The sequence below is a fragment of the Lactuca serriola genome, chromosome 5, assembly GCF_051521515.1.
Source record: "Lactuca serriola cultivar US96UC23 chromosome 5, Lser_US96UC23_V15, whole genome shotgun sequence".
NCBI classification, from domain to species: domain Eukaryota; kingdom Viridiplantae; phylum Streptophyta; class Magnoliopsida; order Asterales; family Asteraceae; genus Lactuca; species Lactuca serriola.
In genome coordinates, this window is record NC_136412.1 from 153797765 (window position 1) to 153869853 (window position 72089).

The 72089-nt window shown below is 38.5% G+C and overlaps 2 protein-coding genes and 1 pseudogene across 2 annotated transcripts; 1 reads left to right on the top strand and 2 right to left on the bottom strand.

Annotated features, from left to right (window-relative positions):
* Positions 1 to 2979: 2979 nt before the first annotated feature.
* On the top strand, positions 2980 to 28253 carry LOC145049897 (G-type lectin S-receptor-like serine/threonine-protein kinase CES101; annotated as a pseudogene).
* An 865-nt stretch (positions 28254 to 29118) lies between these two features.
* Positions 29119 to 33386, bottom strand: LOC145053143 (G-type lectin S-receptor-like serine/threonine-protein kinase At1g67520). The gene is made up of 8 exons (XM_079001155.1): positions 33051 to 33386; positions 31177 to 32976; positions 30985 to 31104; positions 30699 to 30898; positions 30387 to 30597; positions 30066 to 30303; positions 29706 to 29856; positions 29119 to 29508 (listed from the first exon to the last, which is right to left on the bottom strand). Exons 1-8 carry the CDS (start codon positions 33145 to 33147, stop codon positions 29200 to 29202), a joined length of 3126 nt encoding a protein of 1041 aa, XP_078857281.1. The 5' UTR covers positions 33148 to 33386; the 3' UTR covers positions 29119 to 29199.
* A 30380-nt stretch (positions 33387 to 63766) lies between these two features.
* On the bottom strand, positions 63767 to 68237 carry LOC145053144 (G-type lectin S-receptor-like serine/threonine-protein kinase At1g67520). The gene is made up of 8 exons (XM_079001156.1): positions 67871 to 68237; positions 65986 to 67782; positions 65794 to 65913; positions 65508 to 65707; positions 65195 to 65405; positions 64876 to 65113; positions 64515 to 64665; positions 63767 to 64243 (listed from the first exon to the last, which is right to left on the bottom strand). The coding sequence occupies exons 1-8, from the start codon at positions 67962 to 67964 to the stop codon at positions 63935 to 63937; spliced, it is 3120 nt and encodes a 1039-aa protein (XP_078857282.1). The 5' UTR covers positions 67965 to 68237; the 3' UTR covers positions 63767 to 63934.
* Between the last annotated feature and the right edge of the window lie 3852 nt (positions 68238 to 72089).

Below are 72089 nucleotides of genomic sequence, written 5' to 3' on the forward strand. Positions count from 1 at the left end.
TTTGGTGCACCGCCTCCTGTTGATGATGAGGCTGGACTAGTGGACCCTACTGAGCTTGTTGGTGTTGTCAGGATGGGTGTTTGTTGATGATCACTTGACTGGGTATCTTGTTCTAATGGGGATTCGTGAACCACTTCTTCACTTACGTAGTCATCACCTGGTGCATGGTTTAAAGGAGTGAGTGGGTCAACACCTTGTACCTCATGTTCTTGATCTTGTACCATGGTTCCAAATGTGAGAATTACTCCAGGAGTTGCTCGAATTTTCTTAGCTGATTCCCATGGCCAAACCTTGTTTTCTTCGAAATACACATCTCTACTCACTCGTATCCTTCCCATGTTTGGGTCCAACAACCTGTAGGCTTTACTTCCTGCTTCCATTCCCAAGTGTACCAATACCTCACTACGATTATCAAGCGTTTGCAAGTTCCCTCGCATCAGCTTTGCATGAGCTAAACACCCAAACACTCTAACATGCTCTAGATTTGGTTTCCGCCCGGACCACACCTCATAAGGTGTTTTGTCTCCCAATGCTTTCGTTGTCACACGGTTAAGGATATAAGTTGCATGTCGTGCTGCTTCTCCCCACAAAACCTTTGGAATCTCCATGCTACTTAACATGCTTCGTATCATCTCCACAACCGTGCGGTTACGCCTTTCGACAATGCCGTTTTGCTGCGGCAAATATGGTGCTGTAAAATGGTGTCTTAAGCCTGATTCGTCACAATACGCTTCAAATTGTTTTGAGAAAAACTCGCCTCCTCGGTCTGTTCGTAACACTTTCATCTTTTCACCCGTTTCATTCTCAACAAGCAAACGGAATTTTCGAAATACCCCTAATGCTTCATCCTTATCTTTTAACAAATATAACCACATCACACGACTGAAATCATCTACAAGTAATAGGAAATACCTGTTTCCAGATGGTGTAGAAGGCGTGATCGGACCACAAAGATCTGCATGTATCAGTTCTAATCTAGCCTTGGATCTGTAAAATGTGTGTGTAGGAAATGGATTTCGAGAGTGTTTACCATCTATACAACCTTTACACAGCTGTACAGGCTGCTCCACGTTGGGCAATCCCAATACAATCTTTTTCTCTGCCATCCTTTTAAGTGATTGAAAATTCACGTGCCCTAAGCGGGCATGCCACAACCATGATGTTTCTTCACTACTCCCTAGCAAACACTTTGGTTTTGCCTCATTTAGAATGATCTTGTAGAGACGGTTAGGGGATCTTTTTACTTTCATTAAGAGTCTTCCAGTTTTGTCACGAACCCATAAAAACGAACCTTTCATGAGAATCTCATCACCAGTCTCCGCTAATTGCCCCAAGCTTATTATATTGCTACATAGACTTGGGATAAAATACACCTCCTGTAGCACTCGTCTTTCATCTGTCTTACATTGAAAGACAATGGATCCTTTGCCTTCTATCCGCACCTTAGACCCATCTCCAAACCTTACGTAACCCCGAATACCTTCATCAAGTTCCTGAAACTTATCTTTGTCGCCTGTCATGTGGTTCGATGCCCCGTTATCCAGGTACCATACTTTTGTCCGGTTCTCTATATCTTTTGAACTCTTTAACTTTGGTACTACATGTTTTTCGTTCAGATACACTTCCTCTTGGGCTTCAACTGGTTGAAACTTAGCTAACAAAAGTGCTAGTTCATCTTCATCTTGGCCTTGGGTCAGATGCACCTCCTGATTCCTTTCCTTCTGTGGGTTCTTGCACTCTGAGGCGTAATGGCCAAAATCTTGGCAGTTGTAACATTGTACCCTGGTTTTGTCTCTGCTACTCCCCGTATCATGTCTATTATCGCGGTGCTGATGAGGGCCGCCACCCCTCCATCCGCCACCGTTGTTCCAGCCGCCTCTTCCACGGCCACGACCCCGACCACGTGTGTTTGAGTATCCTCCCCTACCATTCTTTTGTGACATCCGTTGAGCATCATCATTTTTCTTTTTACTCTTCTCAAGCCACTCTTGTTGGGTCAACAACACTTTTCCTTCACTGTTATCCCCTCGACCACGTACCCTCTCTTCATGGGCTTTTAACCGTCCCACCACTTCTTCAACAGACATAGTCTCGAGATCAGCAAACTGCTCTATTGTAGAGGCAATATGCAGGAATTTTTCTGGAACGGCTCTAAGCAATTTCTTCACAACATACGACTCTTCTAGTTTATCTCCCAATGCCATAATATTACTCACGATGTTGTTTACTTTCCCAGCAAACTCATCAATGGTGTCCGCTTCTTTCATGCTTAAGACTTCGAACTCGGCCTTAAGAGTTTGAACTCTTGCTGTCTTTACTCTGTCCGCTCCAAGGAACATAGTCTTCAGCGCTTCCCACGCCTCCTTAGCTGTTTGTTTCTCAGCCAATGACAATAATAAGTCTTCCGGTATCCCTTGGTAGATGGCCGCCATCGCCATTTTATCCTTCTTTTGTTCGACTACTGTGTTCGTGGTTCTGGGCTCAACTGCATCCCACACGCCTTGGGCTTGCATGAAGACTTTCATCTTTATCGCCCAAGCAGCATAATTGTTTCTGGACAACATCGGGTAATGAAGCATAACCTGGCTTTCCTTTTCGTTTCTATCTCCCATAGTTGCTGGTCTTGGTTGGTAGTTAGGCATATACCGTGAGCTCTGATACCAAATTGTGGGGTATACAGATAACCCCAGTACTAAAATAACAGAGAAAGAGAGAGATAGTTTTGGGGCAAACTTTTCTGAGTTTTATTTATGCTTATCAAAAACGGGAAAACAACCTGCTACTTATCTAAACTTCATGCTAGAAATAAGGAAACAACTACCCACGTGACTACTAAGCTACAAAGAGGGAAAATGGCCTACATGGCCTTTGATTACTTCAACCTGACTTACGTAAAAGTAAATAAAAATAATAGATACTCAAAATTACTTAATTGCCCCCCATGTCTTCTGGATTAACCCAACATAAAATACTAAAAAAATGAATATTCTAACCATTTTCACAATTTTATGTACCATCCTAATCATAAACTTTTTCCCGGCCACCAGTGTTTCAACTATCAAAGCTGGTGACCAACTCAACCTCACTACATCTCAGCTTGTTTCCCCGGGTGGCAACTTCACCTTAGGGTTCTTTAACACCACAAAATACAGATATGTAGGAATTTGGTATACCAATGATGAAACATTCAAAATATGGGTAGCCAACCCATCTGCACCGATCATATCCAGCTCTGGTGTCTTCATGATCGATCCAGACACTGGAAAATTGATCATCGCCACTGGAGGAACAAAACTTGTAAACATATCCGACAATCAATCCAGTCCTGATTCTAATATTGCAGCAACTCTCGAAGACACGGGTAATTTATGGCTGAAAAACAAAACTGGCAACCGGACTCTATGGTAGAGTTTTGATTATCCAACCAATGTTTGCTTACCAGGTATGAAACTTGGGTCGGACCTTAGAACGGGAATGAACTGGAACTTAACTTCTTGGTTGAGCAATGATATTGCTGATTTCAATGTTTTTACTTTGAGCTGGGAACCAACTGATGAAGCATCTCAGAGATTAATGATTCGAAGACGAGGTCAACCCTACTCGACTAGTGGGAATCTAAATAATTAAACATTTCCATACATGCCAGCGTGGAATAGTCCATTTAGAAAATACCTGTACAATCTCAATTACGTATACAATGATGAAGACAGGTGCAGCGACCTGTTATTTCAAATCAATGTAATAGTTTAGATTAACTTGTAACTAGTTTTTAAAGGAATAAAGAGAAATTATTTGAATATTATGTGCATTTACTTATTTGATCCTCAAAAATAAAATGTTAAATAAACATGATATCTATGAGGAAAGTAGTAGTGGTCATGACAACGATTCCAGAAATATAAGGAACGCTAAAATCCGAGTTGTATCGAAGAAGTTATGACTTATCGAAGTTTTGGGATAGAACCGACACAACGTTGTGTGACGTGAAAAGTGAATTTACGATAAAATACTTTTTAGCTTATATGATCCAAATGAAAGTCTTAGTATACGTAAAACCGAGAGTGTGCATAAAAAGAAGGTCCAAATCTGACTTCATGTGACGAAGTTATGAATTTTGTAAGAGTTGACATAGTAGTATGTAGCCCAAAACTCGAATTTTAGATCGAGCAACATTTAGTCAAAACAACCTAAATGAGAATCAGAGATCTTGTCAATAGAAATTCAAAGGTTAAAAGACAGACGAAAACGAACGTCGGATAAAGAAGTTATGAATTTTTAATGGAGTTTTTCTGTCCCGGCCTGTTAAAAATATAACTTTATAAATAAAGTGAAAATTAGCTAACGGAGACCAAATGAAAGTTGTAGAGCACAGTCTCACCTACGCGTTGATATAAAGAACCTCAAAAATGGAGCTCGTATGCGAAAGTTATGAATTTTTGAAGTTTGAAAAATTAATTCTCGAAGGAGTATGCCCCGCATACAAAAGAGTACGCCCAACGTACTCGGACTAGCTTCGATGCGTGTTAGTAGCCTTGACACATCCGAAGCTCGGAACCTGATCATAGGACACATATCTCGTACGCACAGCGTACGAAGATATGATGTGCATACCAAAGTATGCCCAACGTACGACGAGGCCTCAGTCTGCTACAAATAGTATGCGAGACCTCCGGGTTTTGGTTACAATTTTTCTCACACTTTCACCTCAAACACCCTTCTAAGCCCTGCTAAAACCCCCGAAGCCTACAGAAACCCCCCTAACACCCGAAGAAAGCGCGGAGCAATCAAAGTCCTTGAGAAAAAAAGTTTTTTCAGTGGAAACTCTGCTTACGCGGAACTCGATTTTCACTAGAAACTCGTAATTTCAAGTAGCGAAGCGCTGCTTAAATCACCACTTATCAAGTGAGTTCGTACCCCTACGTTTTCATGATTTTTCAGTATTTTAGGGGGGAATACAAGTAAAACACAAGAAATTCGTGTTAATATATATATATATATATATATATATATATATATATATATATATATATATATATATGTTTTCAATATTTATTAATTGTTGTCATGAATAAAATTATACATTTATGTATTTATAAATGATATAATTAGGATTCAATAGGCTTAGAATGGATGATTTGACTCCATTTCCTGTTCCTTGTTTGGTTATGGGCTTGAGGTACAATTATTTATTCGTTCCTTTTTTGGTTATGGGCTTGGGGTAGAATTATTTGTTTGACTATCTATTTAATCAAAATTCTATAAATATTATATTTATATAATTAAGTATAAATTCATTTATAAACTTAGAGGGAAATACTGGTAAAACACAAGGAAATCTTGTGATAATATCAATGTTATTCAAATAGTTTTCAGTTGACATTTTCATACAGAAACAAACATATAAACTATAATAAGTATAGTTTATGGAACAAACATACTATTTTACAAGTTCAAGTTACAGCACAGAAACAAACATATAAACTATGATAGGTATAGTTTATGAGACATACATACAATTTATTCAGTTCAATACAGGTTTTCATTTTTCTACACGTAACCGTCAATATAGCTTTGTGAGACATACTTCAATCCCGGTCCTGAAATTATAATCAGAGTCTCTTGGAGGGAGAGCATGACACTTGTGTATAGATCTATACAATACTGACAATCCCGCAGCAGAGCCGCTTGCAACAGCTAAGCCAATAGGCCTATGGTGACAAATGTTGTAGCAATTACAACGCCTGAAGAATGTCATGTTCATGCATTCCGATGTCATCAAGTATGGTTATGAGAACTCGCAATTTGGTATTGAACAATACTATTAGTGTATGAATAATTAAACAACTTCACATAGTTTTATTTGAAAATAAAACTATAATAGAATATTTTACCGTACAACGGGTGAATCAAGGCACTTACAGTTACAGAGTTTTTCATACAAATACAAATACATAATACTATACTAGTACAGAGAAAACATACATTTCATGGTTTTATGTGAGTTAAAATTACATTATACTAGAGTACAGTAACAACTACACATTTCGGTCTTAGGGTATTAAGACTAAAGAACATTTACAACAGAAAATATGAGATTTTCTGGGGAAAAACATACTTACATTTTCAAGGAACAAATGACAGATTTCCAATTACAAATATGCTTATGAACTCACAACTTAATTGTTGAAACACTTTTCGAAACCACTTGTATTCTCAGGCAAACAATAAGCAGGTATCCACAGGTTTTGAAGAAGATGGAGCTTCATAGACTAACGTCTTTTTAACTTTGGATAAGCATTATGTTATCATGTATATAATGGTTTTGAACACAAATGTAAAACTTATATTTTATCAATACATGGTTGTTGTACTTTCATTTCTATTATACAATTGTTGGGATACTGTACATGACGTCCTCCGCCCCCGAATGTTTCTGCCGTTCCAGTTTGGGGGTGTGACAGATTGGTATCAGAGCATTATTTATAATGAACTAAGTATATCAAACGATAAAAGATATACAACTATAAATACAATGGGGGCTAAAGCACTTTGACTAAGAGTTATACTTTTAAAATATAACAATATTTTTATAAAAGTATACATACATGTTTACATATCAAGATAAGTATCACAAGAAGAACAAAACATAAGTATTTAGATGTTGAATATTACAGTCAAACGTAGATAGTTATGTAATCATATATGGGATAGATATAGTCTGATCAACTATATTTAGTTAAGATATGAATAACATCTGTTTGGGAGTGATCGTGGTGTTGCAACAAGTCTAAAACTTACCAATAAACCATACAGAGAACCTTTATCATTTAAAATACTATAGGAGTATTTTGTAGTACTATAAAACAACATGTTTACATTCTTTCTTTGCTTCTTACCTCTATATTCTCGTATAGACATTATGGCAGGATATCCCCCGCACGAAGATCCCTACTTCCCTGGTCAAGGGAATAATGGTTGGGTTGAAGATGATCCTGAGGAGGATGAAGATGAAGAGGAGATTGATGAGGATTCCGATGAGGAGCTTGAGGTCTATAACCCACCTCCTGTCCCCGTTCCCAGACAACACTTTTGTGGCCGACGCCACAATGGGCCGAGCAATTGAGGTTATGGAGACGAGAATAGGGTCAACGCCCTCCTTTCGGTTTGAACAGGGATTTCTACAACCTCGAAGGAGTAAGTTCTGCCTCCAGGGCCCTCCCTGTCATAATACGCCACGTCTATCGCCAGACTGATCAATCACAAATATCGATCAACCGAATTCTGGAAGCTAACACTATTTCCCAAGTTATCGCCGTTAATCTTCTTTGTCTGGACGAAGATCATGATCAAACTAGAAACCACACTAAGAGGATTCAAGAAGAGATGGTTGTTGCTCAATCCGAAATTAGAGCACTTCGAGAGCATCAAACCACACTAGAGAGGCGTTTGATGGGAAAAGAGCACCAGGCTACAAAATCCATTGCCCAGAACCGTACTCGCCGTAAGTAGTGTTTACAGTACTTCTATTTTGATGTAAACTAGGATCTCGAATATGTATACTACTTTTATCTATATGTAAAACTCCACCCTACGATTAAGTGAATACACTACTCGTAGGTCGTAATGCTGTCAAATTTTCCCTTATGTAGATATAATATAGATTTATATCAAGGTTAAATATTTCCAACTGTATGTAAAAAATATGTATTAAATGACAAGCATTTTACTTCATTGGGAGTTACCACAATTTTCATAAATATTTTGTTTCATAGCATTTTGGTTGCAGACATAAGGCAGACCTATTATGTTCAAAAATCTATTCAATCTTAATTACATACAACATGTATACATCAAATTAATATAAAAGAACCTGATACTAAATACATTATACAAATTCATTACAAGTGTTGATATAAACAAAATTGGCGATTGTTTACTTATATTAGTAGACATTTATTGTAAATCGCTTAATAGAACACTATAACAAGTCAGGAAATAATGCAATTAGAATTAAGATATGTCTTTATTCAATATCACCTGAATCATGATCACTATAGAGTACTTATCACCATTTTTCTTAAATCATTATAGATAAATATGCCTCCAAGGAAGTCCAACAGAAAGAGCAACAATCCACCAAATCCACCACCATCGCCACCTCCTTAGTATGATACTGTTGTATTGCAAGCAGCAGTAACTGCCGCCGTGGCAACAACAATGACAGATTAATGCCAGTGGCATCAGTAGGGCAGGTAGTGGTGCCCATCCTTCTAATCATGGGGATAGTAATGGTCTCCCGAAGGAATGCTCATATAAAGACTTCACCAATGCTAAAACTCAATCCTTTGATGGCACAGGAGGTGTTAATACATTAAGTTGTTGGTTTGAGAAAATCGAATCAATATTCGAATCTGCACATGCCCCGAGTCTAGTAAAGTAAAATTTGCAGCCTACACCTTTACATATAGAGCTCTCACTTGGTGGAATAGCCAAGTCAAATCTCTAACTCTCCCGATAGCCAACGGTATGAGTTGGAACGATTTGAAAGAACTAATACTAGCTGAATACTGCCCAATGCTAAAACTCGATCCTTTGATGGCACGGGAGGACTTCACCAATGCTAAAAATCGATCCTTTGATGGCACGGGAGGTGTCATTACAATAAGTTGTTGGTTCAAGAAAATCGAATCAATATTCAAAATCTGCACATGCCCCGAGTCTAGCAAAGTAAAATTTGCAGTGTGCACCTTTTACAGATAGAGCTCTCACTTGGTGGAATAGCCAAGTCAAATCCTTGACTCTCTCGATAGCCAACGGTATGAGTTGGAATGATTTGACAGAACGAATGCTAGCTGAATACTGGCCGATGGGCAAAATGCAAAAACTAGAATAGGAACTCTGAAGTCTGAAGATGAAGGGCTCCGATATCATTGCTTACACTACTAGGTTCAGTGACCTGGTTCTACTATGTTCCGGGATGGTAACCCGAAAAAGTAAAAAGGTTAAGAGGTATATATGGGGATTAACTCCGTCGAATCAAGGAAACATTGTTTCCACCAATCCACTTACTTTTGATAGTGCCAAACGTCTGACACAAACATTTGTAGATCATGGAGTTATTCAAGTTTCCATACTAGCCGTTCCTGAAAAGCCCAAAAAAGGAGGCAACAAAAAGAAATTTTGGAATAAACGAAAGGGGCAATCATCACAAGAGCCTTATAAGAAACAACAAACTGTGGCGGTACACACTGCTATTGTTAATGTTGCTGTTCCAGCCCCTATTCCTACTACAACTTCTGCTACCTTAACAACCCCAAGTCGATATGCTGGAACTTTGCCATAGTGCAATAAATGCAACTTCCATCACACGGGAGTTTTTAGGGAAACTCACTGCAGAAACTGTAACAAGAAGGGGCATACTGCCCGTTTTTGCAAAGCGCCAGCACATGCCATCTCCCAAGTACCTGCCACAGGAGTAAGTCAAGCTTGTTATGAGTGTGGGTAAATTGGGAACTTCAAGAGAAACTGCCCAAAGACAAAGAATGATTGTCGTGTGGGGAGAATCTTGGCAATTGCCCATGAAGAAGCGATGATAGATCCTAACGTTGTTATCATTACGTTTCTTCTCAATAATTCTTACGCATGCATTCCTTTCGATAGTGGTGCGGAGAAAAGCTTCGTGAGCCATAAATTCAAACACCTACTAAGACAAAATCCTCAAACGTTAAAAGATACATTCACAGTAGAGATGGAAAACGGAAACACCGAAAGCACAAATGACATATACATAGGATGCACCCTTACCCTAAACAACCATTCATTCCAAATTGACCTTATGTCGGTCTCAATTAAAAGTTTTGACATTATATTCGACATAGATTGGTTAGGTTTTCATCGTGCTGATATCCTATGTTTTGAAAGAGGCATTCGTCTTAATCTGCCAAGTAACGAATCACTTGTTATCTATGGCGACAAATCCGATGCAAATTTTCCAATCATTTCTTGCGTCAAGGCCAAGAAGTATCTTTGCAAAGATTACTATGCCTTCTTAGCTCATGTGGTTGATAAAACACAATAAGTGAAAAACATTAAGGATATTCCTGAAGTCTGTAATTTCCCTGATGTATTCCCCGAAGATCTCTCAGGAGTTCCTCCTGAACGCCAAGTCGAGTTCCGAATCAACTTGATTCCTAGAGCTACGCCCGTAGCTAAATCTCCATACCGTTTAGCACCGTAAAAAATAGAGGAACTATCCAGCTAATTGAATGAGCTTCTAAGCAAAGGATTCATAAGACCAAGCTTCTCACCCTGGGGAGCACCGGTCTTGTTCGTGAAGAAGAAGGATGGATCGTTCTGAACGTGCATAGACTACCGCAAACTAAACAAGCTAACCATTAAGAATTGATACCCTCTACCACAAATATATGACCTCTTCGATCAACTTCAAGGGGAAAGCTTCTTCTCCAAGATTGACCTTAGATCAGGATACCATCGGTTACGAGTCCAGGAAGCTGACATTCCAAATACTGCTTTTAGAACTTGCTACGGTCACTATGAATTTGTAGTTATGCCCTTTGGTTTAACAAACCCTCCTGCAGTGTTCATGGACATGATGAACTTTGTGTGTCAACCTTACTTAGACAAGTTTGTTATTGTTTTCATTGACAATATACTACCCTATTTCCGAAGTAAGGAAGAACACAACCAACACTTACAACAAGTCTTGGAAACTTTAAGGGCAGAGAAATTGTACGCGAAGTTCTCAAAGTGTGAATTATGGATCCGGAAGGTAGAATTCTTTGTTCATGTAGTCAGAAAGGAAGGGATACATGTTGATCCCTCCAAGATCAAGGCTATCAAAAACTGGAGGACCCCACAAACCCCAAATGAGATTCGTCAGTTTCTAGGTCTCGCTGGACATTACAAAAGGTTCATCCAAAATTTCTCAAAGGCTGCAAAGCCACTCACCACTCTGACTCAAAAGGGTGTAACCTTCATTTAGGAGGAGAAACAAGAAAATGTTTTCCAGACACTAAAGCAAGCCCTCTACAGTGCGCCAATCTTGTCCCTCCCAGAAGGGACATAAGATTTTGTTGTTTAGTCTAATGCGTCCAAACAAGGGTTAGGTTGCGTTCTTATGCAACGAGGAAAAGTCATATCTTATGCCTCGAGACAACGTAAGAATCACGAGGTCAACTACACCAAGCCTGATCTCGAACTGGGAGCAGTGGTTTTCGCTTTGATGATCTGGAGACATTACTTGTATGGTACGAAATGCACAATATTTACTGATCACAAAAGTCTCTGGCATATCTTTGATCAGAAGGAACTTAACATGACGCAACGATGATGGGTAGAGCTACTCAATGATTATGAATGTGAGATTACCTATCATCCCGGCAAGCCAATGTGGTAGCAGATGCCCTCAGTCGGAAAGAGTACTCAGGCCGTCTAGTAAAGTCTCTGACCATGACCATCCATTCCCACCTATCCACACAAATGAAGGAGGCTCAGTTGGAAGCCTTGAAACCTGAGAACATGAGGAGTGAAGCCTTATGGGAAATGGAAAAGAATTCGGAAATCAAGGGTGACGGAGTTCGTTATCTGTGACAACCCGAAATTTCAAATTGTTTTGTCTCCGTATTTAAGCACATCAAGAATTAGCCAAATTTATCTCAAAATATTTTTGGCCGAATTTAAGCCCGTTGGAATATTTTAAATAATATTCGTCAAGCGAACCAAAAATAAGGAGGAATAATTTAAAATTTGTCGTGTTTAACGGAAGACACGAAAAACCCCGTTTGCGGATGGTGTTGGGTGGACCCCCACCCAGGTCGTAAACTCAACCCTATATAAGGGTTGAGTGGGTTTCATCCCAACCCTTTTCACACTTTAGGAACCTCCTCTCTCTACTTTCTCTCTCTACAAATCGGGTTTTGATCAAAAACGCCCTTTCGAGCTTCACAACGGTAAGTAAACCTTCCTAGCTTGTTGTTTAGCTTTTCATACTTGCAAATTTGTGGTTTAATCATCCAAAAACCCCCAAGAACAAGAGTTTACGGTTTGGGAACATCCCAAAACCGTAAACACCTTAGAAAGGGGTTTTGATGCCCTAAAACCCTTCCAATGCTTAGCTAATGGCCTAGGACTTGCATGAATGAGCCAAGAACCTCAAAACATGAATTGAAGGGGGGTAAACATGAGTTTACAGTTTGGGGATCTCCCAAAACCGTAAACACCTCCAAAGGGTGTTTAAGTGCCCTTAACACCTTGTATGGCTTATATTTGGGTCTAGAACTTTGCATGCTTAACCTATAACCACCAAAACACATGAAAAATGGACAAACATGAGTTTACGGCCGTAAACTCATGTGTTTACGACCGTAAACTCCCCAAGGAGTGGTTCAGAAACCGTAAACCCCATAAAGTGTCCATTTTGAGCCCTAATCACTTCCATAGCCCTTGAATCAACCCTAGAACGTTTCTTTGTGAAGCATGAAGCCTTAAAGCACACAAATACACCCCACCCATGAGTTTACGGCCATAAAATCATGGGGAATATGGTTCCAAAACCGTAAACACCCCTAGGTATTACCATTTGAGGAGTAAACTCCAAAGTGGGACTATACTCTCCTTAGATGCAACCTTTAACACTCCTAGCACTTGAAACAAGGTGTTTTCATGAATTAAAGGATCTTTACTTGCTTAATTAGTTATTAAATGACTAATTTGATACTTAAATGTATCATTACATGTTTAATAGGATTCGCGTGTGTGGTCAAGTCCTCACTTGACACTTAGCATCCTATACCGTCCGTTCACCAGAATCACCCACGTCAGGTGAGTTCATACCCTTGAATCAACCTTTTAAATGATTTTAAATGGTTTTAGGGGGGGGGGGGGGAATACAAGTTGAACTATAGAGTTATTAGATCAATCACATGTGATTAATAGATGTATAGCAAAATAGATTTTGCTTGTTAAGTTGCTTTATTCGACTAAAGGTTTTTGACTCTCGTTTTCAACTCTCGATTAAAGCATGAATGTCTCTTTTTAGATTATTAAAGATTTTCCAAAGGTTTTCAAAGCTTGTTTTATAAACTGACATCATGTCATAAATTCTTGTTGATAGATTTTCCAAAGATTTTACCAAAAGTTCTTTTATGCTTGTATATGGTAAAGTGCATGCCTATATATGTGTGGTTATATAAGCAATGTTTGAAGGACTTAGGAAGGCTAACTTCGATTAAATTCCTTTTCCTTGTTTGGATGTGGTTTAGAGTATCGGCTATCCGTCCGAAGGTCGTCTAAATATTGGTTATATATCATGTATACATATGCAGTCATAAAAGTTCTCTCAGCCAGTTCATCTTCGTTGGGTAGCAAATGCATCCTTCCATCATTCATATGTCTATAACACCAGTAAATATTATAGGAATAGTTATGAGATTCTATTTACTCTCTCTCTCTCTCACACACACTCTCTCTCACTCTCTCTCTCTCTCTCACCCTCACTCTCTCGATCTCTCTCTAGTACGAAGAATTACTCAGGAGTCAGTTCATTCGTGAGTCTATACGATTATTATAATACTTTAAATAGAATGTGACACACTACCTCCCTATACGACACTCCCTAGCGCCATCGCCGAATAACCAGAGTCTCCTGGAGGGAGAGCGAACATCATGTGTATAGATCTATACGGGACGGACACTCCCGCACCCTGACTGCTAGCTACAGTCCGAGCCGGTAAGGCCCATGGGTGACATAATGTCACTAACTCTACACGTGACCTGGAGGGTCATCAAGGATTCAATAGTCAATCAGCATGGTTACAAACGAGTTCACATTCACCCCTTCTATTTTAGACCTTTAATACCCTCCTGGTGTCTATGTTTACTTATTTTTAGACTGAGCCAGGCGTATTGTTCATTCGATACCCTCATGGAGTCTATGTTTCGTTTACCTTTAGACTGAGCCAAGCGTATTGTTCATTCGATACACTCCTGGAGTCTATGTTTCATTCACCTTTAGACTGAGCCAGGTGTTTTGTTCATTCGATACCCTCCTGGAGTCTATGTTTGATGCACCTTTAGACTGAGCCAGGCGTATTGTTCAGTCGATACCCTCCTGGAGTCTATGTTTCATTCACCTTTAGACTGAGCCAGGCGTATTATTCATTTGATACCTCCTGGAGTCTATGTTTCATTCACCTTTAGGTCAAGTTAGGCGTATTGTCCATTCAATACTTTCCTGGAGTCTATGTTTTCTTTTATTTACTTTAGGCTTTGCGAGGCATCCCGCCTGGAGTCTATGTTTTATTTACTTTTAGCCAGCAATGTTACTGCTAAGGGATAATATTGTTTTCCCCTATCATTTTTACTTGTGATTTTCTCATAATTCCTTTAAAGTAAAAACTATATTTTGATAATGATAGCACTTTTGGGGAAATTACTCCTTAAACATAAAATCGTCGGGTCTTGGTAGAAGACTGCTTTTAATAGAGATACTCCTTGGTTTAAACACAAAAGAATTAGGTCTTGGTAGAAGACTACTTTTATTTAGAAAATATAGGATTTTTCTGGAAAGAATTCTAATACTCTGTAGATTCTAAACCACCATCTTCCTGAGGTTATTTTGAATAAAAAGGTGTATTTATACAAATGTCACTAAATACTTATGAACTCACCAGCATTATAAAATGCTGATACTCGCTTTCAAAATAACTTGTATTCTCAGGTCATCGATAGACAGGTACATCCCGGGAGCTTTTGCGGAGTCAGCCTAGAACCAAGCTGCATCTATATTATGTTATGTATTTACTTTGATGTTGCTATGAAATGTAACCTATGTAAATTATTACTATTAATACAATGGTTGTTGTACTTTGATTACTATACTGCATATGTTGTGATACTTGACATGACATCCTCCACCCCAGAACGTATTCCGCTGTTCTCGGTTTTGGGGTGTGACAGATTGGTATCAGATCATTGTTTATAGTGAGCTCAGTATATCTAATCAAAAAAGATATACAACCTGTAAATACATTGGGATAAAACACTCTGACCAAGAATTATACTTTAAAATATAACCATATTTTACAAAATTATAAGAACATCCAGAATCTAAATACCCGAACAAAGTATCACAAGAAGAACAAAAATAAAATTCTTTGGATGTTGACCATTACCGTCAAACCTGGGCAGTTATGTAATCGTAAGCTGGAATAAATGTAACCTGATCAACTACATTTATTCGAGATGCGACTAACGTGTGCTTGGGAGTGATGGTGGCGTTGCAACAAATCTGAAACTTACCAGATAGGAATTCTAGAGCCAAACATAAATTTTAAAATACTATAGGAGTATTTTAGGATAATAAAAGACTTATAATAATCCCAGAATCATGTTAAGAAGTTATGAATCAAACAAGCATTGAAAATACCATAGGGGTATTTTAGGATCCATAGATAACCTTGTGTGAAAAACTAATAAGATCCTTATCGATATACCTATGATTACAGATGGTATACTTCCAAGGTTATATATAGTAAGGATCCCATAGCCTAAGAATGTGTGGTTTCGCTCTACTTCCTTTTCCTCGTTGGGATGTGGATATAGAGTAGCATCACATATTCGAAGGCCTATCAGATCTAAGTTATATATGATTTGTTGAAATGTTTTAATAATCTCTTAGGATTCTTTAGACATTTCCATTCTCGCGCGAAACCCTTTAGAAAACCTTATCCACTTCAGTGTTCGACAAAAGAGTTGATTCAGACCCAGAAGAGGTTCATTAAGAAGATTTCTAGTTCGGAAATAAATGAACCAGGACGAGACTATTGAAATCACCAAGTGCATGTACCCTTTTAGGGACATCGGTGGGGAATTCGCCTGAATTTCCGAGATCCCAGTCATCCATCATGAAGCGATGACACTCAGGATTAGAATCAGAAGTAAGGCAGTGATGACACTCAGAGTAAGAATCGGAAGTAAGACGGAGTAGAAATTCAATATGTCTACACGAGAAGAGAACCCTAGGTAACTACCCGATGAAAACCAACGCCGGTTCCAGCCAAGGTTAAGAGGTAGACAGAGGGAGCCAATACATGGAACCCAAGAAGTGTCTTTTCCTCGTTACCGTCGCGCTAATACACCTATAAAATAATACAATTTAGTGAGTTAGTGATTACACTACTCACACTATGTGTTAGGCAAATCGCCTTTCCCCTTCGCAAGTAATACGATTAGATCGGATCCCAAAACCTCGATTGAGAGTGTTTAGCCATAAGTCTTCATGAGCCTTTTCTTCCATGATCTTCGTTCCGAACTGTCCTCAAATCTTTCCAAAGCCAGAGAGCGAATCTCTCCAGTATAAAGATAACTTAGTAGGAACAAATCCCATCTTATGGCTTGCTGATACTCTTACTCCTACCTTGATACCCGGACTGCATCATAGGGATGTAGGTCGACACTCAGATAACCAATATCCGAGGCGCGGAAAAATTTATGCCTATTATAGTAAGGATAGATACGTCTAGAGTTAACCATCGTCTCTCATCAGATTGTGTTCCTTTTCGTGTAGGAAAAACCATGCCTCCAAAGAAACGTAAGCAACCCGCTGTCAAGACACCGACTCTCCTATTCGATGAAGCTACGTTTCATGCTGCAGTCTCGGCAGCCGTAGCAGCTATCATGGCTCACCTGAATGCTAACAACGCCAATGTTAGCAGGAGCCCTATCGAGATTTTCGATCAAAGCAATGGACAGCAGCAACCAACACCTGCATACCCAACCACCCAAGTACCTCAACCAGATCCACCGAAAAGAAAGTTCAAGAACGAAGAGGGAAGCAACTTGACTCAAAGACCTTCCGAAGGGCAACGAATTGAGGTAGTCAATACCTCTGTCAGCCCTTCTGTCTCAACTTCCAGAAAACCATATCTAGGAAACCTCCCCCACTGCGACAAGTGTAACCACCATCATCATGGCACCTGTCGAGAACTCTTTTGTGTTAGGTGCAACATGAAGGGGAATATCGCTCGTGTCTGTAGAACCCCGGTTGAGTTCATCACATCAACCACCAAATGTGGGGACCAGTCCAATGTGCCACCTATGTGGTGAATTTGGACACTTCAAGCGGGACTGCCCAATTGAAGGAAACGACAAAGGCGCAGGAGGAGTCTAACTCTAATACCTAAGGGAAGCGTCAATGAATCCGGTAGAATTCTGGTACGTATCTCAATCCTAAATAACTAACCAAAAAATCAAATGATTAATTCTAAATGTAATTACTATCCCGTTAAGGCCAAAGTCGTAGCACTATTGTAAGAGTAAAAATTTGAAAATCCATCAGGTAAAGCTGTAATGGCTCAATATATACGTTAAGGCCATGTATAATTAAGATTGATAGAGCTCGAGTGAGTGATGCTGCCTTATTTCCTGTTCCTCGTTGCGTTGTGGATTTAGGGCGGATTCGCTCAGTCAACAGTCCTTTCCACCTTAATTATACATGACTAGTGTATACTAGGCGATTATAGAGAGGCCTCATGAGAAATCCATTCATGAAAAGTACATTATTCCGAAACATCAGGACCCCTAGAGTTCTGCGTCGATTCCATCGTTCCAAGTATCCACGATAGTGATACCATGGATGAAACCCGAGACGCCAAGAACTTGTGTGCCCGTTAAGCACATGGTCCTATCGATCTTCATTTCACATCATGTCGATGTTTGTTAGATTCGACACTTCCGTGAATCATGGTTTGACGTATTGCAACCATGTGAAAACTGCTAGTGCTGTGTAAAGAGAACTTTCACCATAACCTATTCGTCAAATAAAGGTTCTTCCGAACCTAATAATAAAACCTAATGCGAACCGTCAACTGTCTCTCTTATCCAAACCTTCCGAAATACCCAGGAGAAGGGTATCGCGCGCTGTTAACCAACCTCTCCTTAGACAGATAACACCTGAAGCGGAAGACACTGCAGGTATTCCAGAAGACGATAACCACCCGAAACCTACTCCGTAGATCCCCCAGAAAGACCCTTAGCACCTCACCATCAGATTCATGAATCAAGAGAAGGAACTCATGATAATAACTTGCTACTACTGAGTATATGCATAAGAGTGGTATATGATTTAGATCAATAAGATTTAAGATGTGTGCTTCCTCCCTACTCCCTGTCCATCGTTTGGTTATGATTATGGAGTGGGGCCACACCTCTGAACATCCCGTCAGGCCCCAATTATATATGACTTGCATACACTAAGTATTTGTGATTATGCGGAGTATGAGGTTTACCATGAACCTTATAATAAGACTTTTCATCCTATCCCATAGAAAAGGGATTGGAGTCAAAAGAACCACCATAGGTTGAGCTATTAAAATGACCACAAATTCGAAATTTGTTGTCATCCCGGTTAAGCCAGCATAGTAGCGAACACCCTCGGTTAGGAAAAGTAACTAAAGTCGTAAGGGTCAAGAACATTGACTGCGACCATCCATTCACGCTTAATCACACGAACTAAGCATCTCAGTAGAGATCCCGGAAACCTGGAAGCTGTGATAGGTTAAAACTCTGAGAAGAGTGGACGAGGAAATTAGAAGTCCGAGTGACGGAATCCTATACTCTCTAGAGTTGATTTAGATCAAGGAAACTCAGAAACACCGGAAGAGTAGTTGCAAGGGATACATGCACTACTCAGGCACTTCGTCCATCCCGTTACCGACGAGTAGTGCCTAGGACACACCGCCTCCTCACGTGAAAGAAGTCACCGTCGCCCTGTAGACGATAGACTGCATTCTTCGAAGTGAATACTAGAATGCCAAGAACCACAGGATAACCTCCGCAACCAAGAATACTTGAATAAAGTATGAAAGTAGGTTGTGTTAAGTCTTATAACCCAGATCCCGAAGAGATTATAGGCTCGACACCAATCTAGGTGTTAGTCGATGGGTTATACAAGAACACACACTTTCTGCAACTAGAATGAACCGACACCTTAGAGAATGGGGCATGTCTTAGCGATTCGTTGGGCTACTCGGTGCTCCAAAGAATATTATCCCTACAGAGATAGTAGAACCACCTCCGTAAATAGTCCAACACTTTAGAAAATCTCAAAGGACTAAGTTAGCCCTGAACAGAGACTGCTATCCATGAAACAACAAAGCAAGTAAGAGCATGATTCTTTCCGTTAGGAATCATACTGTGAAAGCATCCAATAGACAATGATGAAAATTAAAACCTTCTAAACTCCGTCTGGTAAAACCCTATCTCACCAACTTTGAGAGTTTCCGTTAGAGACACCTCAAAGGTTAGAAGTGCAGGTCCATTTTTGCACTAGGTCGAGATAGATGCCACGTAACCAATAGATACCAGTAGATATCCAATACATCCGATGATCCAGAATACCTCCGAAAGCCAATCAGTAGGAAACATGAATCCGAAAACGACCTGAGTCTTCTAAAGAGCCAACCCGGAGAACTACACCTTCAGTAAGAGAGAACTTTTGGAACTACAAAATGGTGATCACGCCAATGATGATCTCACCATAGAAATACTTCATATTCTAAGTACTAAAAAGCTCTATCTTTCCAAGAGCTTAGGGCCACCGAGGATTCATGATAAGAATTGGTCCAACCCTCGTCAGACCTCGACTACTTTTGGAATTCCATAAATTCCACCCCAAATCTATCCATGTCTTGGATTTGAGAAAGTACAGGTCTGACGTAACACTCGAAATCCCAGTTGTCAAAATCGAAATCAATGAGAACCCAACTTTTTGTAGGAAACTATAGGAATCATAAACTGAGATGCCAAGCGAACGAAACAAATTTGCACCCCACTAGTGAAGGTTCGCTGGAACGCCAAGCGAAGACTGGAGTTCACTTGGGAGTGCGAGGACCAACCGATTAGGAAGAACCCTCATCTCTTTACTCAATTTCTCATGTCTACCTCCTTGCCTAAACTCTAATTTCGGGACGAAATTCCCTCTAACGGGGGGATGATGTGACAACCCGAAATTTCAAATTGTTTTGTCTCCATATTTAAGCACATAAAAAATTAGCCAAATTTACCTCAAAATATTTTTGGCCGGAGTTAAGCCTGTTGGAATATTTTAAATAATATTTGTCAAGCGAACCAAAAATAAGGAGGTATAATTTAAAATTTGTTGTCTTTAACGGAAGATGAGAAAAACCACGTTTGCGGTTGGTGTTGGGTGGACCCCCACCCAGGTCGTAAACTCAACGCTATATAAGGGTTGAGTGGGTTTCATCCCAACCCTTTTCACACTTTAGGAACCTCCTCTCTCTACTTTCTCTCTCTACAAATCGGGTTTTGATAAAAAAAAAACTCCCCTTTCGAGCTTCACAATGGTAAGTAAACCTTCGTAGCTTGTTGTTTAGCTTTTCATACTTGCAAATTCGTGGTTTAATCATCCAAAAACCCCCAAGAACAAGTGTTTACGGTTTGGGAACATCCCAAAACCGTAAACACCTTAGAAAGGGGTTTTGATGCCCCAAAACCCTTCCAATGCTTAGCTAATGGCCTAGGGACTTGCATGAATGAGACAAGAACCCCAAAACATGAATTGAAGGGGGGTAAACATGAGTTTACAGTTTGGGGATCTCCCAAAATCATAAACACCTCCAAAGGGTGTTTAAGTGCCCTTAACACCTTGTATGGCTTATATTTGGGTCTAGAACTTTGCATGCTTAACCTACAACCACCAAAACACATGAAAAATGGACAAACATGAGTTTATGACCGTAAACTTCCCAAGGAGTGGTTCAAAAACCGTAAACCCCATAAAGTGTCCATTTTGAGCCCTAATCACTTCCATAGCCCTTGAATCAACCCTAGAACATTTCTTTGTGAAGCATGAAGCCTTAAAGCACACAAATACACCCCACCCATGAGTTTACGGCCGTAAAATCATGGGGAATATGGTTCCAAAACCGTAAACACCCCTAGGTATTACCATTTGAGGAGTAAACTCCAAAGTGGGACTATACTCTCCTTAGATGCAACCTTTAACACTCCTAGCAGTTGAAACAAGGTGTTTTCATGAATTAAAGGATCTTTACTTGCTTAATTAGTTATTAAATGACTAATTTGATACTTACATGTATCATTACATGTTTAATAGGATTCGTGTGTGTGGTCACGTCCTCACTTGACACTGAGCATCCTATACCGTCCGTTCACCAGAATCACCCACGTCAGGTGAGTTCATACCCCTGAATCAACCTTTTAAATGATTTTAAATGCTTTTATGGGGGGGGGGGGTGGAATAAAAGTTGATCTATAGAGTTATTATATCAATCACATGTGATTAATAAATATATAGCAAAATAGATTTTGCTTGTTAAGCTGCTTTACGCAGGACAACAGGTGGTCATGACACCATTTGGGTAATCATTGACAGATTAACCAAATCCGCACACTTCCTTTCAATAAAAGAAACTGACGAAATGGAGAAGTTAAAACGGACGTATATTAAAGAGATGGTCCGATTGCATGGTGTGCCAATATCCATTATCTCTGATCGAGATAGTAGATTTACGTCGCAGTTTTGGCATTCACTACAAAAGTCCCTGGGAATAAATGTTCACATGAGTACAGCGTACCATCCTCAGACTGATGAGCAAAGTGAGAGAACCATACAAACGCTGGAAGACATGTTAAGGGCTTGTGTGATAGATTCTGGTAAAGCTTGGGATACCCATTTACCACTAGTTGAATTCTCATACAACAATAGCTATCAAACTAGCATCAAAGTTCCACCCTTTGAAGCCCTCTATTGCCGTAAGTACAGATCTCCACTATGTTGGGCTAAAGAAGGTGATACGCAACTAGCCAAGAACCAAGTACTCGACAATACTCTAACAAGTCCCGAGATCATTCGAGAAACCATGGAAAAATAATGTACAAATCCGAGAATGATTGAAAGCTTCTAGAGACAGAGAGAAGAGTTATACAGACAAACGACAAAAACCCTTGGAATTCTAGGTTGGTGACCGTGTCTTGTTAAAGGTCTCGCCCTGGAAAGGAATGATACGGTTGCTTATAAACTCAATTCCTGTTAAATGTATAGCAAATGTGGAAAACTAAGTCCATGGTACATCAGACCATTCGAGATTCTTGCTAGAATTGGTTCGGTTGCTTATAAACTCAAACTACCACATGAACTCAGTAACATTCATCCCACTTTTCACGTGTCAAATCTCAAGAAGTGTCTATTTGATGAAACCCTTGTAATTCCACTCGATGCAATCGAATTAAATGAGAGTACACACTTCATAGAAGAACCAGTGGAGGTCATGGATAGGGAAATCAAAAGAACATAACAAAGCCATACACCAATAGTGAAGGTTCGCTGGAATGCCAAGCGAAGACCTGAATTGACTTGGGAACGGGAAGATCAGATGAAATAGAAATATCCACATATTTTCCCTAATTCATGAGTACAACTTTAGAAATAATTTCGGGATGAAGTTCCCTCTAACGGGAGGATAATGTAATGACCCGTTTATTCCAAATCAATGTAATAGTTTAGATTAACTTGTAACTAGTTTTTAAAGTAATAAAGAGAAATTATTTGAATATTATGTGCATTTACTTATTTGTTCCTCAAAAATAAAATGTTAAATAAACATGATATCTATGAGGAAAGTAGTAGCGGTCATGACAACGATTCCAGAAATATAAGGAACCTGAAATCCGAGTTGTAACGAAGAAGTTATGACCTATCAAAGTTTCGCGACAAAACCGGTACAACGTTGTATGACGTAAAAAGTGAATTTACGTTAAAAAATACTTTTGAGCTTATACGATCTAAATGAAAGTCGTAGTATACGTAAAACCGAGACCGTGCATAAAAGGAACGTCAAAATCAGACTTTGTGTGACAAAGTCATGAATTTTCTAAGAGTTGACATAACAATATGCAACCCAAAACTCAAATTTAGATCAAACTACTTTTAGCCAAAATAACCTAAACGAGAATTGGAGATCTTGTCAATAGAAATTCAAAGCTAAAAGAACAGACGAAAACGAACGTTGGATAAACAAGTTATGAATTTTTAACGGATTTTTCCTGTCACGGCTTGTTAAAAATATAACTTTAACAATAAAGTCAAAATTAGCTAACGGAGTCTAAATGAAAGTTGTATAGCACGGTCTCACCTATGCGTGGATATCAAGAACGCCAAAAACAGAGCTCGTATGCAAAAGTTATGAATTTTTGTAGTTTGAAAATTAATTCTCGAAGGAGTACGCCCCACATACAAAAGAGTACGCCCTGCATACTTGGACTATCTTCAATGCGTGTTAGTAGCCTTGACACATCCGAAGCTTGGAACCCAATCAGAGGACATGTATCTCGTACACGCGGCGTATGAAGGTATGATGTGCATACCGAAGTACGCCCAGCGTACGACGAGGCCTCATCCTCCTAGAAATCGCATGCGAGACCTCTGGGTTTTGGTTACAATTTTTCTCACACTTTCACCTCAAACACCCTTCTAAGCCCTTCTAAAACCCCCGAAGCCTAAGGAATCCCCCTAACACCCGAAGAAAGCCCGGAGCAATCGAAGTCCTCGAGAAAATAAGCTTTTTCAGATGAAACTCTGCCCGCGCGGAACTGGATTTTCACCAGAAACTCATAATTTCAAGTAGCGAATCACTGCTCAAATTACCTCTTATCAAGTGAGTTCATACCCCTACGTTTTCATGATTTTTCACTGTTTTAGGTGTAATACAAGTAAAACATAAGAAATTTGTGTTAATATATATATATATATATATATATATATATATATATATATATATATATATATATATATATATGGTTTCAATATTTATTAATTGTTGCCATCAATAAAATTCTATATTTATGTATATATAAATGATATAATTAGGATTCAACAGGCTTAGAATGGATGATTTGACTCCATTTCCTGTTCCTTGTTTGGTTCTGGGCTTGAGGTAGTATTATTTATTTAATTGTCTGTTTAATCAAAATTATATAAATATTATATTTATATAAGTATAAATTCATTTTTAACAAGGAAATATTGTGATAAACATCAATGTTATTCAAATAGTTTTTAGTTGACGTTTTTCTACCGAAACAAACGTAAAAACTATAATAGGTATAGTTTATGGAACAAACATACTATTTTACAAGTTCAGGTTACATTACAGAAACAAACATATAAACTATGTTAGGTATAGTTTATGAGACATACATACAATTTATTCGTTTCAAAATGAGTTTTCATTATTGTACACGTAACTGTCGATATAGCTTTGTGAGACATACTTCAATCCCAGTCCTAAAATTATAATCAGAGTCTCCTGGAAAGAGAGCATGACACTTGTGTATAGATCTATACGGGACTGACAATCACGCACCAGAGCTGCTTGCAACAGCTAGGCCAGCATACCTGTGGTGACAAATGTCGTACCAATTACGACGCCTGAAGAACGTCGTGTTCAAGCATTTCGATGTCATCAAGTATGATTATGATAATTCACAATTTGGTATTGAACAATACGATTAGTGCATGAATAATTAACCAACTTCACATAGTTTTCTTTGAAAATAAAACTATAATACAGTATTTTACCATACAACTAGTGAATCCAGACACTTATAGTTATAGAGTTTTCATACAAATAAAAATACAGAATATTGTACTAGTATAGAGAAAACATACATTTCATGGTTTTATGTGAGTTAAGACTACACTATACTATTTCAGAGTACAGTAACAACTACACATTTCGGTCTTAGGGTATTAAGACTACATAACATTTACACCATAAAATATGGGATTTTCTGGGGAAAACTTACTTACATTTATAAGGAAAAAATGATCGATTTCCAGTTACAAACATGTTTATGAACTCACCAACTTAATTTTTGACACTCTTTTCAAAATCACTTGTATTCTCAGGCAAACAATAAGCATGTATCCACAGGTTTTGAAGAAGATGGAGCTTCATAGACAAATGTATTTTTAACTTATGATATTCATTATGTTATCATGTATACAATGGTTTTGAACGCAAATGTAAAACTTATTTTTTTTATCAATACATGTTTGTTGTACTTTGATTTCTATTATGCAATTGTTCTGATACTGCACATGACGTCCTCCGCCCCCGAATGTTTCTGTTGTTCCAGCGTTTGGGGGTGTGACAAGAGTTACTTTAGTTTCCATGGAATCAATGGCGTTTAACCCATGTGGTTTTTGACTCCACGTGGCTGAGTTCAAGATGTGGATAACTATGCAGTTTGGACTCCTAAATTCTGTTATGCGTATGATTCGGGTGATGGGTGTGTGGTAGATTCTAATACGATCGATTCAGCATAAGGATGAGAATGATAAGTTTAACTCGTTGAATGGAGATTTTGCACCTATGACGAGCAGCTCGAATGATGACAATTCAAGCCTAAGTATGAGCAATTGTATGGTAATGTGCTGGAATGATTGTAGCTGTCTTGGGTTTACACAAGTAGCAATGGAACTGGTTGTATTACAAGGACTGGATAAGTCGATAACTTTTCAATCAGTCAAACAGGGAGTGCTGTATAAAAGTACGTTTTAATTTCTCCAATTCCGATAATTTCTCCAAATCCAAGTAAAGGTAAACAATTGTGACTGATTTAATGATTTTTGGGTTACTTGTTAATTGTTATGTATTTTCATAGCTTTAAACCAACATATTGTCTAAACTCTTGAGTGACCTGAATATAGTCCACATACAGTTTGATTATTAATATATAGCTTAAATTAATTATACACCTGGAAATGCTAAAAACTGGATCTGGGCACTCATTGTTGCTTCCATTAATTTACTTCTCTTTTCTGCTGGTCTACTGTGGTATCTAAAGAAGAATAAGCTTAGACAAGGTATGACATTTTACACGTTCTTTTGGTATGCTTGAGTTGTTTAAAACACACTTTCTAAGCCATGATTTTTTATTGAAGAGGAAGAGAGACAAAAGAGAGATGACGAATATTTATTGGAGCTAATAGCTTCAGAAAGCTTCAAGGATGCAAGTAATCTTGAAAGTAATGGCAGCAAAGGAAGCGGCTTGATGGTGTTCAGCTTTGCTACCATAGTGACAGCCACAAATGACTCCGTAAGTGAAAATAAGCTCGGAGAGGGTGGTACTTTTATCTTTAATATTTATTGTGTTTTTAGAAAATGCTAATAGTTTTCTCTCTTCCATCTTACTAAACAAGATCTTATGTGTTTATGAGAAAAGGGGAAACTTAGTGATGAACAGGAAATTGCAATTAAAAGGCTTTCAAGAACATCAGACAAGGGCTTGTTGAATTCAAAAATGAACTCATTCTTATTGCCAAACTTCAACATACAAATCTTGTTCGGGTTCTAGGTTGTTGTATTTGTGGAGAAGAAAAAATGTTGATTTATGAGTACATGCCGAACAAGAGCTTGGATTTCTTTCCCTTTGGTAAGAAAAAACATTAAAAAATCTACAATAGATTTCTACAATGATTTTAGCTTCAATAGAACTATGGTTTAAATGACTTGTTAAAACAATTGCATAGATGAAACAAGAAAGACATTGCTAGACTAGCCGAAACGATGGAACATCATTGAAGGGGTTGCTCAAGGGTTGCTTTACTTACATAAATACTCAAGAATGCGAGTTATTCACAGGGATCTAAAAGCAAGTAATGTTTGTTAGATGAAAGTATGAACCCCAAGAATTCTGATTTTGGTATGGCGAGAATCTTCAAACAAAATGAGACCGAAGCAATTACCAATAGGGTGGTTGGAACATAGTAAGAATATTGCTCTTTCTCTTTTACTTCTCTATATTGGATCTTTTGTCAAATAGTCCTGTTTACCTTACACCATAGGGTTGGAACATAATGGATTTTAAGTTTCAATCTAAGCAGTTATCGCGGTCATAATTTCAGTAGCGGTCACATGTCGCTATTTGAAATCGCGGTTATCGCGGTGGTATAGCGGTTTTTTATTAATTATTATGTATAATTTCTATTATATATTTATACAAAATTTATATATTAGATTATTAATACTATATAGACTTAATATCATAAAAAAGTATAACATAATCTATATATAATATTCTAATATAGTAATATGGAAACTAAAAAGTGTCAAAATGTCATCGTAACTCAAGTCGTTCGTGGTTTCTAAGTACTGAAATAGACGATAAAGGGAAGTTTTCCAGTGTTGCTTTGTAGTTTGTAATTTATTATATTTATTGTTTGGACTTATTAAGACAAAAATTGTAGTTGACTAGTTAGAAAAATAAAGATTTAATATTGAAATAACACACAATCATTTTTTTCCTTGTCAAAGTATCCCAATATGTATGAAATTGTAACACCGGGTATAGCGTCGCTATAGCGTTGATGAGATTCGCGGTAAATAGCACCGCTAATAGCGCCACCGCTATTTAAAAATAGCGGTTCAATAACACCGCAAAACGCTATAGCGCCTCTATAGCACCGCTATAGCGCGCTATTGATAGCATAGGACTTTCAATACTACATGTAAGAGATAATAAAATGGGATCATAGAGACATTAATACATACCTCAAAAGTATGAGTGATATTTGGTCTTTAAGGTACTGAATCTACGTGAAATACATTACACAATGGTTACATGTCTCCCGAGTATGCAATGGAAGGAACTTTCTTCGTGAAATCTGATGTCCTTAGCTTTTGAGTCTTAACCTTAGAAATTGTCAGTGGAAGAAGAAATACAAGCTTCTCCTATCTTGACAAAACCGTCAATCTTATCGGATACGATAGGTTCACTTGTAATATACTATTTTTACATCACCTACATTAGAATAATATTTTTTTTTTTGACTTGAAAAGTCGAATTACATGTAATGATTGAAGAATTCGGAATGCTTTTGGGCATGGGAGCTATGGCTAAAAGGGGATGCATTGGTGTTAGAAGACCCAACTCTAGCAAATTCTCATGTCATACACCAATTATTAAGGAGTATCCATGTTGTACTTCTCTGCGTACAAGAAAATGCATTGGATAGACCAGAGATGTCAGAGGTGATCTATATGCTTAACAATGACACAATGTTATTACCTGTCCCAAAGCAGCCAGCATTCTTCATTGGCAGAAGTGCCTCGAAGTCAACTTCAGTTGAAAGAAAGTTAGAGGACTATTCTATAAACAATATGATCATTACAGTAATGGAGGCTCGATAGTGTATCATAGTCATTATTGGCGAATCACTATATTATTACTAAATCCTTTCTATTGATTTTTTTTTCTATAGCTTTAGACAGAGTTGTTGAGATAAACACTTGTATTTTCTATTTGGTGCTTTTACTCATGGGTTGGTGCCCAAACTTGCAGGGACAGACGCAGGAATACATAGTAAGTGTTGCCGATACATGAAAAATAGTTAAAAAAAATCGAAAAATCGAAATTTTTTACACTGTGGCCAGAAAAGTTAGGAGTTGCCGGTGCCACACCGGGAACCCCTTAAAACCGTCCCTGCAAACTTGTATCCATATTGATTCGACTTTGGGGCAACCAAAATCTTTATGGTCACGGTTGCTTTTGGTGGTGGATATTTGGTTTTGTTGGAAAGTGATGGAATGAAATCTCAGATTCCGCTTGACTGAATTTAAACATGTTTGGTTGCTCTTGTGAATATTGTGCATACAATTGACTGACACCATGAGGAAACTGAAGAGACAAATTAACATGATTTAAAACCTAAACTAATAAAGGAATGTAAAAATCTATGAAGTGATGATATTTATAAATTAGTTATATATTTCCACAAATGCAGCCCAATCACATTTAGATGATGCTTCTATTTAGTAACCAGTCTTTAATTCCCCAATCAGGCTGCATAAACACCAGACTTACTAGACTGAGAAAACATTGAAATTGAGCTAATAATGAATCTACTATATCCACAAGCTTGCACAAGATGTTCTTTACTTCTTTATCGACATATATATAATATGGATAGACCTATAAAGAGTGTTCTTTATATTCTGATGTGGCAATTCTCCATGCATATAACAATTAACAAGTATAGAAAAATGGATTTGCATCTCCTACAAAAGTGAATAAATATAAATTATATTACAGAAAAGTTTTTCACAAAGAATGATATGCTGAAGCTACGTTCATACCCTATCGACCCCCAACAACAGAGATGGTCACATTATTCACAGAGAAATCTTCTGCTTTGGTTTCATATGAAGTTGACTTTGAGTCCCCTCCACCTATCAGAAATGTTGGTCTGTTTGGAGTGGGTAATGATATGGAAGCATTGAGAAGCATGGAGATCATCTCGGATGTTGTTGGCCTATCTATTGCATTCTCTTGTACACACAGAAGGGCAACATGAACAGTCCTCAAGAGTTGTTGTTCATCACAAGTATTTCCAAGTGACGGGTCCTTCAATTCCAACGAATCCCCTTCTTGCCATAGCACCCATGCCTAAATCATCCAAATAAGATTAATGATTTGATCATTTCCTTAATTAATTTCCAACAAAGTGGTAAGGTTAAACTGCTTAATAAAAGTCAATTAGTAATAACCAATTTGTGTGAGACAATAATGTAAGATGGTCTCAATTTCATTAAAGATGTTATAGTATGCAAAATATATTAAAATTTGAATATGAATTTACTTACATATCCAATAAGACTGTATGTGTCATCAAGATTGACGAAACTACTATTTCTTCTTCCACTGACAATTTCCAGGATCAAGACTCCAAAGCTGAAGATATCCGACTTGATTGAGAAAACCCCCCTCATTGCGTACTCAGGAGACATATAACCACTGAACACAAAATGTTCACCAAGACTTTTTAAAAATAGATAACATTGAATCAGAAAAACAACAAATTCATCTCAAAGATACTATATCGAGATTAGGATCATTGTGTTATTTCTCCTTGGTAATTTTAAATCTAACTTTTTTGCAGATAGATGGACCATGAAATTGTATAACTCAACGGGATATTTGATAATTCAAGAGAGATGACTTACTATGTTCCAACCACCCTGTTAGTCATTGCCTCAGTCACATTTTGTTCGCATATTCTTGCCATACCAAAATCAGAAATCTTGGGGTTCATACTCTCATCTAAAAGAATGTTATTAGCTTTCAGATCCCTATGAATAACTTTCATTCTTGAGTACTTATGCAAGTACAACAACCCTTGAGCAATTCCTTCAATGATGATAAATCGTTTAGGCCAATCCAACTCTGCCTTTCTGTTTTCATCTGCAAGCCAGTGAAAGAGTTTATAATGAATATCACAAGTAAATTAAAGAACTGAATGCACATATGTTTCAAACAATGCGTACCAAATACGAAGAAATCTAAACTTTTGTTGGGCATATATTCATATATTAACATCTTTTCTTCTCCGTGAATGCAACAACCAAGAACTCGAACAAGATTTGTATGCTGGAGTTTAGCTATGAGTACTAGTTCATTCTTGAATTCCACAAGCCCTTGACTTGATGTTCTTGAAAGCCTTTTGATTGCAATTTCTCGCCCATCACTTAGTTTTCCCTGTTTTCATAATTGGATGATATATCTTTTTGTTAAAATAGATATACAAATGCAAGATCCAAAAAGATCATCATAAAAGTTTGAAGTGACAGTAACGTAACTTTGTAAACCGGTCCAAAACCACCTTGTCCGAGCTTATTTTGAAATGAGAAATCATTGGTGGCAGCCATGATAGAGGCAAAGCTAAATAATAACAAATCATTTCCTTTCACACCATCCGGTTCAAGCTGATGTATATCCTTGAAGCTTTCAGAAGTTGTCAGCTCCAAGAAATATTCATCTCTCTTCCGTCTCTCATATCCTACAATCAACGTCAGTGACTTAACAAAAGATGCAACTAGAAAGTACAAACAAAAGCTAGATTGAATATTGTTGCTGGTATTATACCTTTTTGTCTATGCTTCCTCTTCTTTATATACCATAAAGCCCCAAAACAAAGGAAAACAAGAGGGATGAAAACACTAATGGATATCCATATCCAATTCTTGCTCTTTTGTGTTTTGTTACCTGTGGTGTAGCTTGTTTAGTTTCAAGGAGGTTTAAATGGTAGCAAAAACCATTAGAAATCAACATTATTACCTGTATTTCGATTGCCTAGATTTTGGCTGATCACATACTTTGACGTAGAGTTATCATGAGGATTAACCAAAAAACTATTGATACCAGTCCAAATTACACAACCACTTCCATTGATGGTACTGCTACTAAACCCCACACAATTGCAATCATTCCAGCACTTAACAAAACAATCGTTAATGCTTAAGCTCGATTTCCCATCTGTTGCACTTTTTGTCCGATCTTGAGCAAAATCCCCATTCTTTTTACTAAAATTATCGTTCTCTGTCCTGCACTGAGGCAAACTCGACTCCATGCAACCATTACCAGAATCATATCCATAACAAAACTCAGGGCTCCAAGCAGTAGCATTATTAATATCTCTAATTTGACCTTTTGGTGTTAAAATCCACATGGGTAAAGCAGCAATATTACCATCATAGCTAAAGTATCTTTCTTTATTGTTGAATACAAAAGTGAGATTATACATGGATTGACTACCTGGGCCATTCAATGCAAACATATATTGAAATATTTGGTTGTTTAGATTCCCACTAGTCCAGTAGGGTCGTCCTCGTCGTCGAATCATTAATCTCTGGGATCCTTTTTGAGTGGGTTCCCAACTCAGAGTAAAAGGTCCTGATTTAGGGTTTTCATTGCTCAACCAACAAGTCAAAGTCCAATTCTGGCCTGTTGTCATGTCATACCCAAGCTTCATGCCAGGTAAAAGTACATTGGATGGGTGATCAAAACTCTGCCACAAAACTCTTTTGTCAACTTGGTTAATCAGCCGAAAATTACCATTATCTTCGAGGGTTGCAGTCACATTTGCGTTTGCACCCAGTTTAACATCTGTGATTCTCATTAGAGTTTTGGATCCTGCACTGATGACCAAGTCTCCGGTTTTGGCACTGATTGATAGGGTATGAGTGCCTGGGGTGGATATGATCGGTGCATTTGGATTAGCTACCCATACTTTTGTGGATTGAGCATCGCTTGTGTACCAAATTCCCAAGTAACTGTAATCTTCACCAAAGAACCCTAATGTGAAATTTCCACGCACGGAAACAAGCTGGTCTGTAGATTTGAGTTGGCCACCAAATTTGATTGTTGAAAACGAATCAGCAGGGGCGCAAAATCTGATGGTGTAATCGGCACCATTACAAGTAAATGTTGTAGTCTCTAGATCCCATAGATCGGACGGGGTACTATACGTAAAAGATCTTGGGCACGCTGATCGAAACAACTGATCATATGCTGTTGGCTTGCATGATGAGGGTGACGAGAAAGAGTCACTGCAACAATACTCTGGAGAGCCAAAAGCTAAGCAAGCACTCATACACACCTTTCCATTGGCTGAACTTAGCTCCGTTGGACACCGCTGATTCAAGTCTTCAACACAACCCGTCTTAGCACAACTACGTAAACTGGAACCTGAACCGGAAGTCGCCTCCACAAGTATTGGCAAATTGTAGCCCTGGGCAATGTTGACATGATAAAAATCCTGGCTGTGGATTTCGGTTTGATTGATTCTGAAATCAACAACTGTGGCGGGTATCGTTACATCATATACACTACAAGCCATATCATTGGTGCCATTGATTCTGCAGTCACCTGTGGCACACGACCATTTACCTGACCTATTATAGTTGCAACCTGTCTGACCCCATATACTACCAAGCCATACACTCTGAGCTTGAAAAGAGCGTGAACTACCCTTTGTGAGCTCAAATGTAGTTTCATTTAAACTCGTTGTGCTAATGATTACAGGCCAAATGGTGAACCCACAGTCATTTACAATATTAAAAGTAACCCCCAAGGCTCCTGCAAATTCGTATAAAATTGCATTAAGAACAAAATCTTACTGTTTATTTTTGGATACAGAAGCATATATGTACCTTTAGAAAAGAAGAGGAAAAAGAGAAAACTCAGAATTTGAGAAACCACTGCTACATGAACTTGTGAAGATGCTGCTAACAACGACCAAGAACCCATTATTCAATCAAATCTTGTATTTTCTAGAAAATAGTATCGATTTCTCAAAAAGATGTGTAACTAAAATTAGAGACGTGAATCTTCATCTCGATGTTACTGCTGGTATCCATATTGATGTTAGGCTTGGATGGAGCCAAGATCATCCATGATAGCAGGCAAGCAGCTTTGGCCTTTGGGTAGTGGTGGTGGTGGTGGTTGTCAAACTTTCTTTTAGATTAATTATTAACTGGTAGTGGTAGTGATTTAAAAACTAAATATGTTCCACGTTTATTAAGGAAATATGCTAAGCAGAAGGAAACGTAATATTTAATAAAGCCAAGTGAATGCGCAGCATGTTCATTAGAATTGGATGTATATAGTTGACCGGGTCAACACCATGGCATCTTTGTCTAGCACCATTCTCAATACTCGGTAAGCCATAATTCACTCGTGGTTTTGTTTGCATAATATACAAATGGGGACTTCCCAAAGTAATTCTACTTAATGATCCGTGCTTGGCTGCATCGTCATCTTTACAGCTGCACATGGTAATATTGTGTCTCATTTGACAATTGTATATGGAAATTGAGCAATGTGATAATCAGATCATCATATTTTTTTTTAAAACTTACATATTATATTACGATTATTTAACATCGTGAGAAAACAGTAATTATATTAATATTTTATTTCCTACTTTCTCACTACAATAAATAAAGCCTTTAGCGGCGCCACCTTTAGCGATGATGCTGACTTTAGCGGCGATATGACACGCCTAATGTCACCGCCACTAAAGCCAGAGTCGTCGCTAAAGATTCACATCTGCAGTCTATGTGTCCATGCCAAGATTCAATCTTGGTCCTACATTCTTTCTTTGACCTAACGTTTGGGGTTCCTCCGTACATACCTAATAGCGACATCCTCAATAGAGATGCCGATGTCGTCGCTAATGATCTCGAAAATATGAGCGTGAAGACCTCCCTCCAACTTGTCGCCGCAATTAGGGGTGTTCCTTTAATTGGTCTCTTGTCCCAGAACAGCTGCTCACGATCATTTTCTCTCCCACCTTCGATTCTCCGACGGTTTCAGTCGAGTGTACCAACAATTTCATTCGAGTTGCCACTGCCACTTGCGTCCTCCACCACTTACGTCGACGATCTATTTCCACCCTCATCGAAGGTCGAGTTTACTGACGCTGACTTCGAATCTCCGGGCTTCGTCGGCGACGGTAGGTGCTCATTTCCCTCTTTCCTCTTTCTTTATATATGTTGAACAAATTTTGTACTCTAGTTTGATGATTTTAGTGATTTTAGGGACTATTGCATACCACCACCGTCGTTGCACGGTTGTTCTCCAGCGAGTACAACAACCACAAACACAGATGAAATCCCCTTCTTTCTTTTTCTCTTTATGTTCTAACCTTTTGTTTGAAATTAATTTTATGAATTGATAGTTTTCAGGCATCAACATCGCCATTGTGTTCTTCTCCAACGACCACCATCACAACACCATCGTACAACACACTTTTCTGTTGATTTACGGCCACATGTGTGTTTTTTTTTTGAAATTATGTATACGAATGTGTGTATTGGTTTATATGTTGAACACTTTTTCTGTTTATATGTTTCTTTGCATGCAAGAATGAAATTATTGGTATAAATGTGTTTGTTTTGTGGAATGTATGGTGTCACACCCCAAAACCGATAACGGCGGAATACGTTTCAGGATGGAGGACGTCATGTACAGTATCATCACAATTGCATAATAGTAAAAACAAGAAACATACAACCATTTCATTTACATAGTGAGTTTAAATACAAGCGTGTTCTGTAAAGTTTCAATAGACACCAAAAATATAACAAAATAAGAGATGGATCTTGTATGCTCCATCTTCTCCAAAATGTTGCACCTGTACCTGTCTATCTTTGACCTGATGATATAAGTTATTTTGAAAACGAGTATCAGCATAAAGCTGGTGAGTTCATAAGAATTTAGTGCGGTTCATGTATAAAATGGGTTAAAACATATAGTGTGAAAAGCTGCAATTTACTTTTATAAATAGTAGAAAACCTTAGAAAATCCTATATTTTCAAGAAATACATCGTGAGTGAAAACCTGTAAATTGCATATAAGTTTTATCATTGAAGTCTGTTCATTGAAAAAGTATGGTAGTAAATTTCCAGTAGGTAATGTAGATAAGGAAAAGTTATGCCTGATGACAGTAATAGTGGTGCGAACTTCCATTAGTAATAGATACTTACTTACTTCGGGATATTAACTTAGACTTTAGTCTTAGTGTTTTAGTGTGGATATAGTGTATTCCTTTTTATGTGACCAATAGTGTGAGAAATAGAGGGTCCGATGACCTTCCCGATCATCCGTAGTGTAGTGAAGTAGTGTCATCCCTAGGCCTGCTCGGCTCGGACTGAAATTAACAGTCGGGATATAATAGTGTCTGCCCCGTATAGATATATACATGTAGTGTCGCCTTCCTTCTGGAAAGCCCTGGTCACAGGATGTAAGCGCCATAGAGTGTCTTATAGAGGGATAGTGTGTTATACTCTGGATTAGTGTTTTCTCTTGTATTATAGAGTAGTAATAGTCTTTTGTATAGTTCATAGAGTGTTCTCTTATACATGTACCATCTTGTGATAATAATGGTTTTAGAGTGTATAGTAGTAGAAGTAACGAGTAGTAGTAGCCTTAACTATACCTATTATAGTTAACTTAGTGTGTATGGTTCTAAGCAATTATATGACAGAGATATCGAATGAGATGAAAATGTTCGTATCTAACACCAATATACATGATATATAACTAAGACATCAACGACAGTCGGATGGATAACAAATACCCTAAGCCCACATCAAACAAGAACAGGAAATAAGGCGAGCTATCGGTCCTAAGTCCTTCAAGTATTACTTATATAAATATATTAATGTAGATACATTTTATAAGAAAAGTAATTTAATAAAAATCTTAACAAAAGAATGCATTTAGAAAATAGTTTATTTTTCCAAAGTAGTTCTAAAAAAATGAAGAATTCTTTTATAAAGCATAGTGACAAATCACATGTGATTTGTACTACGGATAGTAAATCACATGTGATTGATTTCCATAAAATGTACATTTGACTTGTATCCCCCCCCCCCTCAAAACATGTAACAATAGTGGAAAAGGTTCATTAAGGGGCATGAACTCACCTGAAATTGGTTAAATCGGGTGAACGTGTCGGGTGAGCGTTTGGTGTCAAGTAAGGACTTCTACACCCTTTAAGACCCTATTATCATATGAGATGTATGTTTTACAAGTAATTAGTTACTTATTTTCTATTTAAAACCTTTAAACATCCTAACTTGATTAAAGGTCTTATTGTTGAGTGCTACAGGGTCAATGAGTTGCATAGAAGGAGTGTATGACCTCACATTGGAGTTTACTCTCCTAAAACCCACCCTAATTAAGTTTACGGTTGGTAGGCCACATCCCCCATGAGTTTACGGCCGTAAACTCATGGGAGGGGTATTTTTGAATGCTTTCAAGTCTCATATGTATATGGAAGTGGTTTTAGGGAATTTTACAAGGCCAAAGGGGGTGTCTAAGGGTACAAAAGTTTACTCCCTTGGAGTTTACGACCCCAAGGCCACTCCTTGGGAGTTTACGGCCGTAAGCTTCATGGCTTAGGCTGTGAACTCTTGTGTACCCCCAAATATTTGATTTTAAGGTCCTTGTTTCAATTCCAACAATTTCTAGTGAAGGTATAGGGCCTTGTAGGGGACTTAAACTATTATTTGACATGGTTTGGAGGAGTTTATGGTCTAAGCATAAGCTTGGGCCGTAAACTCTAGTTTACCCCTCAAATGATGTTGTTCAATTGTCCCAAACTCGAAATGGAAGCTCCCTAGGTCATATCTCAAGTCTAACATGGTTTGGAAGTGTGTTTGGGGCATTTTTGCATGGATAAAGGGTGTTTACGGCCTAAGCATGTGCTTGGGCCATAAACCCTCTTTTATGCCCTAAAATTTATTGTTTTGATGATTAAACACCCCTAGGTAAATTCCCCAACTAGCATCTAAGCTCAAAAGAAGGAAAATCGGGACTTTTGGCACCCTTTTTGGTGTTTACGGCCTAAGGAGATTCTTAGGCCGTAAACTCCTTTTCGATGGCCATATAGTGTGATTTTTGAGCTAATGCAACAATAAATGATGTTTAGAATGAGTTAGGGTAGAAGATCTTACGTTTTGGAGGTGGAACTTGCGGTCTTTGGAGTCGGGAACGAGCTAGAGAGAGAAGGTAGTGAGAGAGTGGAGCTTGAGTGGTAAAAGAGTTCAAGGAGGTGTTCCACCTTCCTTATATAGGTCTCGGGTGTTGCACCCGGTATACGACTACCCGGTACTAAAGCTTAACGGGGTTTAAACTTTTTACCCGGGTTAAATGGTTGACAATAATATAACTTTATTTTGTTAAATGGAAATAACATTAACGAGTTATATTTATTTTACTAAGATAATAATCACATGAAATATAAATAAATAAATAAATATTTATTTATTTGACGACTCCAAATTACGGAACTTTTATAAAATGACGTATTCCGTTAGCGGAAACAGAATTTATATAACGGAATAGAATTTGGGTTGTCACATATGTGTGTATTTTGTGGTACATGTGTGTATTCAAATATATAAATGGATATGTATTTGTATATATATATATATATATATATATATATATATATATTTGTTTATATGTTCCTATGTGTGAAATTAGAAGTATGAAATAGTTGTATTTGAGAGATATGAAATTAGAAGTACGAAGAATATGTGTGTATTTGTATATATGAATGGATGTCTATTTGTATATATTTGTTTATATGTTTCTTTGTATATGTGAAATATAAATAGTATCTGTATTAGTATATGTATAAGTGTATTTGGTACATGTATATGTGTATTTGTATGCAAGCAAATAGAAATTAATGTATGTGTAACATCCCGGAATATCAAGAGTAAAGTTGAAGGACTAAAAGTGTAATTGGGAAAGGGCAACTCGACGAGTCCACGAGTGGACTCGGCGAGTAGGGTCGCGACGTTGGTTGCGTGTTAAGTGGCCAACTCGGCGAGTCGGCGGCTGGACTCGGCGAGTTGGTGCTGAGTGGAGAAAACCCTAATTTGGAGGATGAGCCCTATATAAAGGACATTATACCCTCTCCCCAGCCTCCTTACCCTCCCTTGAAGTCCAGAAAAACCTAGAAACGTGATTGTGAAGGATTTGAGTGCATTTTAGCCTTGGAAAGGAGATTTGGAGGAAGATCTTGGAGAGTCAGGAGGCTTTGAGCATGGGGCTTTGCTTAGATTCGGATTTCTTTGTTGTTGGGGGCTTCCTTTTGAGGTATTATCTCGTTCTTGGGCTGTTATTCTTCTAGATTCATCATTCTTGGAATGTGTGGGAGGTTTAGCTTGTGGTATCTTGAGTTTGAAGGATATATCTAAGGTTGCTACCTCAGATCTGGAGTGGAGGAGGTTTAGAGTGCATTAAAGTCCTTGTTCTTGAGTGTTTGGTGAAGCCATCTTGTCCCAAACCCTATCCCTAGAGTGTAAAATGCCTAGATCTCTTTGGATTCACGTAAAGATTGCCACTTTACGTGATGTATGGGTTGTAGGAGGGTAGATCTACGTTTTGGATCAATTGCATGGCTTGGAAGGCTTCTGTATGGGTTAAGATCTAGAGGCACTCGGCGAGTCAGAAAGGTGTACTCAGCGAGTTGCTTAAAGATGGACTGGAACTCGGCGAGTTGGAAGAACAACTCGGCGAGTAGGTTGAAGATAGCCTTGGACTCGGCGAGTCTGTTCTTGGACTCGGCGAGTCTGGTCGTGAGGACCTAACCTTTCTTCTGGTTGAGATATGAATCGGTGAGTCGAGGGATGAATTGGTGAGTCGAGTGTGAAAGGACCCAGAGTTGTTGGACTCGGCGAGTCTCGGGGTGACTCGGCGAGTTGAGTCGCGGTTTGGGGGTATCTCACTAAGCTTTCGGGCTTACAGTTGTGGTTTATTGTTTTTCAGGTTCTTCAGGAAAATGTGGCAAGGAAAAGGCGTGATCGTACCGCTCCTCAAGATTATGTTTTATGATGTGATTCTGGGAAGACTCTGATAATAATTGTATTAAAAACCTTTTTGTAATAACATTAAGAAAACGGGTTGTTTTTGAAAAGTTAAAATTGGTTGAATTTTTATGGTCGTTACAAGTTGGTATCAGAGCCTTGGTTTGAGTGAATTGGAGGAACAATCGTGTGAATCCAGTCTCAAATTAGGGAGAGTTTTTAAGAGAAATTAAAATGGTTTTTAAAATGAGTAAAAGGAGGACGCGGAAGTACGATCAGCCGGAGCCAGAAGTAACCCCAAAATTGATGGGTTTTGGCCATATGAACATTCCTATGTGCACATACAAACCCTAATGCTTGGATCTAGGTTTCTCTAATTAAACATGCATTGAATCCAAGACTTCTAATAGCTAATAGAGTATAAGAACAATACAAAATCAGAGTTAGAAGCATACCTTGAAACACTCGTTTGATCTTCTTGTTCTTGGAGCTTTAGAGTCACAAATATCACTCCTCTAATGGCTTACAAACACCAACTAGCAAGAGGATGATTTAGGAGAGATGAGAGGAAAGAAATCGGCCAGGGTTTCTTTTCTTTAGCACAAGTGTCGATTTCCCTTGCCCCAAGGGTCTATTTATACTTGTAAGGCTCCTAGGGTTTCACCCTTAAACCCTAATTGGATAACTTTTACTCAAAGCAATCCAAATCCTTTCCAAGATAAGCCCTTGGACGATTTGTGGCTTATCCCAAGCCCTAGAAATCGTCCAACCCTATCCATGAAGGATTTACAGCCCAAAGTGTAACTATCAAACAATTGACAGTTTATACCCTCTTATTTAATTAATCTCTTTAAGTCACCAAATTAATTCTAGTTAATTTTATGACTTATATTAATCAAATACAATATTATTATTCCTTATATTATTCTCATAATATATTAATAATATTTATTCTCTCATAATAAATCATCCTGTCAAGTTGCTATGGTGAAGGCAACCCAAAAGGACCATGCACAATCGGGTCAAATACTTGCCCAATATAGTTGTAGCCTTAGACACTATTCCAACAGTCTCCTACTTGGATAAGTCTACTAACTATATGCACAAGTACAATTCGATTTGCAATCGTAGCTCTCAAAGACGCTGACAAACTCTGATCTAATCAATCTTGTCCTTTAGATAAGGGATCGTACAATCCTGTGTTAGATATCATGCTGACAATTCTATGGAATAATTTGTCTAGCATTTGGTTTCTCGATCTCCGATTCATTTGACATAGAACTTAATCAAACACATCAATTCAGTTCTGACCGGGCCCGACACATAAGTCAAATCAAATCATCGAGCGGCCGAGATATCGCTTTTACCCTTTTGGGATAAAAGTAACAGATAAACTTCGACTTATATGCATTTACTTATTCATTAATCAACTATACACAACAATGCGTTTTATAACACCGAGTTACTGATGCGTTTTTGCATTATCAATGTACAACCAATTAACAAATAACAAACCATATATCTAGGTTTTAAGACTATATGATATTATCGTCTTGCGATCACCCTTTTATATCATATTCCATAAGGTAATTCCAGCAAGCGCGGGTTTGTTCCAATGCTCAAAACTAGTTCATAAGCACTCATGAACGTTGCAGCAACCCTTTGCTATGTCTAATACCATTTAGACAATCTACACACCAATTCATGACAATCTTCATTCATATTACTTCCAACATATGAACGATTGTGGATAATTTGAACAATTCGATTATTCTTAATAAATTCAATTATTTTGGAAGTCAAAACATGCAAAATGAAATAATAGTTAAATAATTAACATAATACAGTAACATTACTCATAAATAATACTCTTTTATTTAATCATCAAATGTTAATCTCATTTATCTATTACACGTTTCTACTATTATCTAATCTATGCTAATATCATCCTTCAGCCCAATACTCCTAGCATGCTGCAAGTGCTTAACCCTACTCAGTCCCTTCGTAATCGGATCTGCTGGGTTATCCTCCGATGATATCCTCTTCACTACGAGTTGTCCTTCTTCTACACGATGTCTAATAAAGTGATATTTTCTGTCGATATGTCGTGATCTACCATGATCTCTTGGTTCCTTGGTCAAGGCAACCACTCCTTCATTATCACAGAATATCTCCATGGGCTCCTTTATGGCAGGTACAACTCCAAGATCACCGATGAAGTTCTTCAACCATATTGCCTCCTTCGACGCTTCGCTCGCTGCAATGTATTCTGATTCACACGTTGAATCAGCAACGGTTTCCTGCTTGGAACTTTTCCAAGTCACTGCTCCTCCATTCAGGGTAAAGACCCAGCCCGACTGCGAACGGTAGTTGTCTTGGTCGGTTTGAAAGCTGGCGTCACTATACCCTCGCACCTTCAAGTCATCACTCCCTCCGAGGACTAAGAACCATTCCTTCGTCCTCCGAAGGTACTTAAGGATATTCTTAACCGTAATCCAATGGGCTCTGCCCGGGGTCCCTTGATATCTGCTAACCATGCTCAAAGCAAAGGCTACATTAGGGCGAGTACAATTCATAGCATACATGATTGAGCCAACTGCGGAAGCGTATGGTACTCGGCTCATTTATGCTATTTCAGCTTCGGTACTCGGACTTTGAGTCTTACTCAACTTGGCGTTACTTTGTATCGGTAATTCTCCCTTCTTCGAGTTTTCCATACTAAAACGTTTTAGTACCTTATCTAAGTAAGTGTTCTGACTAAGTCCTATTAGTCTCTTACTTCTCTCTCTTACTATCCTTATTCCCAAAATATAGGAAGCCTCTCCGAGGTCCTTCCTAGCGAAGCACTTCCCGAGCCAGGACTTAACCTCCTGTAGAGTCGGGACGTCGTTTCCTATGAGTAGTATGTCATCGACATACAAAACGAGAAAACTAACTATGCTCCCACTGGCTTTGACATATACACACGATTCATCTTCGCTTCGTACAAATCCAAAGTCTTTGACTTTCTCATCGAAGCAAAGATTCCATCTACGAGATGCTTGCTTCAGTCCATAAATGGACTTCTCAAGCTTACACACTCTATTCGGATGCTTCGGATCCACAAACCCCTCTGGCTGAGCCATGTAAACATCCTCAGCCAACTTTCCATTAAGGAAAGCGGTCTTGACATCCATTTGCCAAATCTCATAATCATGAAATGCGGCAATCGCTAGCATCACTCTAATAGATTTTATCTTCGCAACTGGTGAGAAGGTCTCATCATAGTCAACTCCGGGAGTTTGAGTAAAGCCCTTCGCGACCAATCGTGCCTTATACGTGTGTACTTTTCCATCCACGTCGATCTTCTTCTTGAAGATCCATTTGCACCCAATGGTCTTACGTCCGGGCACATTATCAACCAAATTCCAAAATTGGTTATCATACATGGATTGGATCTCGCTATCCATTGCCTCTTTCCATTTCGTAGACTTCGGGCCTGTCGTGGCTTCCTTATAGCTATTAGGTTCATCAAGGTTTATTAGTGTACCATCACTAATATACGTGTCCCCTTCGGTAGTAATATGAAAACCATAAAACTGGGGTTGAACTCTATCTCTTTCGGAACGTCTAAGAGGTAAGAACCGGAGTTTCCTCCTTGGGTTGAGTGCTAGCGGTAGAGGTTCCTTCATCTATCGACTCTTGAATCTATTCAACCTCGATTTTCCTCCCACTGTCTCCTTGGCTTATAAGTTCTCGCTCTCGGAAAACTCTTCTCCTTGCAACGAAGACAACATTGTCCTTCAGTCTATAGAAAAGATATCCAAAGGATTTCTGCGGGTAGCCGATGAAAATACATCGCTCACTACGAGGTTCGAGCTTGTCGTGAGTATCCCGTCTTACAAAAGCCTCACAACCCCAAACCTTGATATGTGCCAATGAGGGAGCTTTCCCTGTCCACATCTCGTGAGGTGTTTTGGCAACCTTCTTAGTAGGGAATCGGTTAAGGATATGGGCGGCAGTCTCTAAGGCATACCCCAAAAAAGAGATAGGTAGTGAAGCACGACTCATCATAGAGCGAACCATGTCCAACAAGGTTCGATTACGCCTTTCTGCCACACCATTCAATTGTGGTGTCCTAGGTGGCGTCAATTGTGAAACTATTCCACACTCCTTGAGATAATCGTGGAATTCAAGACTTAGGTACTCTCCTCCTCGATCGGATCGAAGCATCTTGATTTTCCTGCCCAATTGATTCTCCACTTCATTCTTGAACTCTTTGAACTTTTCAAAAGTTTCTGACTTTTGCTTGATTAAGTAGATATACCCATATCTACTATAGTTATCGGTAAAAGTCACATAGAAGCGGTTCCCATCCTTCATGGTTGATCTAAACGGTCCACATACATCGGTATGTATTAGGTCCAATAGACCCTCACCCCTTTCACATGTACTTGTGAAGGGTGACTTAATCATCTTTCCAAGTAAACAAGATTCGCATGTGTCATCTTCCCTAAGGTTGAATGACTCCAACACTCCATTCTTTTGGAGTTGGGCTATGCGCTTCTTGTTGACATGTCCAAGACGACAATGCCACAAGGATGCTTTATCCATACTATTGGAAGAATCCATGCATAAAACATCATTTCCTAAGTTATCTACAATCATAACGGTTTCATAAATTCCATTACATGGTATAGTTTCAAAGTAAAAAACACCATTTAGATAAGCCAAAATAGAACCATTCTCATTATTAAAAGAAAATCTAAAACCTTGTCTAAACAAACCATGAAATGAAATGATGTTTCTAGCCATTTCTGGCGAATAGCAACAATTGTTCAAATCTAAAGATAAACCATTCCTAAGCACTAAAGAATACACTCCAATCTTGGTCACAGGCGACGATCTTCTGTTCCCCATGATTAGATTTATTCTTCCATGCTCCACGTCTCTATTTCTTCTTAGTCCCTGCACATTAGAACAAATGTGGTAACCACAACCGGTATCAAGAACCCAAGAAATATCATGAGATGAATCGTTAGATTTAATTGTGTATATACCTGCGAAAGACGGCTTGATCTTTCCTTCCTTAATGGCTTGCAGGTACTCTGGGCAGCTTCTCTTCCAATGTCCAATCTTGTGGCAGTGGTGGCACTCTGCCTCCTTTGGGTTAGGGCAGGGTTTAGCAGGATCTACTTTGGTCCCATTAGAAGAGGCACCATCTCGGGGCTTAAACTTGCGATGGTTCTTAGACGAAGCCTTCCTCTTCCTTTCCTTTCCTTGTCCAATAGTCAACACAGGAGCATTGGGTGGATTGGGAGTTGGTGCAACAGACTTGTCCTTGAAGTTGCTTTCAGCGACCCTCAAGAGACCTTGGAGCTTGCTTAGGGTGACCTCTTCTTTGTTCATGTGGTGGGTCATCCTAAATTGATTGTAACTTGGAGGCAAAGAGTGAAGCACCATGTCGATCGCTAAGTCTTCCCCAAAGTCAACATTCAACTTGCGAAGACGGTCGACATACCTTTGCATCTTTTGCAGGTGCATGGTAAGAGACTCTCCATGACCCATCTTAGCGGAAATCATGTTAGTGAAAATCTCATAACGCTCTTGTCTCGCGTTTTGGTGGTATCTCTCCAACAGGTCTTGGTGCATCTCATACGGGTACATATCCTAATAAGACTTTTGGAATTCAGAGTTCATAGTGGCTATCATGATGCAATGTACCTTCGTTGCATCACGCTCGTGAGTTTCAAAAGCGGTCATTTCAGCCGGATTAGCGATTTCAGGGTTGATTTTCTCGAGCTTCTCATTGAGAACATACTCTTTGTCTTCATAGCGAGCAATAGTGCGAATGTATCTTATCCATTCGCTAAAGTTCGTGCCATCGAAAGTGACATTTTGACAAAGGCTCATCAATGTGAATGAACTAGCAGCAGCGTTGTTTGCGTTTGACATCTACAAATAGAAAGGACAAAGATAGATTAGAATATCAATCCCTAATTATCACCCAATAAGAAAATTAGGGCTAGGATCCAACAACAATATTTACATATTAGAAAAGGGATACCGTAATCTAACATGCAAACAATTTGAAGGTAAGTGAATGACAATTCACTAATTCTCCACCACAAAACATAACTTTAAGTCCTAAATGTATTGAGAATTCCTAGGTTTGGATGAGATTCATTGAAACTCTTCAATGGCATGTTTAAATCTCGATATGCCCCTCTTGTTTGTGACTGGGATACCGAGGATCACAAAGCGGGTGTGAATTACCATGCAAATTCACATGGTGCCTTCATTGTAACGATCACCTATTCGATGTGCCGGTAAACCACACACGCTCCATCGAACTATGATAAACAATGAATCACCCTTTACCACCTTTGCTTAGAACCAATTACTCAATTAGTGTACCGGTAAACCACACACGCTCCACTAACTTCTTAGCAAGGGTGCAAAGTGTAATTTCATGGGATTGCATCAATTCACTTTTTCTAATGTAACTAAGATTGGGAAATTTTTAAAAAAACATGTAGTTACTTTGTATTTCATATTATACTTTTAATGAGAGGATGAGGTTGCCCTATCCTACCCGTTTGGCTAACGACCCTCCACCGATCAAGCAAGCGGTAGGTGTGAGTGTACACCCATTAAGCGCCATTTTATAGGCAACTGTAAGGTCAAACCTTGAAATATGATAATGTTTAAAACAGACTCAGCATCAGCGCATATCTCAGTATCAGCACCAGCGTGTCAGCAGCTTAGTTTGTAATAGTTTAGTTTATTGTGCATTGTAACAAATCTTGTATTTATCCTGTTTCCATAGTTAGCTTAATTAGTTAGCTAGCGTATCCCTGATTTGTAGGGATTGTCTAGAATAGCAGTATATAATCTTTTGTATAGGTTTGTGAATGGTTACGCCTTTCAGAAACCCTAATCGCTGCTTTGTGCACACGATAATCTCTTTGTGAGATTATCTTTCTTAGTGAAAGTTTTTCTTCGTGAATTCCTCTTGTTCTTGGTTTCTGTCATTGTTTGATATATTGATTGATCTAAAGGCCTCTTCAATTGGTATCAGAGCGGGTTTCTCTTATCAAACAAATGGCTTCATCTTCTTCTTCGTCGAACTCATCAAATCATCCTTCCTCTAAAATTCCTCCTTTTGATGAAACAAACTTTGCTATGTGGAAAATAAAGGCTCTATATGCCTTAGAGTCAGTAGATGAAGACATGTTGGACATCGTCGAAAATGGTCCATATGTCCCAATGTATCAGCCTCTAAAAAATAATGTTCCTGATGGTACTATGAAGAAAACTCCTAAAGAAAACTGGACGGCAGATGATAAAAGAAAACATGGTCTAGATGTTCGTGCTCGTGCCGCAATCAGCTACGCTCTGCCATACAACATTTTTGGGCTAGTTCAAAATTGCATCTCAGCAAAAGAGATGATGGATACTCTGATTGTATCCTTTGAAGGCACTGAAGAAGTCAAGGCTACTCAAATAAATGATCTTAATCGAAGGTATGAACATTTTTTTGCTAAGAAAGGTGAAACCTTGACTCAAACCTTTAACAGATTCAATACTCTTGTTAATGATCTTCGGAGATTAGATCAGTTGAAGCACAGAACTGTTCTAGTGCAGAAGTTTTTGGATTCTCTGGGTGCAGGTTGGGAGAACCATGTTGATGTGCTGAAAAACAGTGAGAAGATCAACTCTATGGACTTACAAAGTCTGTATGGAAATCTTCGATACTATGAGGAATCCAAGCTTCAAAGAAAAGAGCTGATGAAAGACTCTCAGCGTGAATCATCTGTAGCCTTGTTCTCTAACAAAAGGCTAGTGTCAGATCCAGACACTAATAGCCATTCAGACACTGCTTCCTCTAAAATTGACACTGATGATCTCGAAAAGGTTGTGGCGAGTGCAGCTTCGATTGTAAAGACCTTTGAGAAATCTGGCCGAAACTTCTCAAAGTTTCAAAAGAAGATGGGTGGAAAGTTTTCAAAAAGATCAGAAGCCGATAAAAAGTATGGTACTGATAAGAAAGAGAAGGCTCAGTGCTTTAACTGTGGGAGCACTGATCATTTTGCAAAGGAGTGTAAACAAAAGAAACAAGGCTCGGATGAATACTGGAAGCAGAAGTACAACAAGCTGATTGAGAAGCTGAAAGCAGAGAACTTGGAACATAAAGTTCTTGTTGTTGAAGAAGAAAAATGGAAGACTGATGAGGAGTCATCAGATGATGAAGTGAAGTGTCTAATGGTAAAGATGGAAGACACAGATGTTTCTGATAAAGGCAAAAGTACATTTGATGCTGATATGTCTGATGCTGTTGAAAATTCCAGGAAGTACAACACTGACTCTCCTTCTATGTACCAGGTTAAAAACTTTGTTTCCTATTCAATGAATGAAAAAATCAAAATGTTTGAGTATTTGGGCGTCATTAATTCTAAGAAGAATCAAACAATAAGAGATTTGCAAAATCAAATTGATCTTCTTGAAACTGATATATCCATGAAAAATAACATTATTGAGTCCACTCAGGAAAATCTTAGAATCACTAGTTTGTCAAATTCATCTTTGTCTGCTGAAATTGACAATGCTAAAAATCTTTTGATCAAAGAACAAACTGTGCTTCACACTTGGCCAAAATCTCATAAGAATGCAAATTATATTATTTCTGCTCAAATTCCACATTCATGTGAAAAAATTCTTGGGGGTAATTTTGCAGAAGCTGAAAAAGTTTTTAAATCACAAGAAAAGGAATTTGAGTTTTATTCCATGAATGAGATGAAAAACAATTTCAAAAATAAGTTTGTTAGTAACTCTTTTATTAATCAGAGTTTAATTGATGAATACTGTATTACTAATTCTGATGGTATTACTGAGTGTAATGTTGAAATTACCGGAATTGATCCAACCTCTTACCCTGCACATCTTGTAAGACCAACTCCACTCACTGAGAATATTATTGCCTTTCCTATCTCAAATGGAGTGTTTCATGCTGTTCATGAACAACTTAATCATTTTCCTGATTGCAATTCATCTGTGAATAAGTCAAAATCAGACACTGATAGCTCATTATCTAACACTGATCAAATTCCTTCTGACACTGAATTTAGTTGTGACTCAATGATAAACAAAAGGACTCAAAGCTCTCTTGGTGAATCTTACATGTCGAAATGTGTTAAATCTAAAAATTTGCTCACCAAGAAGAACTTTGGTACTAGAGCTTGTTACAGATGTGGTGATACCTCTCACAAGATCAGTGAATGTTCATTTGATAAATCATCCTCAAGAGCTGATAATATTAAAGTTAGAAATGAAAAATGGACTCTTAAGTCAAATTCTTTAATCTGTCTTCCTAAGGAGTGTTATAATTTATTATCAAATAACTTTGTGAATGACCCATCCTCGAATAGGTCAGTGTGTTCTAACTAGTTTCTCAGCACTGCAGGGTCAGGAGCATCTTTGGTACTTAGATAGTGGTTGCTCAAGGCATATGACAGGATCAAAGTCTCTCCTGGAAGACTATGTTAAGAAAACTGGTCCTGCAGTTACTTATGGAGACAATGGAAAGGGGTTCACTAAGGGATATGGAAATATCAAATGCAATAACGTAGTTTTTCAAAACGTTTCATATGTAAAGGGTCTCAAACACAACCTTATCTCCATCAGTCAATTGTGTGATGCTGACTATGAAGTTCACTTTACAAAGAAGGAAGGCAGAGTTGTAAATACTGACAAGAACATCGTACTTTCAGCAAGTAGAAAAGATGATATATATGTTCTTGACATGTTCTCGAGTGACAAGGCACTGATGCAATGCTTCTTTACAAAGTCTCAGAAGAATCTTAGCTGGATTTGGCACAAAAGGTTTTCTCATCTGAACTTCAAGAACTTATCAAAAATATCCAATCAAGATCTAGTTAGAGGGCTCCCAAAATTCAGCGTTGTGAAAGACAAGATGTGCTCAGCTTGTCAACAAGGAAAACAAACCAAGTCCTCTTTCAAACCCAAGTCATGTTCCAGTATATCAGTCCCTCTTTATTTACTCCACATGGACTTGTTTGGACCTATTCCTGTCTGTTCTCTAGGTGGAAATAAGTATACTCTAGTGGTTGTGGATGAGTTCACTCGATTTACATGGGTGGTTTTCCTGAAGAAGAAAAGTCATGCTGCACAAGAAATTATCTCACTGATTCGTAAAAATGAGACACTGACAGGTCTCAAAGTTAAGCAGCTAAGAAGTGATCATGGTACTGAGTTCCGAAACTTAACTCTTGAAGAATTTTGTGATCACAAAGGAATTGGGCAAAACTTCTCAGCTCCTCGTACTCCTCAACAAAATGGAGTTGCTGAACGAAGAAATAGAACACTGATTGAGGCAGGAACGACCTTGATGATCCATGCTGGTCTTCCTATGTCGTTTTGGGCTGAAGCTATCAATACAACGTGCTTTACTCAGAATCGATCTCTAATTCACAGGATTCATAAGAAGACACCATATGAAATGCTGAAAGATCGAAAGCCAGATGTATCCTTTTTTCATGTATTCGGATGTATTTGTTATATTCTAAATCAACGTGACCCAAGATCCAAGTTTGAACCTAAGGCTGATAAAGGTATTTTCGTTGGGTACTCATTCATTTTAAAAGCTTTTCGTGTTTTTCATGTGAACATGCAATGCATTGAAGAATCCATTCATGTGAAGTTTGATGAGGAATCATACACTGATGAAAAGGTCACTCACTCTTCTTCTATTTTTCAAGAGCTTCTCTCCTGTCCATTTGACGAAGTCCCTCCTGCTGGAAATGAAGCTGATTCTTCTGATTCTATTGTTCTGGTTCCATGTTCCTCGAATCAAGATACTGCAACCAAATCAACAGATAATTCATTAGGTGCTGATGAAATCCTTGAAGCTGAAAACTCTCCTGCAACTGATAACCTGTCAGTGTCAAATTCTCCGGAATCAGCATCAGTCTCTGAACATCGATATCATCCTGTTGATCAAATTATAGGGAATATTCATGATGGTGTCCGTACCAGATCTTGTGTATCTAATAATTTTTGCATGTATGTTAACTTCATTTCAATGATCTTACCTGACAAGATACACACAGCTCTTCAAGATGCTGATTGGATCAAAGCCATGCAAGAAGAACTAAATGAGTTTGAAAGGCACAAAGTTTGGACTCTTGTCCCAAGACCATCCGGGAAAACTATCACTGGAACCCGCTGGGTCTATCGTAACAAGGTTGATAAAGATGGAATCATCACTCACAACAAGGCAAGGCTTGTAGCTCAAGGGTTTACTCAAATTGAATCCATCGACTACGGGGAAACTTTTGCTCCAGTTGCTCGCATTGAAGCAATCAGACTGTTTCTCGCATACGCATCCTACATGAATTTCATTGTCTATCAGATGGATGTGAAAACAGCATTCCTTCATGGTGTGTTAGAAGAAGAAGTATTCCTAAATCAGCCCCCAGGCTTTGTGGACAAAGATCATCCTGATTACGTGTACCGATTAGACAAAGTTGTTTATGAACTGAAGCAAGCACCCAGGGCTTGGTATGAGACGCTGACATCGTATCTACTTGAAAATGGATACAGATGAGGAGCAATCGACAATACTCTCTTCATCAAAAACAAAGGCTCAGATATGGTTCTTGTTCAAATTTATGTCGATGACATCATTTTTGGCTCTCCAAATGAGACACTGAGCAAGGAATTTGCAGAGATCATGTCTCAAAGATTCGAAATGAGCATGATGGGGATGATGACCTTTTTCTTAGGTCTTGAAGTTCAGCAACAAAAGTCAGGTATTTCCATTTGCCAAAGTAAATATATTTCTGACTTGCTTGTTAAGTATTCTCTCAATGACTGCAAACCAACCTCTACTCCAGTGTCCAAGACTGATAAGATACACGCTGATCCAACTGGAACTGATGTCAATCACTCTCTGTATCGAGGAATGATTGGATCTCTCTTATATCTCACAGCAAGTCGTCCTGATATCATGTTTGGAACCATTCTCTGTGCTCGTTTCCAAGCTAATCCCAAAGAATCTCACCTCATGGCTGTCAAACGTATTTTTCGATACTTGAAAGGGACTCAAAACCTTGCACTGTGGTATCCTCGCGACTCAGCATTTGAACTTTATGGATACACTGACTCAGACTATGTAGGATGCAATTTAGACAAAAAGAGTATGTCTGGTGGATGTCACTTCCTTGGAAATCGTCTCATCCGCTGGTCTAGCAAGAAGCAAACATCAGTAGCCATCTCAACTGCAGAAGCTGAGTATGTTGCAGCTGGGAGATGTTGTGCTCAGCTCTTATGGATTCAAAATCAGCTTCTTGACTATGGGATCAAGTTATCAAAGACTCCCATATATTGTGATAACACCAGCATCATTCAGATCACACAAAACCCTGCTCAGCACTCAAAGACGAAGCATATCGAAATCAGACATCATTTCATCAGAGATAATGTTGAAAAGGGAAAGGTTGTTCTTGAACATGTCAAAACTTCGGAGCAACTTGCTGATATCTTCACTAAGGCACTGGATTCTCAAACAACTGCTTACATTATTGGAGAACTTGGAATGATTACCTTGTAATTAATTTTGCTGTTTAATTGTGCTAATGTTTGCTATTGTCTTATAAGCTGATGTACATTGTGCTGATGATGACATACTGGTGATATTTGCATACTGAGTACTTTGGTTTGATCTCTTATCCTTCTCTCTTCGTCAAGTCTTCTAAACTAAAGTTGAATGATTCACTGTATTAAACCATACACTGATTACAACTTGAAACTCTTTGTCGATGGTTAGATCAAAACACCAAGATCTATCACACACAACTATCCCTTCTTACCAATCTTACACTGATTCAATGATTCAGTGTGACAAAACACACGCTGATGAGAATCTAAAAATCTTTGTCGATGGTTATATCAAAACACCAAGATCTATCACACGCAACTATCCCTTCTTACCAATCTTACACTGATTCTGTGATTCAGTGTGCCAAAACACACGCTGATGAGAGTCTAAAATCTTTGCCGATGGTTAGACCAAAACACCAAGGTTTATCACACGCAACAAACTTTCTCTACCTTCTTCTTATTCAGTGTCTAATGATTCAGTAAGATAAACCACTCACTGATAAAGTCACAACACTCTGTGCCGATGGTTAGATAATGTAACTAGTATCTATCACACGCACCAATCTCCTTGCTAGCCCCGGTTAAGTAAGTTGTACCTTGAATTGACGGAGAAATATTTTCAGCATTTAACTTTTGTGACACTGATCTCAGCGCTTCCGCAAACACTGATTGACGTTTCACCTTCAGTCAACGGCTCTTTTATCCAACGACTATTTTCTGATCTGACAGGTTGTTACGATACGCCGTTATTTTTAATGAAGATAATGATCACTTTTTTAATGAAGATAATCATTACCTTTTTAAACCCCCTTTTCATTCCATATTTAAACCTCTCTCACCCTTGATTTAAACTTTCCTTCCACGATTTTAAACTTCCCTCAAAACCCTAGAACTCTAAAAACTCTCTGATGGCGGCATCTCTGTTCACTTACTCCTCCACCTCACGAAGGGTAGTTCCTGCCCCAAACTCTCCTCCTCTTCCAATTCACATCAAGGCTACAAACATTGTTTTCAACCCTGATATTCCAGAGGTTCATCGAGGTCTTGGACTCGATGATTTTGTCAATTTCTTAGCTTCCTGCCGCCTACGATACGCAATCAGTGATGTTCCATCCGAGTTCTTCCCTGAACAAGTATGTGAGTTCTACTACACTGCAACTGTCACTGACAACAACAATGCCATCCCCGAGACCATTGGCCATGGAAGACACTCTGTCTTCATCACCGCAGAACTTCTTAGTGCTGCCCTAAGGTTACCTATCTTTGAACCTTTCTCTGAACCTCCCACTATTGAACGGTGTAGACGTATGTTTGATCAACTGGGTTATGATCACTCAAAGGCTGGTACTCGATCAGCTCTTATCTTGTGCCAATGTATGACCCTAGGTTGGAAAATTTTCACCGGTGCTCTGTGCAAGTGTGTGGGTCATAAGTCTCGTAGTGGTGATCAGTTGAGTAATTATGAGCAACAAGTCGTCTGCTCACTTCTTCTCAACAAAAGACTGGATTATGGAGCTCTATTCTTTGATCAGCTTGTTCAGCTTCTTCGTGCAAATATACGCGCTGATCATGTTCCGTTTCCACGCTGGATTGCTCTTGTGTTCGACAAATTCTTTGCTGCAGACTACTTCTCGCACTCTGGAAATCCCATCCAATGCCCTCGCATGTCTGTTCGCATGTATCAAGATGATCCTCTGGATACTGACATTGGAATCTCTGATAGGATGAGAGAATGGATTGCAAATCCATACTCTATTCCTTCTCTCACCGCTGACATTGATGAAGGAGGTGCTGATGGTAATCATGTAGATCAAGCCGGTCAAGAGGATGAACCACATGATGGTGGTCATTTCTCTCCTCAACTTTCTCATCATATCGACTCAGTTGCTAATGTTCCCTCAGCTCAAAAGGATTCACTGAGTCAGGGGGAGCAACAATTTCAGGAGGAACAACTATCCCAGGGGGAGCATCCCTCTCAGGGGGAGAATCCACCTCATGGGTACCAATATTCTCCGGTAATGCCTCCTAGCTCTCCAGCAGCTCCAGCTACTTCAGTTGTTCAGATTTCGGCCTCAGCATATACTGAACTTCTGACACTGACTCGGGACATGAATCAGCGTCTTCTACGCATTGAGGCTGATGTTCACCAGCTAAAGGAAGTTCTCCTGCAAACTCCCCCCTCTAGTCCTCAATCTGATGATGCTCAAAAATGGGGAGATACTGATGATGATGCTGATGCTGATGATAATGCTGACCGTGAACCAAATGAGAGAGACACCGAACCTGTTGACAACACTCCTGTTCAGCCTGAATCATCAACGCCAATGCATGAGTCTGACTTTGCGGGGGCATAATAGTCCAGCAGCTACTGAAAAGCTGATTGAAGACAGTGAGCATGATGAAGAGCATGATGAACCAGATGATGAATGTCAAATACTGGATATGAACTTCATTAATCCTCTTATTCTAGTTCAGCAAGAAAGTTCAGATGACCTTGAAGAATCTCATCCGCTATCAGTCGATCCTGATGATGATCCCATCATTCCGGTCCAAGGAGAGGATTTAGACGTTGCTAGTGAAGAATCTCATCCGCTATCTCGAAAGCGTAAGGTAGCAGATACTGACTTGGCTCATTCTCAAACTGATACTTCTCTGCCTGGGAAGAAACCCAAGTCCATAGTCAGTATTTCAAATCTTACCGCTGAATGGAACATGTCTCCTGATCAAGTTAAGCAAATTCTTGATGAAGCCAATCGAGCTCAGCTTCTAAAGAACATTGCTCAAGCTGATGAATCTCTTATTCAACGCAAACTTCAGGCCAAGGGATCTTTTGAAGCTCAGATGCAGAAATTCCTGGAATTTCAGTCCAAGGCTCAGTCTTCTCAACCTCTTCCTGGCCATAGTAAGCCTAAGACTGACAGTGTTCTTGACCAGATTGATCGAAAGAGGTTTGAAGACGTTCTTAATCGGCGAATGTGTGGTGATAGGATCATCAAAGTCAAAGCTTCCAAACCACGAAATGAGAAAATCCTTACGTTGCTGATTACTCGTCAAGGTCCTCAGCATTCATACACTGAAGTTGTCAAGAGGGATGAGCTGATCAGGTATGGATATTCTGAATGGATGGAACTACTTGAACTAGCATCCAAACAAACCTCAGCTCACTCTTCGGAACTGACTTGTGCTCTTCATCTGCTGATCAAGAAAGTTCAGCGTTTGGATTTTGTTCCTAAAGAACGACCTCAGCATCAAGGCCAAAGGTTGTGTGTTCCTAGAACTCGAAGAACCAAGTTTCAAGTTGATGGTGAAGATGTATTGGTTCTGGACTTTGGTGCTGGTGAAATTAACAATTCTCTTCCTATCAGTGTTGATCCGGTTCAACATAAGTTTATCTCAGCTCCTGAACACGGGATGTTCTATCTTGATAAAAACAGGAGGATGTGTTTTCAGCGAACTGCTGAGATCCCAAAGGCTCCAACCACTCATCTTGTTGGCTTAAGGAAAATGTGCATGAGTCATCAAGATCTATCCGGACAGTTTCACATTCTTATTGCCATGGAGCTGCTGAACAGAAGACAGGAGTTGCTGGATAGTCCTTACTGGCCAGTCAAAATTGAAGCTGAAGCTGAGTATGAAGAGTTCCTTTCCAGAGGTGTTTTAATTTAGTTTGTTTTGAACATCATCATATTGGGGGAGATTGTAAGGTCAAACCTTGAAATATGATAATGTTTAAAACAGACTCAGCATCAGCGCATATCTCAGTATCAGCACCAGCGTGTCAGCAGCTCAGTTTGTAATAGTTTAGTTTATTGTGCATTGTAACAAATCTTGTATTTATCCTGTTTCCATAGTTAGCTTAATTAGTTAGCTAGCGTATCCCTGATTTGTAGGGATTGTCTAGAATAGCAGTATATAATCTTTTGTATAGGTTTGTGAATGGTTACGCCTTTCACAAACCCTAATCGCTGCTTTGTGCACACGATAATCTCTTTGTGAGATTATCTTTCTTAGTGAAAGTTTTTCTTCGTGAATTCCTCTTGTTCTTGGTTTCTGTCATTGTTTGATATATTGATTGATCTAAAGGCCTCTTCAGCAGCAACCTTATACCCACCTTATAGACCGGCTTCGTGAATGAGGCCTACTAACGGTAAAACTAGCATTTTAATTATACATACATACATACATACATATATATATACATATATATATATATATATATATATATATATATATATATATATATTAATCTTGTAATATTATATTAGTATAGGGTTGGATTTTAAACTTGTAAAATTCCAGGGTTTGAAATTTAAATTGTCTAAATTAACTTTTAATCACAAAACATAAATTTCAAAACTTGAGGGCAAGTTTTAAACATTTAAAACATAGAGGATCAAATAACAAATAATCTTAATTAACAATTAATTCCATAATTATCCATATTTGATTTATTTAATGATTTCTTGCAAGATAATTTACCAATTTAATCAAAATAATTAATTAATTATCACATAAGGAAATTAAATATTTTATTAATTGATAAATATCTTTAAATAGATCAAGATTATAGTCATATATATCAAAAAAATCGGATTAGGGTTGATCTAATATGATAAAGGCAAGTTTCCATAAGCTAAATATCAAAAAATCCCGATTTTAGCTCTTCCTGACGCTCGGACTCGCCGAGTGCCCAACTGGACTCGCCGAGTCAGGCTAACTCGTCGATTCACCATGGGACTCGCCGAGTCCATGACTCAGAATCACAAAATTCGAATTTTGCAAGCAAGAAACAAACAATCATGCATCAATTTAATAGAAACCAATCTAGGCTCTGATACCACTGATGGGTTTTGGCCATATGAACATTCCTATGTGCACATACAAACCCTAATGCTTGGATCTAGGTTTATCTAATTAAACATGCATTGAATCCAAGACTTCTAATAGCTAATAGAGTATAAGAACAATACAAAATCAGAGTTAGAAGCTTACCTTGAAACACTTGTTTGATCTTCTTGTTCTTGGAGCTTTAGAGTCACAAATGTCACTCCTCTAATGGCTTACAAACACCAACTAGCAAGAGGATGATTTAGGAGAGAGGAGAGGAAAGAAATTGGCCAGGGTTTCTTTGCTTTAGCACAGCTGTCGATTTCCCTTGCCCCAAGGGTCTATTTATACTTGTAAGGCTCCTAGGGTTTCACCCTTAAACCCTAATTGGATAACTTTTACTCAAAGCAATCCAAATCCTTTCCAAGATAAGCCCTTGGATGATTTGTGGCTTATCCCAAGCCCTAGAAATCGTCCAACCCTATCCATGAAGGATTTACAGCCCAAAGTGTAACTATCAAACAATTGACAGTTTATACCCTCTTATTTAATTAATCTCTTTAAGTCACCAAATTAATTCTAATTAATTTTATGACTTATATTAATCAAATAACAATATTATTATTCCTTATATTATCCTCATAATATATTAATAATATTTATTCTCTCATAATAAATCATCCTATCAAGTTGCTATGGTGAAGGCAACCCAAAAGGAACGTGCACAATCGGGTCAAATACTTGCCCAATATAGTTGTAGCCTTAGACACTATTCCAACAAAAATACCATACATGATATTGTTTTTAAGCTTTGATAGAACATCATGCTAGTATTAGGCTAGAGATCTTCAGGGTTTCATGATAGTGTTGCCTGATTTATGATGCCTGCTAGCCTAGGGTTCCTCTATGGGAGATTTCTGGTGTTCCTCTAGGAGTGAGGGTTGAGTGCTTATTATGTATGTTTTTCACTAGGGTGTTGTGGTAGTACTTCATACAAATATGGGTAGGTGTGGAAGGTAGTATGGGCCCGTACTACTGAAAGCACAGGACCCATACGCGTATCAAGGAAACCATGACCTCTAGGGTTAGGCTAGGAGTTGGTTTCCGGGTTTGTGGGAAGTATCTGAGATCTTGTGGTGTTTTTCAGTATGGAGGTTCTGAGGCATGCTGGGAGTGGATCTGGGTCAGGATCGGGAGCCGAAGAGGGCGGTCAGGGTGGGTCAGTACCGCCCGAGGTTATTGGACAGATGAGCACAGGTGAGTTTGATGTTAGGATTCGTGAGATCTTGCATGATGAGGTTGATGCGTTGTTCCGGGCCAAGCTGCCGGAACTGTTTGGATCGATCAAGACCGCCATGGGTGAGTATTTTGATGAGCACTATGCGGCTCTCACTGAGATGGCAGCGGTTGTAGCAACGGCAGGGGGAGGAGCCGGTCGAGGTTTTCAGTATCGGGACTTCAATAATACGAAGCCTCCTACCTTTGACGAAGTTCAGGACCCGATTGTTGCTATGAGATGGTTGTCGGACGTGGAGGGGTGTTTCTTCACGTGTTCATGCCATGCTGATCAGAGGGTGAGGTGTGCTCTGAACCTGTTGAGGCTCGGGGCGAAGGATTGGTGGAGATTGACCACGGGGTCATATTCGGATGCGCAGAGGGCTGTAGTTTTATGGGATTAGTTCAGAGAGATGTTCAGCACTCGTTATGTTCCGCGGGTTGAGAGGGAGAGATTGACTCAGTAGTTGCTTGAGCAGAAGCAGGATTCGGAGTCGGTGACGAAGATCACCAGGATGTTCACTGAGAGGGCGATGTTTTGCCCTGAGTTCGCTTCGGAGCAGGCTCAGATGTCTCGATATATGAGCATGCTCAAGAGAGATATCAGACAGTTTGTGTCTACGCAGAGGTGCGAGACTTTGTTGGAGTTGCAGGAGGCCGCTAGGCGGCGTGAGTTGGAGATTGAGTTGCAGTTGCGTGAGCTGAGGCAGGCTTCGGTGCAGTCGCAACCGGCGTCGAAAAGGTCTAAGACCGTTGATTCCAGAGTGGGAGATCAGAGCGGCCACGCTTGTGGGAAGTATGGGAAGGGTCACACTGGAGTTTGTAGGTCCGGTGGTTCATGCCGCAAGTGCGGAAAAAGAGGGGCATTATGCGAGGGATTGTCGGCAGTCAGCCCCGGTTCGGGATTTGAGGATTTGTTATCATTGTCATCAGGTTGGGCACTTGAGGGTCAACTGTCCACAGCTTGCTGCAGGATCGGTGCAGGCTCCAGCACCGGCCACATTGAGGATCACGGGTGGAGGTCAGGGTGGAACGGATCCCCCAAGGGCTCAGGGTCGTGCTTTTCAGCTTATAGCAGAGGAGGTCAGAGCAGTGTCGGATGCAGCTGAGCGTATGTATCTTTCTTAATGTCTTGTTATCTTGTGATTATTGTGGAGTATTGTTTATCTGCTAGTCTCATTGTGTGGTTTTCGGTATGGTATTCGTTGTTCCTCGAGGGTTATGGTATGGTTATGGGTTTAGTATTGGGAATTTCATTGGTTATCATTCATGAGGGTTATTAGTTGAAATCTGGCATTTGGTCTGAATGTCGGGTAACATCTGCAGTCTGAGGAGTGGTTGGCTGAAGATTGGGTTTCTTTCGAGCTCGGGATGATCAGTGTTGATATGTGATTTTGTGAAGGTTGCTAGTGCTAGTGGGAATCAGTTTGCGTACAAGTGATTGTGTTGTGTAGGGTTGTTGAGGGAGGTCGGTGATGGCAACCGGTGGTTGATAGTCATCGTTATAAGTGGAGGATAATTGGAAAATTCTCCGGAAGATGGATGAGCATGTGAGGTTGTTTAGCTGATTGGGATTCAGCAGTGTTTCGATCAGCCAAGAGCGTAGGCTGGCATGAGTAAGTGGCAGACATGCGGGGCGGGATACAGACCTAGAGTATTTGATTGTGGAGGGCCTGGGATCAGGCCGTGATTGAGTATGTATGAGAGAGATAGAGTTCGGAACCCCTTTAGGGCTAGAACAGTATGCATGGGAGGGTTTCCCAGAGAGATAATCCGGAAGGATGGATGCTAGTTGAGCGGTCCGGGTAGACTGAAGGCCGGTAGGCGTACTAGTCAAGTCGAAGGCTCGGAGAACGGTCCAGCCAGGCTGGAGGCCCTGGAGGGCAGTCCAGATTGGCTGAAGGTTTTGAGAGTGGTCTAGATTTGCTGAAGGCCTAGTAAGGCAGTCCAGTCATGCTGAAGACTCTGCAGGCATCATTAGATCGGTTCGAGGAAAACGGATTGAGTATGTCGCGATGTGTTAGCATTAGAAGGTCTGGCCCCAGGTATTGATCTCGATTAGTGGAGGTAGTGCATGGACTTGAGAGTCCTTGCGAGCAGATTCAGAGCATGTGTGTTGCATGGATAGTGGTTATGCTATAAGGGAGTGGTGTAGCGTTGGGTGAACACAGTGGCACTTTCCGCAGTGTCAAGGCGGCTAAGTGGATTTCCTTGGTAAGGAAAGGAAGGAGAATGTAACTCCGAGAGGGAGTGTAAATTCACGGAAGTGAAAGCGGCAGTGCAGGGTTATAATTGGAGTGATCCAATTATGGTCAGTGAGCAGCGTGATTGCAGCAGTGGTATGGAATCACATCCAGATGGGATTTCCGCTGAGGTCTCGGAAGAAATTCCAAGGGTGTAAAGCGAAGGGGCTCGAAAGGGATGCAGGGATGGAGTCTTAGATTTCCAGTTTGTTTTTCGGTCAAGGATTTATGTTTGTGGTGGAAATTCATCCTGGGGGATGTTTGGAGGTGTTGTTAGTGTATCGGGTTTCCCAACCCGAAGATGCTAGAGCCAGTTCAACATGGGTATGAGATGGCGGTGGAGAAACTCATGGGAGTCACTATGAGATTGAAGGATGTGTCCTTCTGTCAACCTAGAGTGGATGGATTTGGACTCAGATCGGGTGTCCGGTGGTTCACGGTGATTCTAGCTCGTTGAGTCGATTGATTGTTGTGAATTGGAGCGGGTGAGGTACCATGGAATGATACTCAATTGATAAGTTGGTAAGTGTGGTTGTCAGAGGGCGAGGCTAGTGGCCATCTTGAAGCGGTGGTTGGAACACCGCGGGAAGGAAAATTGGGTTTTGGGTTTCGATGGTTGTGCTTTGAGGAACTTGGTCGGCTTAATGCCAGGTGATGCAATGCGAGAGTATTTCTGGAGTTGAGTTGCCGCAGGCTTCGAGGATGAAGCCTAATTTAAGTGGGGGAGAATTGTAACATCCCGGAATATCAAGAGTAAAGTTGAATGACTAAAAGTATAATTGGGAAATGGCAACTCGGTGAGTCCACGAGTGGACTCGGCGAGTAGGGTTGCGACGTTGGTCGCGTTTTAAGTGGCCAACTCGGCGAGTTGGTGCTGAGTGGAGAAATCTCTAATTTCGGAGGATAAGCCCTATATAAAGGACATTATAGCCTCTCCCCAGCCTCCTTACCCTCCCTTGAAGTCCAGAAAACCCTAGAAACGCGATTGTGAAGGATTTGAGTGCATTTGAGCCTTGGAAAGGAGATTTGGAGGAAGATCTTGGAGAGTTAGGAGGCTTGGAGCAAGGGGCTTTGCTTAGATTCGGATTTCATTGCAGTTCGGGGCTTCCTTTTGAGGTATTATCTCGTTCTTGGGCTGTTATTCTTCTAGATTCATCATTCTTGGAATGTGTGGGAGGTTTAGCTTGTGGTATCTTGAGTTTGAGTGGAGGAGGTATAGAGTGCATTAAAGTCCTTGTTCTTGAGTGTTTGGTGAAGTCATCTTGTCCCAAACCCTAGCCCTAGAGTGTAAAATGCCTAGATCTCTTTGGATTCACGTAAAGATTGCCACTTTACGTGATGGATGGGTTGTAGGATGGTAAATCTATGTTTTGGATCAATTGCATGGCTTGGAAGGCTTCTATATGGGTTAAGATCTAGAGGCACTCGGCGAGTCACAAAGGTGTACTCGGTGAGTTGCTTGAAGATGGACTGGAACTCGGCGAGTTAGAAGAACAACTCGGCGAGTAGGTTGAAGATAGCCTTGGACTCGGCGAGTCTGTTCTTGGACTTGGCGAGTCTGGTCGTGAGGACCTAACCTTTCTTCTGGTTGAGCTGTGAATCGGTGAGTCGAGTGTGAAAGGACCCAGAGTTGTTGGACTCGGCGAGTCTCGGGGTGACTCGGCGAGTTGAGTCGCGGTTTGGGGGTATCTCACTAAGCTTTCGGGCTTATAGTTGTGGTTTATTGTTTTTCAGGTTCTTCAGGAGACTGTGGCAAGGCAAAGGCATGATCATACCGCTCCTCATGATTATGTTTTATGATGTGATTCTGGGAAGACTCTGATAATAATTGTATTGAAAACCTTTTTGTAATAACATTAAGAAAATGGGTTGTTTTTGAAAAGTTAAAATTGGTTAAATTTTTATGGTCGTTACAGTATGTATGTGTATTTGTATGTAATGACCATGTGTGTGTGTGTGTGTGTGTGTGTATATATATATATATATATATATATGTTTAAAATGCATGTATGATGTTATGACTTAATTAGGTGTACATGTCAAATATAGTTGTGAGGTGTCAAATCTCATTGATTAATTTTGATAGTTTGTAATGTTATTACAAGGGCATGTTATGTTTCGAAGCTTACTGTGTCTAGTCTCTTGTATTTTTTGTTCGCTTTCATGTTCCCTATAAATAGGGAATTGTACTAGAGTCGGAAAAGAACTTTTCGTGTAATTGTCTAAAACACTTTGTCCTCATGAAAGCTTAATTGAGCCAAACATGTATTATTTAGATCTTGTGTTCATCATTCATAATTTTACTCTGATCTTGTAATACATACTTGATTTCATTACAACTACATTTGGTATCAGAGCAAGATTCATATATAATTGTTCTATTTTTCTGAGTTTTCGCAAAAGTTTTGAGTCTCGTGTTAGATCTAAATTTTACGCTCTTTTGCTTCAGAAAATAATCTTAGATCTTCTGTTGTGAGTCAATTATGCACTCTAGTTGTAAAATTGAGTGTTAGATTGGTGTTTTCTGAGGGTTTTAGTTGTTTGATCTCATTCCAATTTAAGCTTTTCTCAAAAACTTTATGTACAACAATAGGGAACTTCAACATGAACACGATGACATCTTACTCTCATCTCCTTGGTTCATCAACGAAGATTCCAATGTTGAATCCCGAGTACTACGATCAGTGGGCTGATCGTATGGAGGATTACTTAAACGGAATCGATGAAGAACTATGGAAGTGTATTCTCGGTGATGTTCGTCCACCTCCTGCTGTACAGAGTATTGGAACTTCTTCCAACAATCAAAATGTCAATGAACAAACTAAAACATTGTTGAAGAATGAGAAGAAGTGTATGAGAGAACCCAGAGGTGCTCTACCTCCTGTTGTTTACAATTACGTTCGTAGTTGTAAAACTGCAAAAGAGATCTAGAATACTCTGAAGGAAAAGTATGAAGGGAGTGTAACGACAAAAATCAATTCAGTGAAAAATTGTGTAGTTGAATTAAGTGAATTTAAACAAAAAGAAAGTGAATCCATTGAATTGTACTATGATCGTCTCAATGAGCTCATCTACAAGTGCAATCGATATGGGAGCACCATGTCAACTATGGAGTTTAATCTCACATTCATAATGGGCTTCACAAAGAGTGGCGAAATGTTAGTCTGTTAGTCTGACGGAATGAAATCTCAGATTCTGCTTGACTGAATTTAAACATGTTTGTTTGCTCTTGTGAATGTGTATACAATTGACTGACACCATGAGGATATTGAAGAGACAAATTAACATTATTTAAAACCTAAACTAATAAGGGAATGTAAACGGATGATATCTATAAATTAGTTATATATTTCCACGAATACAACCCAATCACATTTCAATGATGCTTCTATTTAGTGACCAGGCTTCTCCAATCAGGTTGCATAAACACCAGACTTTCTAGACTGAGAAAACTTTGAAATTTAGCTAATAATGAATATACCATCCACAAGCTTGCACAAGATGTTCTTTACTTTATCGACATATTTAATATGGATATACCTGTAAAGAGGGTTCTTTATATTCTGAAGTGGCAATTCTGCATGCATACAACAATTAAAAAGTCTAGAAAAGTGGATTTGCATCTCCTACAAAAGTGAATAAATATAAATTATATTACAGAAAAGTTGTCCACAAAGAATGATAAGCTGAAGCTACGTTCATACCCTATCGACCCCCAACAACAGAGATGGTCACATTATTCACAGAGAAATCTTCTGCTTTGGTTTCATATGAAGTTGACTTTGAGTCTCCTCCACCTATCAGAAATGTTGGTCTGTTTGGAGAGGGTAATGATATGGAATCATTAAGAAGCATGGAGATCATCTCGGATGTTGTTGGCCTATCTATTGCATTCTCTTGTACACACAGAAGGGCAACATGAACACTCCTCAAGAATTGTTGTTCATCACAGGTATTTCCAAGTGACGGATCCTTCAATTCCAACGAATCCCCTTGTTGCCATAGCACCCATGCCTAAATCATCCAAATAAGATTAATGATTTTGATCGACTTTTTTTCCCCTTACTTTACAACAAAGTGGTAAGGTTAAATTGTTTAATAAAATTTAACTAGTCAAATCCTCTTTGGTTTTGTAGCGTACATTAGTTAAACCGTTTGGACATCGTGAATATATAGGTCATCCGTAATATATAATTGTGGGAGCGAATAAAGTAATATGGTCTCATTTTCATTGAAGATCATAGAGCATGTAAAGATGTTAAAAGGAGATTTTGACTATACTTACATATCCAATAAGACTGAATGTCTCATCAAGATGAAAGAGGCTACTATTTCTTCTTCCACTGATGATTTCCAGGATCAAGACTCCAAAGCTGAAGATATCGGACTTGATTGAGAAAACCCCCCTCATTGCATACTCAGGAGACATATAACCACTGAATACAAAATGGTCACCAAGACTTTTTAGAAATAGATAGCATGGAATCAGGAAAACAACAAATGCATCTAAAATATACTCTATCTAGAATTGGATAATTGTGTTAGTTCTCATTAGTAATATTAAATCTAACTTTTTGTTAATAGATTGACCATGAAAGATATAATTCAATGGGATTTTTGATACTTCAAGAGAGGTGATCACTTACTATGTTCCAACCACCCTGTTAGTCATTGACTCGGTCTGGTTCTGCTCGCATATTCTTGCCATTCCAAAATCAGATATCTTGGGGTTCATACTCTCATCTAAAAGAATGTTATTAGCTTTTAGATCCCTATGAATAACTTTCATTCTTGAGTACTTATGCAAGTACAACAACCCTTGAGCAATTCCTTCAATGATGATAAATCGTTTAGGCCAATCCAACTCTGCCTTTCTGTTTTCATCTGCAAGTCAGTGAAAGAGTTTATAATAAATGCCACAAGTAAAAGAAATGAATGCACTTATGTTTTAAACAATATGCATACCAAATACGAAGAAATCTAAACTTTTGTTGGGCATATATTCATATATTAACATCTTTTCTTCTCCGTGAATGCAACAACCAAGAACTCGAACAAGATTTGTATGCTGAAGTTTAGCTATGAGCACTAGTTCATTCTTAAATTCCACAAACCCTTGACTTGATGTTCTTGAAAGCCTTTTGATTGCAATTTCTCGCCCATCACTTAGTTTTCCCTGTTTTCATAATTGGATGATATATCTTTTTGTTAAAATAGATATACATATGCAAGATCCAAAAAGATCTGTCATAAAAATTTGAAGTGACAGTAGCGTAACTTTGTAAACAGGTCCAAAACCACCTTGTCCGAGCTTATTTTCAATCGAGAAATCATTGGTGGCAGCCATGATAGAGGCAAAGCTAAATAACAACAAATCATTTCCTTTCACGCCATCCGGTTCAAGCCGATGTACATCCTTGAAGCTTTCAGAAGTGGTCAGCTCCACGAAATATTCATCTCTTTTCCGTCTTTTGTATTCTAATATCAACGTCAGTGACTTAACAAAAGATGCAACTAGAAAGTACAAACATAAGCTGGATTTAATATCGTTGGTAATTTTATACCTTTTTGTCTACGCTTCCTCTTCTTTATATACCATAAAGCCCCAAAACAAAGGAAAACAAGAGTGATGGAAACACTAATGGATATCCATATCCAATTCTTGCTCTTTTGTGTTTTGTTTCCTGCATTTTTGCTTGTTAAGTTTTAAGGAGGTTTAAAGGGTAGCAAAAACCATTAGAAATCAACATTATTACCTGTATTTCGATTGCCTAGATTTTGGCTGATCACATACTTTGATGTAGAGTTATCATGAGGATTAACCAAAAAACTATTGATACCAGTCCAAATTACACAACCACTTCCATTGATAGTACTACTACTAAACCCCACACAATTGCAATCATTCCAGCATTTAACAAAACAATCGTTAATGCTTAAGCTTGAATTCCCATCAGTTGCACCTTTTGTCATATCCAGAGCAAAATCCCCATTCTTTTTACTAAAATTATCGTTCTCTGTCCTGCACTGAGACAAACTCGACTCCATGCAACCATTACCAGAATCATATCCATAACAAAACTCAGGGCTCCAAGCAGTAGCATTATTAATATCTCTAATTTGGCCTTTTGGTGTTAAAATCCACATGGGTAAAGCAGCAATATTACCATCATAGCTAAAGTATCTTGCTTTATTGTTGTATACAGATGTGAGATTATACGTGGATTGACTACTTGGGCCATTCAATGAAAACATATATTGAAATATTTGGTTGTTTAGATTCCCACTAGTCCAGTAGGGTCGTCCTCGTCGTCGAATCATTAATCTCTGGGATCCTTTTTGAGTGGGTTCCCAACTCAGAGTAAAAGGTCCTGATTTAGGGTTTTCATTGCTCAACCAAGAAGTCAAAGTCCAATTTTGGCCTGTTGCCATGTCATACCCAAGCTTCATGCCAGGTAAAAGTACATTGGTTGGGTGATCAAAACTCTGCCACAAAACTCTTTTGTCAACTTGGTTAATCAGCCGAAAATTACCATTATCTTCGAGGGTTGCAGTCACATTTGCGTTTGGACCAATTTTAACATCGGTGATTCTCATTAGAGTTGTCCCTCCTGCAGTGATAATCAAGTCTCCGGTTTTGGTACTGATTGATAGGGTATGAGCGCCTGAGCTGGATATGATCGGTGTATTTGGATTCGCTACCCACACTTTCGTGGATTGAACATCGCTTGTGTACCAAATTCCCAAGTAACTGTAATCTTCACCGAAGAACCCTAATGTGAAATTTCCATGCATGGAAACAAGCTGGTCTGTGGACTTGAGTTGGCCCCCAAGTTTGATTGTTGAAAATGAATCTGCAGCAGCACAAAATCTGATAGTGTAATCGGCACCATTACATGTATATATAGTAGACTTTTGATCGGACCTGGTACTGTATATATCAGATCTTGGGCAGGCTGATCTAAACAACTGATCATATGATGTTGGCTTGCAAGATGAGGGTGACGAGAACGAGTCACTGCAACAATACTCTGGAGAGGCAAAAGCTCTACAAGCACTCATACACGCCTCTCCACCATTAAAACTTAGTTCCTTTGGACACCGCTTATTCAAGTCTTCAACACAACCTGTCTTCGCACAACTACTTAAATTGGAACCCGAACCTGAACCGGATGTGGGCTCCACAAGTATTGGCAAATTGTAGCCCTCGGCAATGCTAACATCATACAAATCCTGGCTGTGGGTTTGGGTTTGATTGATGCTTAACTCAGCAACAGTGGCAGGTGTTATTTGTTGATATGGATTACACTCCATTACATTGGTGCCATTGGTGCCGCAGTCACCTGTGGCACACGACCATTTACCTGAACTATTGAAGTTGCAACCCGTCCGACCCCACATAAGACCAGTCCAGACAGTCGGAACTTGAAAAGAGCGTGAACTTCCCTTTGTGAGCTCGAATCCGGTTTCATTAAAACTCTGAAGGCTAATGATTGCAGGCCAAATAGTGAACCCACAGTCGTTTACAAAAGTAACAGTAACTCCCAAGGCTCCTGCAAATCCATATAAAGTTGCATTAAGAACAAAATCTTAGTGTGTGTGTACATATATATATTTTTTGGTACAGAAACGTAGATCTACCATTAGAAAAGAAGAGGAAAAAGAGAAAGCTCAGAGTTTGAGAAACCACTGCTACATGAACTTGTGAAGATGCTGGCAACGACCAAGAACCCATTATTCATTCAAATCTTGTATTTTCTAGAAAATGGTATCGATTTCTCAAAAAGATGTGTAACTAAAGTTAAGAGACGTAAATATTTATCTCGGTGTTTCTGCTTGTATCCATATTGATGTTAGGCTTGGATGGAGCCAAGATCATCCATGCTAGCACGCTAGCAGCTTTGGCCTTTGGGTTGTGGTGGTGGTTGTTGAACTTTCTTTCTGATTAATTATTAACGTTGGTAGTGGTGGTGATTTGAAAACTGAATATGTTCCACGTTTATTAAGGGAATATGCTAAGCAGAAGGAAACGTAATAGTATATGATAAAGCCAAGTGAACTCGCAGCATGTGTTCTTTAGAATTGTATGTACCTAGTTGACCGGGTCAACACCATAGCATCTTTGTCTAGCACCATTCTGAATTATTGAATATTATAATTCACTCGTGGTTTTTCTTTGCAGAATATACAAATGGGGACTTCCCAAAGTAATTCTACTTCATGAACCGTGCTCGGCTGCATCGTCATCTTTACAGCTGCACATGGTAAAATCGTGTCTCATTATCACTATTGCACATGGACAATGAGCACAAAGCACTATGATAATAAGATCATCATATTTTTTTTTAAACTTACATATTCTATTACTATTAAAAACAACCTGAAAAACAGTAAACTATATTAATATTTTATTATTTTAATACCTACTTTCTATTGGATATAAACCCTTTGTTTCATGTATAATATTAATATATGACAGAATTATTAATCTAGCCATTTTCCCTAATTATCTATCCAAAAATAGCAAAAAATTAGCAATTATCCAAAAATACGAAAATGTAGACAATTAAAATGGGCTACTGTTTCGCCAATTGGTTTACTGTTTTGGATTATATATATATATTTCATTTCGAAAATCTAAAACCATAGGTTATTTTATAACTTACGGTTTCCTCTCGACGAACTACGAGTTTCCAAACCGTAGTCTACCGTTTCGGTAAAAAGTCTACGGTTTCGGTAATTTTTTTTTGTTTTTCGAAAAAAAATTAAGAAATCATAACATATATACAATTTTATACAGATTATAACCAATTTAAAAACAAAACGAAAAAAAATTAAAAAAAAAAAAAAAGAAAAAAACATAGGCTTTATAAGAAACCTACGGTGTACAAGTCCACACTGGACAAATTGTGCATTGTGGACTTGTACACCGTAGGTTTCTTATGATGCCTACGGTTTTACATTTTTTTTCAGTCTTTTTTTTTTTTTAAAGTTATCCTTATGTACAATAACTATTCCTAATCAATAATACGGTAAAATTTCGATAAGAAATAGACGTACTTCGTTATTATTCGGGTGCTCCATTTAGAGAAAACACTAGAAAAACCAAGGAAAAAGTAGTAAAAATAACGTAATTTGAAAATCAATACATTATATAGTATGGGCCAATGAGCCCCGAAAGAGTAGACGGGTTGGGAAACAGTAGTCCATTGCCCTAAAACCGTAGACTTTACCCCGTTATCTATAGTCAACGCTAGCCGTCTACTCTTTCGGATATTATTTTTGGCTAAGGTCTTTTTTTTTGGCTATTTTTAGATAGGTAATTAGGGAAAATGATATATATGTATATATATATATATATATATATATATATATATATATATATATATATATATATATATAGAGAGAGAGAGAGAGAGAGAGAGAAAGAAAGAGAGCTAGGTTCAAATGTTTTCTACAAGTATTGTATGCATGTATTGACCAATGATAATTTAGCAATAATTTAATGATTAAATAAATTAATAAGGGTAAATTAGTATATCATGACTATAATTATGCTAATTGAGATAAATAGGAGATTTGATTTAAAATCACCAAAATAAATATATTGACCGAATAATCAAACCTTCAGATTTCTTCCATACGTTCGTCCTCAGAATCCTTCTTCCCCCTATTAACCCTTCGACACGTTCATCATCATCCCTCATCATCATCTCGGACTCCATCATTATTAACAAAGATTGAATCAATACATCGTCGTCGGAGTCAATCAACATCTCTCAAAACTTCAAGTATGGCGACCTTCAATTCCCCCACTACGTCTTTCATTTTAATTACCACTTCTTCGCCCTAAATCTAAAGCAAGTGTGTAATCGGGATTAGAAATCAACAAGAAATCATTCATGTTTATGAATTTTCCTAACGATTATCAACAGGTAATGTCTCTATCTTTAATAAAAAAAATTTGGTTTACAGTATATAATCATTTTCTTTAATCTACATAGTTTTGTATTAAAATTATTATCTAAGAGTCACTCTTGGCAATCGATATGAAGTTTGATATTATCAGTTAATATTAATTAAATGGAAGATGTATCAATATCATCATTGATTCACGGCTCAAAGAAAAGCCTCTGTAAGAAAAAAATCAATCAATTTTTATGTGGCTAATATTGAACATTGAATCTGTGAATTAAAAATTCAAATTAATAGATAACAAAAACACAAATATAATGGATGGATTTTGTGTCCATTAGTTTTAGTCTAACGTTGGAAATATATATACATTAGGTTTATAAAGGTATAAATTGTGCATAATTCGCATATTGTTGCGTTTTTTGAATGTTGATGCTAAAACATGTCTTCCAAGTGTTTGATATAATGTCAAAAAGAGAGTTTTTTTGTAAAAGAGACAAGTTTGATATGCTGACTTATTGGGAAGATTCTGTCAGAATATGTTAAGGTAACATGTTTATACTTGTGTTGAAATACTCTGTTAGAAGTAATGTAGATAATATTTTGTTAGAATTCTTATGGAATTGAAGTTTAAGCAACAAATAGAAATGATCTATTCTTTTAGAATTAATGTTAATATGTGAAGTTATGTTATTTTGGTGTTTTTATTTTATAAACAAAAGATGTTATAAATTCTATTAGAATATAAGTTAAAACTGTTGGATTAGTGTCTAAGTTCATAACTATTTTGATATGTACTTGACCTGATGGTGCATGGTCCTTTTGGGTTGCCTTCACCTAAGCAACTTGATTGGAGAAATAAATAAAGAGAAAGAGGTTATTATGATTTATTAATATGTTATAAGAATAATATATTAAAGGAGAAATCATATTTGTTTAATTAATATTGGTCAATAATTAATTAAGAATTAATTTTGTGATCAAGTGTAATTAATTAAACTAGAGGGGCTGAATTGTAATTATGTGATAGTTACAAAATAAGGTAAGGATTATCTTAAATATAGGGTGAACGAATTTAAGGAGATAATGCCTTAGAATTCGACTAGGATAAGGGTTTCTAAGACTTATCTTATGGTTGCTTCGTGGTCAAGCAACTAGATAAGAATAAGGACTAAAACACTAATCTTTACACCTATATAAACCCCCTAAGGCTCATGAATTCGTCCAAGCCTTCCCAAGAAGTCCTAAGGACGAATTCCTACCTCTCTCCTCTCTCTTTATACCTTCTCTACTTGCTTATGGCGTTTGTAAGCCATTAGAGGAGTGACACTTGTGACTCTAAGCCTTCCAAAGTCAATTCAAGGAGGAATTAGGATTGTTATTACTACATAACAATCAAGGTAATATCTTAAACCTAATTATATGTTAATATTGATTTCTATATGCTAGAATTAGGGTTTATAGTCTTGGATTCAAAGCATGTACAATAGAGAAACCTAGATCCAAGCATTAGGGTTTGTATGAGCACATAGGATGTCTTATGACCAAAACCCATCAGTGGTATCAGAGCCTTGATTGGTTTCTATTGTATTGATGCTTGATATGTTTGAAAATTTCGAATTTTGTGTTTCTAGAGGCTGGACTCGCCGAGTCCAAGGTGACTCGACGAGTCGGCTCGTCAGATGGAGGGTATTCCGGGATTTCTTGCTGTTTTTGCTTATGGATAGTTACCTTATCATGTTAGATCAATATTAATCCTATTATATGATATATTTGACTATAATTTTGATCTAATTGAAGATATTTATCAATTAATAAGATAATTGTTTCCTTATGTGATAATTGATTAATTATTTTTAGTAAATTGATAAATTGTTTTGCAAGAAATCATTAAATAAATCAAATATGGATAATTATGTGATTAATTGTTAATTTAGATTATTTG

Bases quoted from the DNA above. Each gene is read 5' to 3' on its own strand.
- LOC145053144 (XM_079001156.1), bottom strand. From the start codon at position 67,964: ATGGGTTCTTGGTCGTTGCCAGCATCTTCACAAGTTCATGTAGCAGTG. The intron at 65,708-65,793 runs GTATAAAATTAC...CGTTGATATTAG, and splicing joins GAGGAAGCGTAGACAAAAAG to AATACAAAAGACGGAAAAGA. The intron at 64,244-64,514 runs GTAAGTATAGTC...TGGATGATTTAG, and splicing joins CATTCAGTCTTATTGGATAT to GCATGGGTGCTATGGCAACA.
- LOC145053143 (XM_079001155.1), bottom strand. From the start codon at position 33,147: ATGGGTTCTTGGTCGTTGTTAGCAGCATCTTCACAAGTTCATGTAGCA. The intron at 31,105-31,176 runs GTAATAATGTTG...GCTACACCACAG, and splicing joins TCTAGGCAATCGAAATACAG to GTAACAAAACACAAAAGAGC. The intron at 30,899-30,984 runs GTATAATACCAG...CGTTGATTGTAG, and splicing joins GAGGAAGCATAGACAAAAAG to GATATGAGAGACGGAAGAGA.